Source organism: Fringilla coelebs (assembly GCF_963513975.1).
Source record: "Fringilla coelebs genome assembly, chromosome: 4".
NCBI classification, from domain to species: Eukaryota; Metazoa; Chordata; class Aves; order Passeriformes; family Fringillidae; genus Fringilla; species Fringilla coelebs.
This window is the reverse complement of record NC_140032.1, coordinates 71318305-71386882: the sequence shown is the minus strand read 5'-3', so window position 1 is coordinate 71386882 and position 68578 is coordinate 71318305. Positions and strand designations below refer to the sequence as shown.

Sequence of the window (68578 nt, the reverse complement as noted above, 5' to 3'; positions counted from 1 at the left end):
TAGCCAGCTCCACACCTTTTTGTCCTACATTGGCTGCAGCAGCTAGCAAATGCACGGTGAGGGAGGGAACCAAGGCACATTTGGGCTTTGCACAACATTTCCAGAGGGATTCATAAGGAAAGCTTAAGAATAAGATGCTGAACTTGTAAGAAAAAAAAGAGGTTTAGGGCCCTCAAGCCAGGTCATGCACAGGACACGAACCTGGTGATCCAGCAGGGAAAAGGAACAACACAAGCAGGATCAGGCCCTGCCAGCAAAGTGAGAGGAGAATGTCCCTATGCACTCAGCCATATAAACACCTACAGGGCTTTCTGCCTGTGCTGCTTTAGTGACCTTGATGTTTTGCAACCAGATGGAGCAAGAAATATAATGTCAGCTTAAAGGATATGCTCTGAGGTAAGAGGCACGCAAGTTTGGTTCACCCTGTGAAACACAGTGCCTATTCTCAGCTTACAGGTAAACATTTCCACCAAAAAGCTCTTTCCCTAATTTTACCAGGATGGGGGAGATTATTAAAAATGCTAAAATTTAAAAAGTTCATCACTTACTACAGGAATGTGCATATTAACTGAGTTGTTGAATCTAGGATAAATCCTACTGCCAAGAACTAGATCAAAACCTTGCCCTCTGTTCTGTCAGTAGCCTCTCCTCATCCCTGCTGTGACATCTGCCTGGGAAAACTCCTTTCAAAGTGCCACCAGCACAATGCTCCACTTTTCAAACACTTTGCCATGTTTATTGGAGGCTCGGGAGAGAGACTGTCCTTGGAGGCAGCTCAGTTCCCTCACAGATTCCAGTTCTAAGCAGCCCTATAGAGATCTCAGGAGTGTTCCAACATCTAGAAGGAAAGAACAAGCAGCTGTGGTGAAGACAACCCAAACAGAAAACACATCTACCTGTTGACTGCACACTGAGCTGCATTTACTCCAGAGCACTGCTCCATGACCTCTCTCCCAGAGCCAAAGGCCTCTGGCCTTAGATTCCCCCTGCCAGCTTCTTGGGAGAGAGAGACAGACTCTCCTTTTCCATCAGGTACCTCCCAACCAGGCAGCAGCACAGCAACCTCCTCGGTGCCCAAAGCAAAAGTGACAATTTGCCAAGCAGCCACAGGTCCAGGGGGAAGCTGCAGAGACAAAGCAGCTCCTCCTGCTCAGCACCAGTTGCCAAGGGAAGCGGCGGGAGCGCTGCCAAGGCCAGGCTGGGCTCCCTCCCGGGGAGCCCTGAGGTTTGCTCTCGTGCTCAAAGCCGGCGGGGCCGCTGCTGCCAGCACACAACGTGCTCCAGATCCCCCTTGGACATGGAACAGCAGGGATAATTGATTTATGTTCAAAATACCAGGGCTGCATTGGCACACCCAGCCTTTTCCCTAGGAAGAGGAGGCAAGGAATAGCTGCCTGACACATGTGCCCTTCTGGCAGCTGCTGGGATGAATGTACATCATACATTCATGTGCAGTGGTGACACTGTGGGACAGCAGGAGCTTCTCTCTCCTTGCACCTACACAGAACTCTCAGGTCTCCTCGCACTAAAAATGTTACTGAGGGGAAATTCATGCCAGTATTTCTGTGACTCTTCACACACAATCCTGGGAGATTTGGGAACATAAGGGAAAACCTGTATTTCCAAACATGCTGGCACAGGGAGCTTATATTGTCACTTATTGTGCTTTCCCTACATTTGTGTTTGAACAGACTCATCAGAAAGCAACAAGAACATGACCAGGGCTAAAAATTACCCTTGGTGGAAGGTTTTGTATTTCTTTTGGAAAGGATGCAGAAGAGACCTGACAACAGCCTTTAATTATGTGTAAGAGCTGCAGAAGGGAAGAAACCAAACTATTTTTATAACTCCTCTGGAGAGCATGGCCTGTAAGGCAAAGAGCAAAGAATTAGATGGAAGCAAGGGACACATGGACTGGACAGCAGGAAAAGTATCTGACAGGAAGTAGGGTGAAATAGCTTAGGGAGGGAAATTGGGAGTATCCAGCATGGGAGATTTGAAATAACAGATTTTTCCAGGTTGTTCAACTTGGGAAAAATATGGATGCTTTTGCTCTGTACCCGGCCCTGAAATGCACCATTAGAGGCACCCTTGCACTTGCAAATTCAAGTTTAGAGTCAGGTAGGTTCCAAACCTTCCAAACATTACATTTCACCCCAAACTTCTCCCTGTCTGGCTTTCGGATACCATCAGTATTGATCAGCATCAGATCATCACAAGAACTCTTGCACTCCTCTGAGGCAGGGAGGTGTCATCCACCGCCTTTTAGTGGTGGAGAATACAGGCACAGGCAGGATAAAGCCAAAGCCATCCCATCTCCATTATCAGGAGGCCCAGCTCCACACACTGACAGCTTTCCCAGAGTCCAGGCAATTACTCCAGCACTTCACTGGTTCAAAGCACAGCTTTCAACAGCTGTTGACACTGACCCCTGCTGCACCTCAGACCTCAGAGTGGCAGGCCAGGAAAGCAAAGGCGGTACAAGTGGTGATCATCCGCACAGTCTTGTTAGAAACCATACAAACCCCTTTGCAAAGGCATGAGATTGCTTCTTGAAAGCCACTTTCTTTCCCCTCTGATCCCCTCCAGCCTTCACCAACCTCTTTCCTTGGCAATGGAAAAGAGCAGCTGCCCCATGGATTCCCACAACACTCCATCACTCCTTCCTGGAGCGGGAGGCAGCTGATGTAGCGTGCGGAGCAAGGCTCCGGTGAAAAGCACACGCAAGCATCCGTAAGTTGGGATGGCACCAGCAAACCTTACAGGCCACCAACAACTGAGTGCTCCTCTGAGCTTCTGCCTGTATTCCTGGGCAAGCTCAGCAAGAGCGAGCTGTAAAAGCAGTAACTCCACCCATCAGACACGCTTGGCCCCGGTGGGTTTGTTGGCAAGGTTAGACACTTGCAGAGCGTGTTACCGATCCCAGAGAGGAAGGAGAAGCAGCCCAAGAGAACCACCCTGCTCTCTGGGGAGTAGAGCATTAGGATCCAGGCCCTGTGTCTCCTTCCCCAGCTCTGTGGGACTCCAGTGCCGAAGGCGCTGCCTATTTCTCCTACTACGGATACAACTGTCACCGTGCTCTATGATTCCCTGGAGCACGCATCCTGTCCTCGCTTCCCTCCGCCCCCTCCTGCCTTTTCGTTCCTCTGCCTCGGTGGGAAGCGCTTATCTCTGCTCTTACTCCCCCTCTCCCTCTGCATTGTGCCAACAACATGTGCTCCCAACAAGGACCAGATGGGAATACTTGTAAGAGCCTGGGGTTAACCCGTGTCTTTTATCCCACATACTCTCTGCTGTTTTGAAATGCAGATCCTATTGCACGCGCTTTGCAGTGTAAAGATTTAAGGTTAGTAGTAGAGTATGTTGATATTGCTTGTGAAACCCATCTCGCTCCTATTGCACGCTGATCATCTCCAATACGGGAAACAGAACAGACAGATAGTCTGTTTAATGTCTCCAAGGGAAGGACCTATTGGAAACAGGGGGGAAATGAGTATTTGCAATATGCCCGTGCATATCTATCTCTAATATTCCTCTCTCCCTCGCCTCTGCGTTCATTTGTGCCCACACATGAATTCACAGATGTTGTGCCAGCGGGGCTGGGCACGAAGCCTCGGCTCTCTCCGGCTGCCAGCAGCCGCCACCGAGGGCCATCTTTGCCTCCAATTAATCTCTGCGTGGCAAACGATCGGGACCAAGGGCGGATGCAAACTCCCGCCTGCCGGATGGATTTCCCCCACCGCGGTCAAGAAATCCATCCGATTGTGCGCGTGCCCAACCAAGACCTCCAGGGCAGGAGCCGTTGCCCCTCCCAGTTTAATACTGGTGTGTTGGATGGCTCTAAAACCCCCAAAAGATGGAATATGTCTTATTAAGTTTCGGCTCTGTGCAGAGCTAGCAATTTCCATGTGGCACTCCAAGCGTTTCTGTTCAGCCTAGCAATTAAGAAGATGAATTAGCGAGTCGTTAATGATGGTTTTACTGGGGGGGGCAGCCGGGCCCCTGGAGGCCAGGCCGGTAGGAACACAACCACATTCACCACACGTGAGAAGCCAGCAGGCACCTGCACCTTTCCAGAAGTTGGCGCACACGAGAGCCCCGAGGCTGCGGGTTCGGGCTCCGCGTGACGCCTCCCTCCGCACGGGGAAGGAGCGATCCAATTACATCCATCACAGAAATGCCAAAACGACATCCGGCTTATAAAACCTCAATTTACGCTCTGACATTTCTGGAAAACCAATTTTTAATCCATGTCATCTATCAGGAGTTCTTGATATTTTACTTCACCTCGATGCTTTATATATACTGTTGCCTTTATTGAGGTGCAGGTGGGGAACTGAACACAGGCTGACAAAATATTAGGAAGAAAAATTGATGTCAGCCCATGAAGGCTTCCGCAGGTTTTGGAGGAACAGAACAGCAAAAGATCTGGCTTTAGCTTTTTCCAAATCCCCCAAATCCAGAAGCACCTTGTCCCCTAGCTGGGGCTCTTTTCCCGTGGCCACGACAGCCTCGCTTGGCTGTAGCTTATGCTGCAGCCTTTAATTCAACTCCTTCTTGAATAAACTCTTAATTTCAAACACAACCTTTACTTGAAAGGAATGGAGGGGTGGGAGGGAAAAGGTGAATTTTAGACATCACAACACGTTAAGTCATTATAAATAAAGGGCAACTTAATTTTGGAGTAAGCAGCATAGAAAATTAAACAGAAGGTCTAATTTTCTTCAGGAATTCTTTCATAAATAGCGTATATCTAGTGTATGTGCAGCAAAAGTGGGAATACCATGAAACTGAAAAGGCTTATTAGATAATTTTTGACCTGGTGCAAAATCTGCCCAGTAAAAATACACAATAATAAACTCCTTTCTACTATAAAAATTACTAGAATTGGAAAACAGGACTGCAAGTCACGCAAGCAGAAGGCTTCCTAACCACCAGCAGCTCCCTTCCCTGGGAGTTTAGGTCACTTCAATAGGCCATAGGGGAAAAAAATGATGCAATTATCAGACTAGGACATCTGTAGCTGAAAAAAAAAGTGCTGACATTGATTTTGGTAATTGCTCGGGGGTTCTTTTTTCTACAAAGGACGTGATTATAATACTTCTGCTTGGGATTTTATGAACATGGCAGTACAGATTTGCAGAGCCAGGGGTTGTAAAATGGCACGGAGACATGACGTGGCCGGCAGCTGCCTCTTTACAGCTCTCACCTCGCCTCAACAACGCCTCCAAGGAAGAGCTTTGTCTTCTTTTAACCACGCTTTCCCTCGCAGCCTTGCTGAAAACCTACAGGATTCTTCCGAGGGCTGCGGCCAGGAGCTCGCACCCAACCCTGGGTGGAATAACGCGTTTATCCAGACCGGTGGCGGGAGCAGACGTCCCCTCCTCAGACTGCACTTCAGATAAATAAGGTTATTTCGCTACGAGCTACTACAGGCTACAATATACTCACATAAATATAGTAATGCCTATACGTGGATATGAATCGGTATATATCGGATACAGATAAGAAACACTTACGACGACGAGTAGATACCAATAACCGCTGCAGCTTCTTGCTGGGTAAAGTCCACCGTCCATCCAGGCTGCACGCAGGGAGCCCATGAGGGAGGGCTTCACCGGGTCGCCCTCTCACACCAGTGCAAAACGCTTCCCAGCCCTTCCATAGCTCTGTACTTTCCCAGGAAAGCCGGCTCCGTGGGCCGGACCCAACACAACGTCCCCCCAGCTGCAAGGCAGGGGAAGCCCCCAGCCCCTTCCATCCGGGATAAGCTCTTCAGGGACCACCCCGCCTTTTGCGCCAGCAGCGGGGAAAGCCGGGTACGAGGCAGCTGCTGGACTTGGCTTTGTCAAGACTACAAGCGCAAAGCTCGGCTTTAAGCCTCGACAGCAACACGGGGGGCCCAGTCTGCAGAAGGGACGAGGAGCCGCTGCGACGGCGGAGCCGAGGGCGCTCAGCAGCTCTGCAACATTGCAATGTAAAAAACCAAATCATCATCCCACTCTTGGTGGTTTGAGAGGATCCTCAATACAGCGCCTGTCCTCCTCTAACATACGAGCGGAGCTGGACCGAGCAGGATCAACAGGTCTCTAACAGACACGTGTGCATGCAGGAGACGGCTTCTCTCGGCATTAGACTACGTTACCAAAGCATCCCCTTACCGGAGCGGGAGCAGAAATGTGCTCCTAGCATTATTTACACAATATAAAGTGCATTAGGATTTAATAATTCAACTGACAGACTTTCTGCCGGGACCATACAATTTCGAAACAGAGGTGAGGGCTTGAATAGGAAATTCTCTCATGAGAAAAAGAGGTTCAGACCGGTGCTCTTCACCCTGTCCTCCTAAGGATTGTTTTTGGCCGTTCTTTCTAGTGCAAATAAGCTTGTGTTTTCTCAAGTTTAAGGGACATGGCAGTTTCAGGGCGTCAGGAACGAACATTTAAAACACATCGGGGATTCAGCGCTCCCGAGCGTCTCGCTGGGCCCCCCTGGGCACCAGCAGCCCGCGTGGTCACTGCTCTGGGAAGCTGAAGACGCACTGCCAAAAATACAAAGGAACCCGTTTCCGAATCTCACCGTTCAAGTCTTGCATTGCTACACTCCATGTGCATCCCTACTACCCTCCAGCCCAACATCCGCTTCCCATTACCTGGAAAGCCGTCCTCCCCCAACCCAACACCGGTGCTTCCCGCGGCGACGGAAACCCGCAGCCGCTGCTCTACCCACGAGTGATCGGCAATGAACGTGAAGATCCCGAGCCAGGTTTGGATACTAAGGTGCATCCCGTGCCAGGGGAGTAAATGCATGAGCGGATCCTACGGGATACCTGCGTGCCAGAACCCAGGCTGGCCGTCGCTGGATTCCTGGGTGACACTTAGAACAAACAAACGGCATTGGAAGGCCAATCCATTAACAAAAGATAAAGGGGTTTTTTAAAAAATGGGCAGCAGTAAGGAAAGCAAGTTTGCATCCTTTTTTGCATCTTTTGAAACGGTGAAGAAAACATCCCTTTCCAATCACGAGTAATTTCCTCACCAACGCTACAGGAACACAGGGAAGGCATGAGCACTTACAATACATGCGGCCACTCAGGCTAATTCCAACCCAGGAGCTTTTACGATCCCTTGAGGCAAAGGCGGGCAGGGATGGGAGATGCCGAGCACACACAGAAACGGGAAGGAGAGCGTAAAGAGTTCGTACATTCATAGCTCCGGTTTGTTGGACTAGAAGTGAATTTTTTACCTCAGGCACTGTGACGGGCAGCAGCAGTCAGCGATACGCTAACGTACGCATCAACGACTCATTCACTAAATTCTGGTTTCACACCGTAACAGGATGTGGAGTTCTTTTAACGTGGGGTAGGATGTGGAGTTCTTTTAACGTGTTTTTTTTTTTTTAATTGACCTGTTAAAACCATTGGGACGAAAGCTGTGAGAGCGCCATGAACCAGGACCCCGCACAACGCCCGCTGATTCATCACGGTCCACTGGCTGCTCGAGTGATGGAGCGAGAAACCTCCTCCAGGTTTGAAAAGAGACCTGAAAGAGCAACCTATGGAGAAAGGGATGGGAGTTTTTGACACTAAGCCAAAGGCTTGGTTGCTGTAACTGCTATATGTGGTTTTAAAGGGGGAATCACCTAAAACAGTGAAATTAACTTTCTTACTTCTTGTCACAACTGTAACATTTTTCCTAAAGGTTCTTTGGTGACTTTGGTGCAAGCTGTTATTTTTTTTCTTTTTTTTTTTCTTTTTTTAAAGTGAAAACAGATTGACTAGTTTTAGTACCCAAACTAAAATCCAGATTATCCTCTTGGTTCCCAACCCTGTCTCCCCAACCTTTCTCATTATGACATTAACAGGCAACAGCATTCAGATTGAGCGTGGCCATGCAGTGTGCAGGTGGCTCCAGACTCAGAGTGGTGAACAGTCTGGTTGGAGATAAAGATGTTTCTCTAAAGGTTAAAAAATAAAACAGGGAATGGTTGCATGGAAAAACAGCCGGTCCACATATGCACACTAGGCCACTCTGTAATGAAACAATTTGAGTGATTACAAATATCTGATCAGACATGGTAATGCCTGCTTAAAACAATCTTGAAGGTGAGCAATGTGCTACTAGAAGTACCTGGAGCTCAAACTCCTGCTGGTTCCAGGGGAAGGAGCCGGTTGCCTAAAGGCCGGACAAGCCCCTTATGCTATAAATTTTCCGTTTTAAGAAACACAGAATCTTTCATCAACCTCCCAACCAGGTAATTGCACACATTCTCCCTCTAGGCAGAGAGTTAATATCACGAGATTTAAAATTACATCACAAAGACTCCAGGATGACAGGGAAACCTTGGGGCAGGCAGGCGAGATCGGGACTGGAGCCGCTCCAGGACAGCTCCAGCTCCGAGCTGGGGGGGAAGGGGGTGATGGCAGGGCGCGGATGTTGTCTCCCCAGTACCACCCACAACCGGCACAACAGAAAACCCAACGGGGCATCCACCACAGCTCCCGTAACGCGCCACGGGCGAGCGTGACAGAGATGCCTTTCTACACGAATCCAGTGGCGCACCCAACACCCCAAAGGTCTTCCCATGGCGGGAGGAGGAAAACACCCAAAGGCTTTCCTCGCACAGGTCACATCCCGAACCGCGTCAATCTGGCAGAGGAGCCGGGAGCCTCAGCCGCGGCATTCCTTCCACTTCCCAACACCCGCTCCACAGCCACCTGCTGGGACGCCTAATACAAAAATACCTTCTGAAATTTCGGACAAAATGCATTTAAAAAAAAAAAAAAAAAAGAAAAAGATCACCAGCCTCTAACGGGCAGAACATGGAGATGAGGAATGGGTTATCATTCACTGCCATTAATTCAGAAGGCTGAGCACTCCGCTGTCCTGGGATACTCAGGTGATCTGGTCAGCACAAAACTACGGGATGAACGACACATCTTCCGCCCTTCACCGGCACGTGACAGAGGTCTGACGGGTTATCGGGACTTTACCCATAAACAGACTATCGTTTCCAACTCAATAACCAGGAGATGCCAACTTTTAAACCTCTCTCCCTCCTCACACACAGACCAGAGATTCACGTGGAGCTGATTTTTGCCATGAATGCTCTACGGCAATTCTGCTCGGCCTTCGGACCGGGCACGGGCAGAAGGCAGTCCTGACAAACTGGTGATAAGCAGAAACTGATACATTTCGTGGTAAGGTTCAGGGCGGGGGTACTTTTGTATCGTGTTTAAGTGCAACACAAGCCTTTTCTAGACTATTTAAAGGTCAGGGTGCCGGATTTCGTTTGTGCTGATACTCGTACTTCCACAGTCTCCAACACTCGAAGCAGCTGACTCATACGGACTCGGGAGGTTGGTCCTTTCCTAAGACACACAGAGACGTTTTGGGCATAGTTTAACGTGATAACCAGACTCCTATAACATTATGTACTGGAGTTAGCAAGAACTACCAGAAAAGGACTTTACAAAAAACTGGGGCAACTTGGAATTACTATAGGTCAGTCCCTCTCACCAATTTCTGCTTGCTTTGTTTGGTTAATCGTCCAATGCACTCTATTCCAGACCCTCTTGCTCTTCACCACTGTCCCCTCTGGCATCCATTCTTTTCTCTTTATGGCTGTTGTAAATTCTCCTCATCTCTTCTTCGTACTTGATAAAATTTTCCCCGAACCGTGTCCACGCTTTGTAGGGAACTGTGATGGTGTTACGGTAGGGCGGCCTCACCTCACTTACCTTCAGGAAGATGCCGTACCTGTTGGATCCCACGTCGAAGTAGAAGCGCTTGTTGTCCACTCGGAAGGAGGTGCCCTCGGGCAGCTCCGGGGGCTCCTCACCTCCCCCCCGGCGATCCTCTATGTCCCCCTCGCCGTATTCTTCAATCAGCTGCACCAAAGCATCCCTGAACTCGATCATGCCTTGCGCCGGCAGGACGATCGTCTGCTCCTGTCCCAAGCCGTGGCCGAAGTAGCCCATCATGCCAGGTCCCCTGCTCATGGTCTGCCTAATCCGCAGGAAGCGCCCGCGCTGGTTCTCCTTCAGGTCCAGGTAGTACTTCCTGTTGTCCCTCTCGATGTACTCCGTTTTGAGCACGCTGTGAGGGGGCTCTTCGGAGCCCACGGAGGCCGGGGGCGAGGGCGGCGGGTGCTGCGGCCGCCTCCGGGGATGCTGCTCCTTGTCGTTGCTGTGCTCGTGCCGGTGCCCATGGCCGCCCTTCAGGCCCAGGTGGGCGTAGTGCTCGATGAAGTCCCCCAGGCAGTCCTTCAGCTCGGCGGCCACCGACAAGGAGAGGGTCAGCTTGCTCTTCCGGATGTTGTCCTGCCTGCCCCTTCCTATCCAGACCTCGGCGATCTTCAGGAAGCGGCCGCGGGAGCTCTGTTTCACATCCAGATAAAACCGCTTCTTCTGGATGTCCACCCTCTTGGAGGCCAGCTCCTGGATCTCCATGCAGCTCCCCTGGGAGGAGGCCGGGTAGTGGTACTGCTGCTGGGACTGGGAATAAATGTTCCTGTGCAGGCCAGAGCCTCCCAGGTTCCTTCCTCCTCCTCCTCCTCCTCTCCCTCTTTCCATCTTTACCAATCAGCTGGAAATAATACACAACAGAGACACAGATGACAACATCAGCACCAGGGGCCTGCTCAGCTCCTCGGCAGCGGCTCCGCTCGGCGCCGCTCTCCCTACAAAGGCTCCTGCATCCCTCTCCGCTGCCACTGGCACGCAGCATCGCAGCCCGACGATCCCGGGCGCTCTTCCCCTCCCGTGCTCCGGCTCCCGGACGAGGGAGCCCCGATTCCAGCGGCACTCCCCGGCAGCACTCCCTGCCCTGCAGCCCCCCTGTCCTGCCCCCGTGCTGCCGCAGACCCTCCAGCTGCCCCACGCTGGTGGGTGATGGTGCCCCGTTTCGGGGGGCACTCACCCCTCTTGCAGGGCTGCGGCTCCTTTCTGCAGGGTCTGTCCCCGGGCCGCTGCCTTCCCCCTCCATCACCCCCTCTGCTCTTCCTCCCAGGGCACTGGGGTTCCCCCCAGCACTGCCCTCCTGCCCCCGCTACCCACGGAGCCCCCCCGGCCGCTGCATCTCCCGTCCCAGCGCCCCCCAGTCTCCAGTTCTTCCCCCCCAGTAGTGCCCCGGTGCCTCCCTGGCCCCTCACGGCCCCGGTACCGGCCCCTGGTGCCCTCGCAGCCCTCCAGTGCCCCCAGCACTGCCCCCGGTGGTGCCCCCCTGCCCTCCCCACTGCCCCAGTACTGCCGCCCTGGCCCCCGGCGCCCCGCTACTGCCCCCCCAGCTCTCCCCATCACTACACCTCCTGCCCCAGCGCTCCCACAACTTCACCCCTTGCCCCCCAGTGCCCCCCGGCGTTCCTAGTACTGCCCCCCGGTGCTCCCAGTACTGCCCCCAGCGCCCCAAAAGTGCCCCCCAGTGCTGCCAGCGCCGCCCCAGAGCGCCCCCAGTGCCCCAGCGCGGCCCCCCCAGCGCCCCCCGGCACAGAATCTCCGGCCCCATTACTGCCCCCCGTAGCCCCGCGGCCCCTCCGCGCCCCCCAGCGCCGCGCTCCCCACGCCCGGTCACTCACCCCGCAGCGCCCATCGCCGCCGCTGCCCTTCAGCCGCCGCCGCCGCCGCCACCGCCCGCAGCCGGCGGCCCCGCCGCCCCCCCCCGCCGCGCAGAGCCACGGGCTGGCGCTCCCCCGTCGCCCGCTCCGCCCCGCCCCGGCCCTCCCCGGCCCGCCCCGGCCCCGCCCGGCCAAGATCGGCGGCGGCGGCAGCGCGGGGGGCGCCGGGGGGTGCGCGGCCCTCACGGCGGCGGGACTACAACACCCACAGTACCTCGCGGCCGCCGCGACACCGCGCGTGCGCGTCACCTCGGGTAACCCGAGCCGAGGCGGGGCGCCATCAGTGGCGTATTTAGCGCGCGACGCGGCGTGACGCGGAAAGCGCGCGCGGCGCGGGCTCCGTGAGGGCGGCCGGGCGCTCCCAGGTACCGGGCGTGTGGAGGCCGCGGCGGAACGGGCCCGGTGCCCCTGCGCCGCGCTCGGAGCTGCGGCCGTGGGCTGCGGCGGGGACAGCGGGTGAGGCGGTGAGGGCGCTGGCGGGGCAGCCGGGCAGCCGCTCCCAGGGGGCCCCGGCAGCCTGCCCGGCCCTGAGGGTGCTCGTTCCTGTGGCAGATCAGGCGCGTTAGCCGTGGCTGTTGCCGTGCTGTGGTGTCTAAATCCTTTTTGGCGTTGAAATGGAGGGGGCAGTTGGTTGTGCTACTGCACACCAAGGGAAAAGTCTGCTTAGCCTTGAAAATCAATTAAAAATGCAGGTGTTTTCTTAATCTTGTGCAGGCCTGATGATAGTGACAGCTGACCTCCACACGAGCTGCTGACTGTTCCGATGTCGCGTTGTTGTTTTCATTAATCCCAGAAATGTGTCAGAAATGGATGTGGTAGGTGCTGGCCTGCGGTATAAGTATCCCCAGTGGATGCTCACGGAGAGCCAGGAGGAAGCTTCCTTGGGGCACAAAAAGGTGGGTCCTGCCCCTTTGCAGGCTCTTGGCAGAACAGCCCAGCTCTGGAGGACGTATAAATGTTCAGTATAGAAATATCCGAGAGGAGGAACTATCCCTGTAACAGCTTCAACAGTTAGAGAATAAATTAATTAATGAGGGAGGGGGAAAGCAGAGGGTGCAGTTCAGCAGCTTTTATTCCAAAAAGTGGGAGTAAATTATTAGCTGATTAGTAAATGCTTCGTAGCTTGGATATTAAAAGTTATCGGGTGAAAGAACAGTAATTTTGACTTATTGTTCTCTGAGTGTTAAGAGTTCACTGCAGGAGTTGGGGCAGGAACCCAGATGTTTTGCTGAAGGGGCTGTGTGAGCCTGGGTGGGAGGGATGTCCCTGGTGAGCACAGGAGTGGCAGACAACCAGAGTTTCCCAAATTTGGTTTCTCAGAAGCCTGGTGCCCAGAGGAGTGTTCTGGAGGATGGGCTGCCTTTCCTGGAGTTCTGTGGCTCTGTTGTTTACAGCTATGAAGCCAATGACTGTTCTCTTCTCTCAGAGGATATCAGGTAACAGCTCACACTCACTTTTTTTCTTCTTTCTTTGAGTTCTCCTGTCTTTTGGGGATTCTTGGGAATGGTTTCCCATTTGGCTTTGTTGGTGGGAGATGGCATTGCTGAGCCTCTCAGTCCCTCAGAGCAGAGGCTGGGAGGGCTCCAGTGCAGATTGAGTGCCTTTCACAGGACGGATAATTCCATCTGCTTCCCTGGCTTCATGGAGAAGTGTTAATTCCTGATTAATCTGTTAGTTGGGACTGCATGTTTAAAGAAAATACAGTAAATTCGTGCTGCAAATACATGGTTGTTTTCCCCTTTTTTGTGTAGCCCAGCTCATGATGCTGGGGGAGGATAGTTCTGCACAACACTTCCAGTGCTGTGGGGTAAATAAAGGACTGTCCTTTGAGGGGGTCATGGGGTGAATCAAGGAGAGCCTTCCAAAGGAATAAAAACCATTCTGTCATCTTGTTCCTCTGGCTGGCCTTGAGGCCTGTGTGGCCCAGTTTTAGTAGTGGAGATTGAAGGCTCTGTTCCTGTTGGGGTGCTGAGGGGGAAGAGGTAGGAAATTTGGGAGCCCAGGGAAGAAGGGAGTGGTGTGGGAAGGGTGTTTTGAGACTGTTTTATTTCCCATTGCCCCACTCTGATTTGATTGGAAAGGAGATGGGTTCCATTTTGATGTGCTGGTGATTGCTGTGTGTCCTTCTCTGCGCCCGTCACCTGCAGCTGTTCACCAGCCACGTGTGTTTGTGTTTGCAGGCAGAGCTGCCAGGCTTGGGAGCATTTCAGGGGCTCTGAGCTGTGAGATGCTTTCTGTGCCTTGCAGCTGTGACACAGGGGGGTCACACAGCCGGGGCACCTGTGCTGTCAGTGCCAGGTGTGGGAGCAGCAGCTGGATGTGGGGATATCTGCTCCTTTGCAGGCAGAGTCTGTCAGAGGGGGCTGCTGTGGGCTTTGACATCGAGTGGCCCCCGTCCTACACCAAGGGCAAGATGGCCAGAACAGCTGTAATCCAGATGTGCGTGGCTGAGGACAGGTGCTACTTGTTCCACGTCTCCTCCATGGCAGGTACTGTGCTCCCTCTCTTACTTGGGGCGTGAACTGCTCACTGTTTCTCCTGCTTGTCTTTGAACTGCAGCCTTGAGGGATGGCTGATAAATCCTACCACATGGGACAGTAAAAACCCATCCTTTTCCTCCCCTTTCCCACCTAAAATAAAGGGATTTATTCTTTGAGTGATGCCTATATATCTTAGGTGTGCTTGAAAACAGGGTGTGGACTCTGATTATTTTTCTGTCTGGGTAGGAATATTTTATTCCAGTTCTAAAAAACTTAATTCCCTGCTCCTCTAATGAGTTTTCTGTTTAGTGCTAAAATAACCAGTGAACCTATATTTAGCAGTCTGTGGGGTTTTTTGTGTTTTGGTTTTTTTTGTTGTTTTTTTTCCTTAATTTGGCTTCAACAAGAAGCCTTGAAAATGATGGCTCTTGTGCTCTTTATTCCCAATTCCTGCATTGTATGACTTCAGCTTTGGGAAAGAATACTGGGCACCTGGTGTGATGCAGCTGTGGGGAGAGAAGGGGTGTGCTTAGCACAGGCTGAATTCATTATGGATGTGAATAAAAGCTTCCAAATAGGGAAAATAGGGATGAGGGAGGGAGATGGCAATTTTATAACCTTTGGTTTAAAATGTTAGATTAAAACTATGCCTGGGAGAGGTTTCTGATTTCCCTGGGGGACTCGTGCTGAGGTATAATAGTGATAATTTTAATGTTGGTGTTCAATCCTTTGTCATTTAGAGCAAATGGGGTGGAAAATTTAATTGCTGGAGGCTATTCCATCAGGGAGGCTGGAGAGCACAAAGGAAAATGATGTGAGCAGAGGAAGCTGAGGGAACAAGGGCCATAAAGAGCTGCAATGCTTCTGGTTCTGGCAGGGGACATGTTTGTGTGGTTGCTGTGGTACAGCAAAAGGGGGAGTTTCCCTCTGGATGGTTTTCCAAAGTGCCTCCTCTTGCCAGGGGAGGATGCACTTTGAACTGACTGACTTGTGCAGGGACCAGAGCCAGTTTCTGCTTCTTATGGCAATGTATGTGGTCTGCAGAAATCCTGGCTAAACCACAATAAAAAGCTGCAAGTCCTAGCAATAAAGCTTCCTCCTGCAGGAGGAATTGGGCCTTCTTGGACTGTGTATAGATGGCAAAACCACTTTTATTTATTTATTGGGTAGATTGTTCATACTCTTCCCTTTTTTAGGTTTTTTTGTAAGTTTCCTTACAGATTTCTCAAATTGTGACCTGTTTCTCAGATTGTAGCTTTTCCACAGTCTTCAACTGGGATTTTTTTGGTTTTTGTTAGTCACTTTTCTAGGGATGAGGTGCTGGAAATGGGACACTGGGGAGTGGCCATCCTGGAAGGTTGTGATGATGATTGCCTTAGGTGAAAGCTCCTTGTACACATGCAGGCTTTTATTTGGTTGAATTCTCTCTACATGTGGAGGATTTGCCATCTTTTCCTACGGCTCACATGCTTTGGGAATGCTCTGCTTTGTCTGCTTCTCACAGCACCAGGCTGCTGCTCTTTGGGGGGTTTTTACCAGTCATTTTCTCAAGCTTTGGGTTGGATCTGCAGTTTCCCAGTGCACAGCACAGCTGACTGTGGCTGCAAATGTACAGTGGCAGCCAGCAAAGGGCAGGGACAATTGTGCACAAATGAGATCAGTGGTGCCAGGTGCTTGTTGAAGTAGATAAATGCGTATTGCAGGTCTGAGAAAAGAGGTGGTGTTTGCAATGGGAGCCAAGGCAGCTGAGCACCGTGTGCCTGTGCAGTGCTCTGTGTTTGCAGGGACTAGATTTGCACTTGAGACTAATTCAGGGTATCCAGCTGTGGGGTCCTGAAGGTATGGATTTAAATAAGATGCTCTGAATTTTAAATGGGAGCAAACACACAGGGGAGCAAAAGGCTGTTATTGTTCAAGGATGAAGTGTCTGGGGCTGTTCTTCCTGCAGAAAATGAGATGAGAAAGCTGCCTGCTTTAATTCAGCCCTGTTAGCTTGGAAATGCACTTTGATCCAGGTTTGCTGTGCCATCAGTTTGGGAGAAATCAAAACATAATGCTGGGTATCTGTGTGCATCTTTGAACACTGTGGGTTTTTGCTTGCTGACAGGACTGGCGTGTTTGGGCTTGGCACAGCAGCTGGTTGGTGGGTTCTGTTTTCCAAACGCTCTTGTTGGAGCAGTCCAGCCTTAGCTCGGAGTTTGTCTCCAGAGAATCTGTGCTGCTGGTGATTTCCCATGCTGATGGTTTCAACTGTTGCCCAGAAATGTGAAATAGCAGAAACTGTGAAGAAATTATGGGGAAAATAGTAAAATAATGTTTGATTTTGTGTAATGAACACTGTGTTTTGAGAATTCAAGTGTCTTTTCCAGTGAGGGGTTGCGGTTTTCGTTGTGTGATTTAACAATCAAAAAGACAAATAAGGTTTTGGGTTGGATTTTTTTTTAAACTTGGTTTGTTTCTGGGTAGGTACGGGATGATTTGTGTATTTCAGGTATTTCCTTCTTGCTTGTCTGCAGATGATCCATCCCAACCAGTTGAAGTTTTCAGTCATTCCAGAGAGAAATCAAATAAACAGAGGAACTTGGGTGGCTTTTCCTTTAAAAGCCCAGGGTTTTGCAGATGGCCTTTGTGCTTGGATTTTGTCATTTCCATTAGACTTTCTGGTATATTCCAGTATTTAGTTTCTCATGTTTGGGCTTAATCTATTTTAGGTTTTCCCAAGGGACTCAAAAGGCTGCTCGAAGATGAAACAATTAAAAAGGTTGGCGTAGGAATTGAGGGAGATCAATGGAAGCTGATGAGTGACTTTGAGATCAAGCTGAAGAGCTTTGTGGAGCTGGCTGACGTTGCTAATGAGAAAGTAAAACTCTGAAACCTTTTTGTTGTGGGAGGGGATCTTGTTATGGTGCTGCTGTGCAAAAGGAGGCTTCCTTGTCTTGGTTGGAGTTCCATTCCAACAGCAAACCTGTTGTGTGCAATAAAGCAGAGGTCTATTGTAACTGATTTAGAAACTGCTTAAAAACACCTCTCCAAGCCTGCAGACTGAGGTCTTTCAGTGAGCCAGTTTTTAATCAACATCTGTTCCCTCTCAGGTCTGTTCAAGTATTTACAAGATGTGCCCTTTGAATTCAGCTGCAGTTGCTTTTCCTTTACTTCTTGGTGATGGAAATGACCAGATTGTTCTGCTGGCAGTGGTGGCCTTGTCCCAGCAGTGGCTGAGCCTCACCAACAGGCTACAAGAAGGCAGCCCTGCTTCTTGGAGGGCGGCATCAAGGTCTTCCTTGAAGCCCATCCTACTAGGTGTTTCTGTCCCACCATCTGGAAATAGATTTTCTGTAGGAATATCTCCATTCCTATGATTCCCAGGCTGGTGTCCCCTCAGCTCTGGGGTGGGTGCTGCTTCCAGGACCTGCTGAGCTGCTGTTCAGGAGTTGTGCTCCCTTTGGCAGGCCCTCAGTTTCAGTTCTGTGTCGGACATGGTTTGATGCAGGGCTCCCTGTCCTTTTAGGGGAAGGAGCCAAAGGTTCTTTGCTTTCCAAATCTTTCCTATTTCTAGCATGTCCCTTAAAGCTTTTCTTTGTGTGCACCTTACCTGTGCTTGGTGTCTCCACACATTTCTTGTTCCTTCTGTGGTGCAGATCACTGCTTTCTGTAGGAGCCCCTGTGGAGCTTGTATTGGAGATGATAAAAATTAACTGTTTTGCTCAAGCAACAAAAGGATCTGTTACTTCTCCAGCTTGGAGTTTGCTCAGTCACCCTTTTTTTTTTTATCCTGTCGTTTGACTCGGGATTATTTTTTATGAAGATGAGCAATGTGATCTCTGATAGCAGCTTAAAAGTCTTCTGCTGAAGAGAAAACAAACCAAAAATAAACTTGAAAGAGAACAAAAGAACAGGGTTATATATAATGGCACAATGGGAGGGAAGGGGCTGGGGTAGCCTAAAAAGAACAGTTGGGAGGGTTTTTTTAATGCCAGACTCAAGGCAGTGAGCTGCTCATGCTGCACTGCTGCTGTTCAGCTCCATGCTTGGGCACACTTTCCAGGCTGGAATAGCAGCAGGCTGTGCCCAAGAGGCCTGGATCCTTGGGCACCAAGGCCAAGTTTGCCAGCCTGGCTCTGGGGACAGCAGGGTGCAGCCGCTGTGGCTGACAAGGGATTGCAAAGGCAATTGGAGGCAGCAGCCTGCTGGGCTGGCTTTTAGAGGCTTGGGAGCCCTGAGCTAGAGCTGTGCTCTTCTGCTTTGTGCTTGGCTTCAGCCTGACAAAAGATGTCCAACACACAGAGGCAGGCTTTAATATTCCTGTGGTTTTATTAGGTGAATCCCTGGTGCTGGATGCTGGGTTGTTCTAATTAGAAAGGCAAAGAACAGGAAAATCCTGGAGGAGAGAGGGGGTGCTGTTTAAGTCCAGGGCTTTTATTTTTTCAACACAGAGGTTGTTTTGTACAGATGGTTCATGTTTTTGATAGTGTGACAGCACTGGGAAGAGTTACTGCTTTGAAAAACTAAGTGTGCTTTGACTAACCCCGAGCTCTTTGCTGCTAACAAGGGATTGAGTACGCTTTGCTCTTTTGGGGAGGTGCAGATGCTTTCCTTTTTTAACAAATCCTCTGCTTTTGGTGTTTTGTTTGGGTTCTTTTCCCCAGCTGAAGTGTAAGGAGACGTGGAGCCTGAATGGCCTGGTGAAGCACCTCTTTGGCAGGCAGCTTCTGAAGGATCAGTCCGTCCGCTGCAGCAACTGGGAGGAGTTTCCACTCAACGAGGAGCAGAAGCTCTATGCAGCCACAGATGCCTATGTATGTACCACAGGGATCAGCATTCCAGCCTCCTCAGAAGGGACTCAAGCTCTTCTCCTGTGTGCTCCTAGCTGCTGGGTATTTTTTGGTCCCTCGTCTGCAGGTGTTCCCTGTAGCTTGTTACCACTTTTGGAGGCGTGTCCTTCTGGTTTTGTCATCTTTCTTGGCTGCTCATTAGCCCAAATCTTGTTAAATGTAGTATGGGAGGTGAAATTCAGAGCTTGGAAGAAACACAGCCTTCACTGGTGGCTAATACAGGAGAACCACAATATGGATTGTCAGGGAGAGTTCAGTTCCACAAGAGTTTTGTGTTTCTCCAGAAATCCCTGTTTTTTCAATATTTTGGATGAGTTTTGGTTTATCTGCAGTTCTGTGAAGGGTTTTGCCAATATGCTACCCGGTGCCACCTGCTTCCTGGGAGAAAATCATTCCTTCAGTCTCTTATTTCTAGGCTTAGAGGAAGGGAAGTGGGACAGTGGTTTCTTTTTTGGCTTCTGGCTTAATTAACAGTTCAGCCGTGGTGTGGTTTACCCCTGTGAAGACTCAAAACAGTCTGGAAAACATTTTAGATTTTTTTGTGCAGGGTTCAGCTTTTGTAGCTACTTTTTTCTGGGCAGTGCATCTTTCCCACTTTGCTCTGTTCACCTGGTCTGCCTTTTGGAGCCTCCCAGGAAAACATGAGGGAGTAACTTGTTTCTTTTTCAACACGTGTAGCCTAATTAGCACATTGCTGGCTCTAGGCTGTGTTTTTCTGTTAGAACTCATTATTCATACCAAGGGAAACACTAAACACACCGAATCCATCTCGGTGTGTTTGTAGCTCTTCTCCTGGAGCAGGACATGAAATGTGAATGAGGTGAGCAGATGGTGGCACTGGGAGCTGAGCACTGGGAGCTTTCTGTGTGCAGCCAGCTCGCTGAGATGGCCCACTCTGGGATCTGTTTGAGAGGATCCATTCCAGAGGGAGTCCCAAGTCAGCATTTGGCCCTCAGTGCAGCATTCTGTAACATGTGTCCTGGACAGTGGAGTCAGAGTAGTAATTGGTATGATGGGAGCCATATTCCACTTTGGAATTGTGCTGGTCACACTGCATTGCTGCCATGATTTGCCTGATTAACTCCTGATTAATTTTTTTTTTGTTATTTTTTCTCTCAGGAGTACAGAGTACTAATGATTTCTTTTCCCTCCTAGGCTGGCTACATTGTTTATGAAAAACTGAAAAACATGAATAAGAGTGATCCGAAATTATTTAATGTGAGCAAAGGTAAGTTGTCCATCCAGGCATGAGGAATTTATTCCATGTACAATTGCATATTCCATTTCCCAGCAGGGAAATCAATATATATATTAAAATAGAGTCAGGTTTGTTTGGCTTTTTGGTGATTCCAGATGACTTGCAGAGGGAGCAGATAGGAAGAGGCCTTGGATGCCCAGGGTGACCACAGTCTGTGGCTGTTTTCCATAGGATGTAGGGAGGTGCTCTTTGGGTGTTTGTGTTTGTGTCTGCTGTACACACAGATGGGAAGAATTCCCGCTGTCCTTTTGGTTTGTTTATGGAAACAACTCAGTGAGTTAATTTCAGTGCTGCTGATGCAGGGACAAATACCTAATTTAAGATGAAACAGGGTCACAAAACAAACCATGTTAGGGAGTAATGCTTTTATTGAGGCATATCAATACGACCCAGATGTTTTAGAGCAGCTTAATGTTATTTACTTTGTCAGAGGAGATTTTAAAATCTTACTTTTTTGTTCAGTTGTGTTTAATGAAGAAGATATTACAGATAGCTTAAGGCTGAAAAAGAGGTGGTGAGCGGATTGTTTCCTTTTTGTTTTGGCCGAGTTTTAATTTCTTGCCAAAAGCAGCAGTGGCAGTGCTGTCTCCTTGATCTGAGGTGCGGGATTTGGCCTTGGTTTAGTCAGCATGTCTGTGTTAGCAGCTCTTTTCCAGCAGCTGGAGGTGCTGCTTTGTTCCCCTGGTGTACCTGTTTTCCCTCAGCTTGTGTGGTGGAAGAGATGCAGTGCTGGAATACTTGGCCTGATTCTCTGTGCTTGATTTTTTTTAAGCCCTGGGAAATGCTGTTTTACCAGCTGTAAATGTTGTAGGGATGCAGCCACAGGAGTTCTTGACATAGAGATGATGTTATTATTACAAATCAATTATTAGAAATTAACCAATTGTTGTACTGGTTACAGATGCCGCGTCTGAGGATGTGAAGGAGCGCTTGGCTTCCCTGGCTGCGGAGATAACCGACCTGGCTTCTCACATCCCTGACTCTTCTGGACAACTGGAGAATTTCCAGAGGTCAGTTTTATGCTGACTTCTCTACCTTCACCAGCAGTGTTTTGGTTTTGATCTCCCAGGTCCGTCACAATAAAGTAGATGTGTTTGAACGGGCATCTGTTACCTGTTTGTTGTTTTCCAGGAAAATCTATTTTTTTTATATGTAGGAATTTATTTTCACTGGTCTGACTGCAAGGGATTTGACCCTGAACTTGGCTAAATTTTGTTCTGAAGTGTAGTAACTGCCTCTGTAATTTTGCTTTACCTTCCTTGATTTTACCTCCTAGGGCTACAGAAATACTAGCAGAGATATCAGGGAACATCAGTGCCTTGAAAACCACCCTGTTGGGCTCAGGTTTCCCTTCTGGGCTGGAGAGGAGCTGTGGTGCAAACAGAACACATTTTGAAGCCAAGTCAGCAAGTGTCAAAGCAGAAAAAGCAGAATGTGCTGAGCAACCTGAAGGTGACCTCAACATCTGCTCTGATGCTACGCTGGCTGTCCTCTGGGAGGAAGAAATGAGCGGAGAGGAGGCACAGAGAGCTAACACTGCTCTGGAAAACGGGGCTCCAGCAGCCAGGCTCGCAGACAGAGAGGACAGGGATGACTTCATGTCCCTGGACATTACTGAGCAAGAACTGCAGGTCTTGGAACGTCAGGCTGCCAAGGAGTTGGGCAGTGAAGCTGCACCCGAGGTAAGGAGCACTTGGTAACTTCTAATACTACTCTCAGATGTTTTGTTTTTAATGGACAGGCCTCAGAGTTGAATGTTGAGCTTAATTATCTTAAATTTTCAGAAGTTACTTTGCTCCTAAGAGAATCACGTTGGTTTTGTAGGAGGCAAGTTCCACAGACAATGAACAAAATGTGTCCTGTGTCATTGAGAGTGATGAAGAGCTGGAAATGGAGATGCTCAAAGTGAGTGCCAGAGGGTTTATTTTTCCATTTTTTTTTTTTTTAATGATGCTGCTCTGGGAGCATGGTTAAGGGGAGGGAATATGGAGCAGAAAGGTGCTGCTTACGGAAGAGGGACAGAATAAACACATGGATACCTAAAGAATTCAATTTGCTGGGGTTGGACTGGAGTATCATTGGCCTCCTGTGTCGTCTTTATTACACCAGCTTGGACTTGATCCACCTGCTGGATTAAAGTTGTTATAAGTGGATTAAAAATTGGTTCCCATATCATATTACCTGAGAGAAGTGTTTTATCTACCCTTCCATGCTCCAAAATCACTTTTTTCTTAATTGCTCAGTCTCTCAAAGATGTAGATAATAGTGAAGGCGTTTTACCTGAAGGAGAGTCCAGTAAAGGCAGGAAAACTCCTGAAGTGGATGTAGCACCAGATGGTGATGAAGATGATGGCATTGAGGAAGAGGAGGAGGAATATTTGGGTATGGTTTTTTAAAAGTCTTAGTGCATGGTGATATAAATTTTTAAAAATTACTGTCTGTAGAAGCAGCTGTTGAAGCCCAGTGACTTTTAGGAGTTGATTTCTCAAAATGGGAAGGTAAACCCACCTGGATTTCTAAGGGGAGCTTGGACTGTGTCAAGATGAAGATACAAAGGTGTGCTTGGCAGGAGAGAGTGAAGTTGTGCCCTGATTAGCTGATGTCTGCTTCATGGGAGTAAAACTGCCCTGGGTGTGGGGGAGACCTGCTCAGAACACAGCACAGGGAGGTGACACCTCCCCTGTCTGCCTGTGCTCTTCTCCTGTTGCTGCTGAGTGGTGGAATTCTGAAGAAATTCTGCCTTGGGGGTGGCTTTGACTTGTCTCCACAGGGATAACCCTACAGCAAATGAAATGGGGCAAAGCAGCTGAACTGTGAGGAGAAGCACACCTTGGTTTGTTTGGGTGATCCTGTTCCAGATCATGCAGTTATGCATTGCAGTCCTATTGCTTTATCTCATTAATCAAGCCATATGTTCTCCTCCTCACGCAGGGTCTCTGAGGAACCCCTTTGCTTTTTTAGTGCTTCATTCCAGCCTGAAAATATCTGGAGTTTGAGATCTCTCTTTTCACTGGAATTGCCCAAATTCTAACCCGTGGGCATGACAACCCATGAGCAGACTGTTGTTTGTGGAGACAGTGCTTTATCTTTCCAAAATGTAATCCTAAGTGAGCGTTTTCTCTTCTGTCCCACTAAAGATCCACTGCTGCCAGAGCCTGCAGAAAGCCACATTGTGTGTCTCAAGACCTATTTTGGGCATTCGTCATTTAAACCGTGAGTGTATTTTCTGTTCAAATGGGCACTCTGGGGTGGGTGTTCCTGCCCTTCTTGGATGATGTTTGTATTACTGCTTACTTGAAAAAAATGGCAACAAACAAATCTAGGCCTTGTTCACACTCTCCTGTCTTGTGGGTAACTGATCCACAAACACTGTGAAAAATGGAGGTGTTATTTGTGATCTCCTGCCTCAGGTGCTGCCTGCCTGGTCCTGTTAGAGACCCTCATTCTGGCACTCTGGCCCTGCCTGCAGTACCTGGGGTGTCTGAGTGGCTGCAGCGTGCAGGGACAGCATTCTGAGGCTGCCCCAAGGGTCCCTTTAAGCCACAATCCAGCAGAATATGCAGTTTCACACAATTTACTTGTTATCTGTGCTGGCCAAAATCAAATATTCCCCTTTGTTTCATTTCAAGGGTCCAGTGGAAGGTGATCAATTCTCTTTTGGAAGACAGAAGAGATAATCTTGTTGTCATGGCAACTGGTGAGTTACCACTGCATCCTAAGAAACAATAGCAAGTCATTCCCTTTTTGGGGGACAGCAGTACAACAAACATGGCTGGGGTTTTTTTGGGTGTCAGAATTGTCTGGTGTAGCTGCCTAGAAAGCATGGTGTCTCACTTGTGCTCTTTTCCCCCCTCTCAGGCTATGGGAAAAGCTTGTGCTACCAGTTTCCTCCTGTCTACACTGGGCAGACAGGAGTTGTCATCTGCCCTCTGATCTCCCTGATGGAGGACCAGGTGCTGCAGCTGACGTGAGTGACGTGGTGGCAGTGCCAGGCTGCTGCTGGCTGCCCCTGGGCACGCCTGGGTCCTGCCTGTGGCCCTGTGGGTGGCTCCCATTGCAGCAGGATGTTGGGGTGTCAGCTGCAGGGCTTGTGTTGCTCAGGGAGCACGCACAGCCTGTGTCAGCAGTCTCACATCCCTGGGTTTGCCACGTGGGTGAGCCAGGGGCCGAGCTGGCAAAGGATGGATGCTGCTGAGAGGTTTCTGAAGGCACTTATTTCGGGTTCACATCCCTTTTGTGCCGAGACCAAAGTGGTGGGGGAGCTGTTGGAGGCTGTCAGACTCGTGTCAAGGTTTGCTTTGGCTCTGAGGGGTGACATCTGAACCCAGTATAGCTGGCAGCTGTAGGCACTCCAGATCAAAGCTGCAGCACAGGCTTTCAAGAGGGACGGTGTAGTAGGTCTCCCAACACCTGGCCTCTTCACTTCTTCAGAGATCTGAGGGGGGAACTTGTGGGTGACACCAGATCACTCTGACATGAGTGGTTTTACGTGTTGTCAAGGTGAATCTCTTTGATTTTTAACACCTGATAATGCTTTCTCCACATGTATTCTAAGAGCCATTCACTTCTGACACTTTTGAACTGAAGCTGTGGGACTCATGCTGAGTTGTGTGGTTCATTCCTGCTTTGTCCACCTTGGGAGGAAGGAGTTTTTTGTGTTCGAGGGGATATGAAGATGGTTTGAAGTGAAGAACATCAGTTATGTGTGGCGTTTCCTGCTGCACATTGTGGCTGTGTGCAGATGAATGGCTGGACAGCCTAAGCTCCTTGACTATTGCTCAGCAGGATGTCTGTGACTTTGCCACTGTTTTCCTCAGTGGAAGGGGTTTATTCACTGCCTTCCCAGTGGGTCATTCATTTGGAAGGCCAAGGAGACTGAATTTGTACAGACTGCAGCCGTTTGTCTGTCAGTCTGGCTGCAGTTGGGACTGAGCAGCTGTGGAAACCAAGGGCTGTGAGAAAATGCAGCAAATCAGTAAGCTAAGAGGTAAAATATCAATCAGTTGGGCTGGTAATTATCATGTCATTAGAAACCAGCCCCCTGATTTAAAACTAGCAGATGCAGCATCAGTAGGTGACAAAAGATTGAACAAGGTAAAAAACTGTGGGCTAGTAAAGCTTACATCCAAATGTAAGGAACTGCTGCAGTGAAGAGTTAAAGAAAATGTTTAGCATGTTTTTTTGCATGTTTCAATTGTGAATTTGTGCAAGGAAAATGGCCTTCCTTGCTCTGATTCCTATTAATCCTGTGTGTGTCTTGTGGAGACAACTGGAGGGCAAGTGCAAGAGCATGCGGGTGGCAGGAAGAGCCATGCACCACTCCTGCTTTTTCAAAAAGTGTTTCACACAAAGATCCTTGAAGAAAGCAGTCTCTGACCTCACTTGAACTTCCTTTAGAAGTGTTGGCACAGGCTGGAAGCTAAAGCTTGGAGAGGGAGTCTGTTCATGACTGTGCTTTTTTATTTCTGCAGAATGACAGGGATTCCAGCTTGCTTCCTTGGTTCAGCTCAGTCAAAACAGGTCAAGGATTCCATCAGAGGGTGAGTTTGAGCCAAGCTTTCTGGTACTCTGGGCTGAAGCCAAGGGCTGCTGAGGGGGGTGGGATGTCTCCCTGCTCCATCACCACTGAAACTCCTGGTTCTAGCCCAGCCCTGGGACCTGGCACTCAGGATATTGTTTATATTCACCCAGGCTTGAGAGTGTGGAAGGCTACAGCCGCCCTCCAGTGCCTTTTGGCTGGGGAAATGGAGCTTAGTGACTCTGATGTGTTCTGATTTACACTTGATTTTAGTCAGGTTTTAGACCTGGATCTGTCAGCACCACAACAGTCCCTTCTTATTCTAAAGGCTGGCAAGTCTGCTTTTCCTTTTCCTGCAATGCCTTGCTTTCCTGTGGTTCTGGAATGTTTTCTATGGACTTCACTCAATTCCTCTTGTTTACCATCAGAACTCTGTCGTTTTTCAATGCAATCATGATTTTATTGAATTGTGTTGTTTTCTGTGTCAGTGTATTTTCTTCTGATCTTTCAGGGGTCAGTACAGAGTCATATACATGACTCCAGAGTTTTGCTCGGGGAACTTAGAGTTACTTCAGGACCTTGACCAAACTGTTGGTAAGTTGGAGGTAAGACTGTAGGTGAGTTGCAAGGCAGCTTACATTAATGATGTTTAAGCCTTTTTGGTAATTCTCACCCATTTCTTGGTGAGAGTAGTGACACCATTTTTTCCCATTCATTGCACAAGATAAAAAACATTTTATGCGTTTGTCTGAGACCATCAGGCTTTGTGTTACAATCCAGGAAATGCAACAAATGACATCTGGAATTCTTACTGGTGCCTGTGATTGAGAAGCAGGGTGTGGGAAAAGGTCCTCTTGGAGCTGGCTCGAGATTGTGATCCACATGAGGGGGATGTTGGATGAATGGAGCTTGGATTGTGGGTGGGGGGGGACTCTAAAAGCTCCTGGGCCTCTTTTACGAAAGAGGCCTTAAAGATGGCACAGCAGAGAGCATTTCAGGACCAAAACCCCAGGCACTGCTGGTGGTTTGTCAGGAAAGCTGGAGCTTGCTGTGCTTTGTCCCCCAGGTATCACCCTCATAGCTGTGGACGAAGCTCACTGCATCTCCGAGTGGGGCCACGATTTCAGGAGCTCCTTCAGAAGTTTGGGCTCGTTAAAGAAGACTCTGCCCTGGGTGAGGTTTGGCTGTGTTGTGTTTTGGTACAAGAAGAGGGTATTTTGGAAATATCACCCTTTTCATGTTGTGCTCTGAGTGTAGTGACCATGCTGGTTGGCAGCTGGGGTATCCCTGTCAGTGTTTGGGCTTTGTAGGTTTTTCCCAGTGTTTAAACTAAGGGTGTTCTGAACTTGGGCTACCAGAAACTCAGGAGATTTAAATTCCTTTGGATCCCTGTGCTGAGGATGATGATGTCCCTAAGCCTCTGGTTTCATATTGGAGCATTTTGTCTTACCTGACGGAATGGCTGGTAGAGGCATGCCACTGATTTCCAGACACTCCTCAAGCACTTACTGCGTAAGCTCAGAAATCTAGACCTGAACTTAGCATGTTGTTATTGTTAGTGTCATCCTATATTCCCTAAATTTAGCTAATCACATCAGTGAATTACTGTGGTCTTGTGAAAGATTCTGAATAAAACTTTGCATTTCAAGGTTTGTGTTCCTGTCTGCTCTCTCAAAAGTTGCAGTCTAAAATGTTCAAGAAGCTCAATACTAACTATATTTTTCAAATTACTGATTTCATCCAATGATAAACACATTAAAGTGCCTGTTTAGCTTCTCTGTCAGTAGACTCTGGAGATGTTTGGTGTAAAAAATGCCCAGTGAGAGGTCATGAAGGTTACTGTACATGTCTTTGCAGATCCCCATTATTGCATTGACTGCAACTGCGAGTCCCTCGATCAGGGAGGACATAGTGAAATGCCTGGACCTGAGGAATCCCCAGGTCACCTGCACCAGCTTTGACAGACCTAACCTGTACCTGGAAGTGGGACAGCAAAGTGGAGACATCTGTAGGGACTTGAAGCAGTTCCTAAGTAGGAAAGGAAGGTAAGGATTTAAGCCTAGCTTTGATTCCTCAGGTGTGGTTTTTGACAGGCAGGTGGCTTTTTTTTTTTCCCTGTATCTTTACATGATGTTGTTGTTATTTTCAGCAGTTCTGTGTATGAGTTTGAAGGCCCCACTATCATCTACTGCCCTACAAGAAAGGCCACTGAGCAGGTGGTGTGTGCACTGAATAAACTCAACGTGACCTGTGGTACCTACCATGCCGGGATGGGGAACAAGCAGAGGAGAGACACTCACCACAAGTTCATGAGGGATGAAATTCAGGTCGGAAGCAAAAGTCTCTGGGGTCCTGTTTAGAACTGCAGAGTTTTTGGTGCAAGGAAATGTTGGAATATCAACCTGTATTAGCCATGTCCTGGATAAAGAAATTGCTGGTCTATGCTGACAGGAATAAGATTCCAGGCCTATCTTTTGAATTTCTGTAGTAATTCCCTCAAATGCATGGTATCCAGGGAAAATAGTGGTAGCTGAAACAAGAGCAAAACTTCTGTGAGCTGCTTCTTTCCTGGGCAGCAGAGATACCCAGGGACTCCTCGTGTTCCTTTCCATGACCTGTTTTGTGCCTGTTGAGAGCAGCTACTTGAGAACACTGCTGCATTTGCCATAGCACCTCATCCCTCTCACGGTTACCCTCCTACAACCGTGCCCTGGCCCAACTCAGCACTGTGGAAGCTGCTGTAGTTGAGGCTGGATTTTAGGGATCAAGGTTCCCACCAAGGGTGTGTGAGGTAACCCAGGCCTGTTTTTTGGCACGTGGCTGCTGTTTTGCAGTGCGTTGTGGCCACGGTGGCCTTCGGGATGGGCATCAACAAGGCCGACATCCGGCTGGTGATCCACTACGGTGCCCCCAAGGAGATGGAGTCCTACTACCAGGAGATGGGCAGGGCAGGCCGTGACGGCCTTCCTGCTGCCTGCCACGTCCTCTGGGCTGCCACTGACCTGGCCTCCAACAGGTACAGCCCTCCCTCCCTCCCCAGGGCTTTTGGCCATGGCTCACTGCACTTCAGTACCCTTGTGTATTTGTGGGGTGCCCCAATGAAGGAAGGAAGGATGAATCTGACTCCATCTTCTTAGAAGGCCAATTTATTATTATATGATACTATGTTATTTTAAAGAATGCTTACTCTGTATCATTCAGTATAGTTTAGTATACTAACAGAACACTGTTAGGATATTTACAGAAGTATCTGTAAGGATACTTACAGAATGCTAAAAAGATATTATAGGAAACTTGTGACTCCTTCCAGAGTCTTGACACAGTTTGGCACTGATTGGCCAATCAGTCAAAACAATTCACGTGAAACCAATGAAACAGTCACCAGTTGGATGAACAATCTCCAAACACATCGCACGTGTGCGCATGACACAGGAGAAGTAAATGAGATAAGAATTAGTTTTCCTTTTTCTCTGAGGCTTCTCAGCTTCCCAGGAGGAAATCCTGGGTGAAGGGTTTTTCTAGAAAAGATGGCTGTGACAGTAGCCCATGGACTTGGAAGAACCTCTGTGTGTCTCTGCTGTTCTGTCCTCTTTGGGATAATGCTGGGAAGAATATGAATGAAGTGCTGTCCTGAGTGTGCCCTGTGGTGGAGAAGCAGGCAGGCAGCTTGGGTCTGGTTTTAGCAGGATGTTTTTCCTAGCTCATCCTGGTCAATTGAAGGGCATGGTCTGGCATATTTAATTTTTGATGTGTTGGCAGTGGTCAGCATTTAAGGCACTTTTTGCCCCGTCTCAGGCGCCTCCTGGGCGAGATCCGCAACGAGGCGTTCCGGCTGTACAAGCTGAAGATGTTGGCCAAGATGGAGAAGTACCTGGTGTCCAATGGCTGCAGGAGGAGGTGAGTGCTGGCAGCTCTTTAGTGCTGTGTCACTGCAGGCAGCTTTGCTAAGAGCTGCTGGGGCTCGGGCACAGCTGGGGGCTGTAGCCAGAAGGCAGCTCAGGCTCACCATGTGTTCTACAAGCACAGAACATTCTCTTCTGTATTAATAAGCAGTATCAAAAGCACGTCCTTCAGCACATTCATATGTTTCCTTGTTTGCTTTTTAAAAAAGAAGACTTTCTTTAGAGGAGTCAAGGCTAAATAATTGGTTCCCCAGTGAATTAATTAAGGATGCTGATTTTGACTACATTTTCTGCAATAAATTTCATGTGTAAATTCTTGGTCTTCCATTGAATTCTTTTTGTTCCCTCGGGTAGAATCATCCTGTCTCATTTTGAAGACAGGCAACTCCGGAAGGTTTCCTCTGGCATCATGGGCACAGAAGAATGCTGTGATAATTGCAGGTCCAGGTAAGCTTTCTTCCCTGAAGGCTGATCCTAGAGGTTATGTTCTCTCAGCCTGACTTAGAAGGCAAATTATCTAAAAGAATTGACTTTCACACATCTGATCTGGCAGCTGTTCAGCCTGAGGTTTATTTTTGAACATCTCTCTAACCTTTTTCAGTGAGTCGAGCAAACTGTGATAAGCTCCAAGTGAGGCTGTGGGAAAGCCTGGAAGCAGAGCAGGATCACAGTTCCTAAAAGGGGATTAGAGCAACACGCAGTGAAAAACACTTGTGTTCATCAGTTTAAGGCCTGTTAGGTAATTAATCCCAAAGGACAGGACTTGGAAATGGTGTGTGGTACCAGGTGTCTAAGGCTAAATTGCCCCAGTGTCCAGGGAGCTGTTCTCCTGTGCTGACATGTGCTCTTTTAACCTTGCTGATAATCTCATGGATGTGCTGAGGGGGACTCAGGAGGCTGCTAGTCAGGGGGGCAGGAGCAGAAACACCTTTGTCACCTCCTTCTGTAGTTACAATAAAGCTTTCCCTGAAGTTACAGTGAAGCATTCCTTGCTCTGGCTGTTAGGCTGATGCTTCCTGACCCAGGCAAGGTGTTAGGCTGTGGGGCCTTCTGGAGAAGTGTTACCAATTTAGCTACTCAATTTCTGTATGTCAAGGATTAGGGTAGCTTGGCCTGGTCTCTACTACAGCTAGTTTAAAAAAAAGAATTTAAAAGGTTGTAATTGCCCTCTTTGCACTCACCTTGCAGTGCTTATAAAGAACCAGGTAGTGAATCTGTACTGCAGAACTGAAATCACTTGAAATACATAATTTTTGTTTTTCCTCCTTAAAAGTGGTTTGTGCCAGTAATTTTTCAGTGGGTTTTTTCAGTCAGTAAGAAATACATAGTTTTTAGTGGGATTGCTCTTTACTTCTGGTTTTGTTTTTCTTTTATGTTCTTAAAGAAGCAGGAAAAAGTTTTAAAGTACAGTTAAAGAATTGTTGTGCATGCACAAAACAATGCCAATATTTTGATATTAAATTCGAAAAATTCAATATACATGTTCTTAATTCAATATCATTGTTCTGAGACTATGTTCTTAACAGCAGGTGTGGTGGAGAACTTCCTCTTGGGTTGGGCAGGTGTCTGAGAAGTTAGATGGGGAGAAATATAAATGTCTTGAAGTTACATGGATACAAATAATTAAAAGTGTTAATATGTGTAGAACTAGGAGTGACATTAGAGACTAAGTTCAACTAATCCCTTGTGGTTATTTCATTAAATTATTTAATTAAGTTATTTCATTAATGACTCTGTTGACATTTGGAGCTAGGGAGAGATGGCTTGGTTTGTTTGTGTTAAGCCTGGCTTCCTTTGTGCCTTCCAGTGGCTCCTGCCGTGCAGTCCCCAGTGACTTTGAGGGGGGACTGCAGGACTTTGGCAAGCAAGCACACCAGCTGCTGTCTGCAGTGTGTGCCCTGGATGAGAAGTTTGGGACCAGAATGCCAATTCTGCTTCTTCGAGGGTCTGTAAGTGATGGGGCAGCTCCTTGGGTGTGTTCTGAGGGGAGGGGCTGGGACAGGTCCCTCTTAATTGATCTGTCACTCAGTACATGGATATCCATGCATGTCCATGTGTGTGCACCATTTTTCTTGGAGAGGTGGAGGTTTGTGTAGATGGGCAGGCTTGACTTTGGGAAGCTGCTCAGCTCCACTCCCCCTGCAACAAGCAAGGCGATTGTCCTCTAATTTTTTATGAGAATGCATCATTTTGATTATCTTGAAAGGAACAGCCTTTTCATAATTAAGAATAAGCATCTTGGCTCAATTAGTTGGTTTGTGTTTAAATAAAGCAAAGGTTGGCTTGCCCTGTAGTTTTGTGTTGCTGTCTGACTTGGAGTACTGAAGTAGGGTACCAGAATAAGTGTAAATTGATTTCCATACACCTTTAATTTTAATTGTTTTGAAATACTAAGCAAGAAAGTCACTGGAAATAAATTAGAATAAGAACAAAATATTTTTTATGCTGACAAACTAAGGTGGTTATGGTGAGTTATGTTCCTTGTTTAACCTTTTATTGCAGTTAGGCTGCTGGTTGTCACACAAGTGCTTCTAGGGAAAAGCCAACTTTCCATGGCCTTGGCAGGAAATAGATTAGGAGTGGAATAGGTCAGAGGAGGCTCCTCACATGCTGGGCTCTGTGTTTACTGGTTGGGTTTGAAGCTTCCCTGGGCAATGAGAGCACAAATCTGACGGGATCTTTCCAACCTTGCAGTGCTCCCAGCGCTTGCCGGAGCGGTACCGCAGGCACCCTCTCTTCGGCTGTGGGAAAGAGTGGCCAGAGAACTGGTGGAAACAGCTCTGCCAGCAGCTGATCATGGAAGGGTTCCTCAAAGAGGTCTCAGGCCAGAGCAACAAGTTTGCAACCATTTGTGTGCTCACCCAGAAGGTACTTTTGGTAGTGACAGGACCCACTGAGAGCTCCTCTTGAGTAACCCAGAGCTAAAATGGGGGGTTATTTCCTGCAGGGTAGGAATTGGCTGTCCAAAGATGGATCTGCCTCAAATCCAAGTCTTATGTTGCAGTCCAGTGAAGACCTTAATCTGCAGAGACCTTCTGCCAGGTAATCGTAGCACGTGTGTTCTCTGGAATCAGGTCTGTCTCTGAACCCTGCTTTTGGAGAAGGCAGGTTTGAACAGGAGGAGACTTTGAGATCCTCAGTGTTCTGGTTTTTTTGTGAGCAATAACAATTCTAATAATTAATCATTAACTCCATTTGCCAAATACATCCTTGTACTGACTTGAAATCGGTTTATTTAGCAGAATGTTATTTTTTGTTCTCTGTACAATGGAGTTAAGATGTAATTAATTGCATTACAGCAGCAGGCGTTCGCCTCTGCTCGCCAAGCAGCGCTCCCCAGGCACAAAAGGAGCAGCACAGTCTCCAGGCAAGCAGGTCTGTACCAGTACAACCCCCCTGCTGTGTGAGCCATCCTTGCCTATGTTAAAAACCCAACCCAACTTACCACAACTTAATGGTTTATCATCAGCAAACTCAGTGAAAGGATGGTAAATCAGCATTTGTCTTGTTCTTCTGGGTTTTTTTAGGTATCTCTATATGAGATGTTCGCCTGTTACAGAAGAGGTCCAACTCCTCCAAGAAGCACTAAGATGGTTAACAGGTGCGGTATTAGAAATGAAGCCAGATTTACCTACTTTTGACTGTGTTCATGAGGATACTGCTTGTCAGGGGATCATTAAAATGAGCATTTTCTTGTGCAATGGGTGTGGAAATGCTTAATGCATTAGAAAGAGACAAGTGCCTAAAACTGGCTGTACACTGCATTGCATTTCAAAATACATTGTATTTACACGATGTCACAGTTAACATCAGGTAGCATGGAGGGCTCTGCCTTTCCACTCTGGTCTGGAGAAGACTGAGGCCAACTCAGGGCTCCCTCAGGTGAAAAGAAATCAAATAACCTCTTGCAAAAAGCAGACCAAGTTATTTGTTTCCCTGGCACATGTGCTCCTTCAGATTAAAAGCACTTTGTGTTTCTGAGTGGGATCCTCCTTCAGGCCACCATTCTGGTGCTGGCAGGTGACAGCAAGAGGCTGCATCGCTTGGGTCAGTAGTTGGCACTGCAGCCATGTGAAGACTGATTATTTTAGGGACAGTTAAAATCCAAACTAAGTTATTTTGCACTGTGCCTAGGGAAGGAATCTCTTTGTCCAACCTGTGTGCTGACAGATGTTGCAGTGTAATCCTGGCAGTCCAGTCAAGGGTTACTGTCCCTGAGCTCATGGACTCAGTGGGAGTCTGGATCCTGCTGGTTGTACCCTAACCAGCTCCAGTCCTGCCTGGCTGCAGAGCTAGCAAAATAAGTTGGGCCTTGAACCAAGCCTCTGAATAAACTGATCTAAAGCAAGGCTTGCTTTGTGCTTGACTTTTTTTTTTTTTTTTTTTGGTTAGTGTTTCAGGGCACTCACCACTGAAATCTCCTTTGAAGCCCCAAAAACCAAGTGCTTCAGCCCGAGAAAAAGAACTTGAGGTAAGCTTTGCTGGGACTGGGAGGATATCTCTGAACTGCCCAGCTCTTCTGTGTTTGGGCAGCTCTTAATTACTGAGTTGTTTAGAGCAGAGGTCCCACAGTAGGACTGAAATACACAAGGAGGGGTTCATGGATGGCAGGGGTTTTGTGTGTTCTTGGGAAGATCAGGGAGGTGATAACTTGTGCTCTTCAGCTATTATACCTATGAGTGATGTAGAGCTGGCTCCTGAGAGTTTGGCTCCTTGCTTTGCAGACTGCTCTGTATGGCAAGCTGCTGACTGCTAGACAGAAGGTAGCTAATGAGAAGGAAGTTCCTCCAGGTGTCCTGGCAACCAACAAGGTCCTGGTGGAGATGGCCCGGATAAGGTAAAGCCAGCATGCAGACATGTTGTACAAACTGGGGAGCTTGCAAGCCAAACCACAAATCCCTTCCTTCCCTCTCTTGGGTGAGTGGAGGCATCTGAAGTGCCTCTTCCAGCTACTAGAAGGCAGCAATATTTTGTGGTTGTCTTATGTTGTTGCATTCTTCATCCTAAACCAGGCCTACGAGCATCGAGAACCTGAAGAAAATCGATGGTGTGTCTGAAGCCAAGTCCACCATGTTGGTGCCTCTCCTGGCTGAAATTAAGGACTTCTGCCAAGCAAATGGTTTGCAGGTATGATGAACTCAAGTGTCTTTCCTTGGCAGAAGCCTTAAGGTTGGGGTTTGTTCTGCAGCTATTGGGCTCCATGGAGCTGTCTTGCTGTTTGACAAAAAGTATACTTTGATCTAGCAATGGGAACCAAAAGCACGTGTAGTTTTTTAGTTGTTTTCAGGGGGTCTGTTTTGAGAAAATGTAGCTCAAATTGAGAAGTGTCCAATGCAGACTGAATGCCACAGTTTGTTCTGGTGGAATAGTTTCACGTGGAATGAGGAATACCTAAGATGATGTGTTGGCCTGGGCACTTTGTTCTGGCTGCCTTTCTCTTCCAAGTTCCTTGGATGATGCCGTGCTGGTTTTACTAAGATGATGGAACATGTGGGTGTCCATGTGGGTTCCCTCCTTGCTTTAGTTTTCCCTCCCTTCTTTACTTGTTTTAAGAAAATGGAGTTGGGGTCAAAACGGACCTCCAGAGAGATGAATGGTTCTCTTAGTGTTACTTTGTCAGATAAGTTCAGATAATGGGGGGGTGATCACTGGGATGCAATTAATTTAATTCTGCTTTATCTCACTCAGACTGACACATTCCCCGCTCCTGAATGTAAGGTTCAGAAAGAAGCATCTCCCTGGAAACGTGCTAGAGCCCTTTCTCCCTCCGAGGAAGTCACATATATCCTGTTCCAAGAGAAAAATTACTCCCTGGTAAGCTCTGGGCTGTGAAGGCTTTGCTTTGCTGAAAATGGGCAGCAGGGAGGCTTTGTCTAGGGGAGGGGCATGTGCAAGTTCTCTTAAATCCTCTGCACTGTGCTGGATAGGTTGCTTTAAACCTCCGAGGCAGTACTTTTCCTGGGAAATGGCAGATCTCTTACCTACCTCTGAAATAGAGGTGTGGAAAACTGAGGTGGGATGCAGTGAGTTGTTAACACTACAGGAAGCAGCTTGAGTTGCTTTGGCTTTTGCTTTGCCCCTCTCAAGAGTAAGGGGGTCCCCAAGTTAAGGATGAATTAACAAGAAATAGCTGTACAAGTATTAATGGGCAGCTTCATGCTCTGTGTCCACTAATCCTGGTGAAGTGCACGGTGTGTGTATCCCTTGTGGAGAAAGGAGTAGAAACTTGAGAAGTGCTTTTTGAAGAGTACCGGATTCTAGTTGGAGATCTGACCTTGAGAAAAACAAGTTTGGATCAATCAAGTTTAAGATGCTTTTCTTCAAGGCAAATATTTTAGGAGGGGAATTGATCCAATGTGTGAAAATGAGGGGGAATTTGTTTCAGTGCTGTTATCTGCATTTGTGGGCCCCTGAGAGGTCCTGTGCACCACAACTCCTTTGTCCCCACTAAGTTCGAGGTGAGGTGTTGCACTCAAGCTGTCTAGTTTTGGTAGAGAAACGCATTTGACAAGCTGGGTAAGAAATAAGGTAGATCTTAGGAATAAAGCAATGTTTTGGGGAGCTTGGTTGCGCTGCTGTGTGCCAGTGACTCTGGATTGTTTTTGGCGATGCCGCTTGAGCCCTGTGCATGCCCTGTGCCTCTGTTTCCCCAGAGGGCCATCAGTGAGAGCAGGTCTCTGCCCCTGGCCGTGGTTGGCGCTCACCTGTGCCAGGCGCTGGCGGCGGGCCGCACGGTCAGCGTGGAGCGCGCGGGTCTGACCCCCGACGTGCAGAGCCTCATCAGGGACGTCATCCGCAGCCCTCCCGTCCTGTCAGGTGAGCACCACTGCCTACCTGCAGCTGCTGCTCCCAGCTACACCCCCCAGCAGTCCTGGGAGGCTGGGGCAGCGCTGCTGTACTTTCAGGTTCACTTCTAAATTAACTTCATTGTGATCCATAACAGTGGGGCAGACCTTTGCTTGACTCAGTTGTGTGGAACTTATTGAGACATCCTGCTTAAATTTGTGTTTACTGAAATGTTTTAGGGAAAAAAAAACTGACAAAGTATTCCTGTAAGTACTGGCATCTTCAGAAAACATGCTGGGAATTTCTCCCATGATCTCACAAGTCAAACCCATACATTTTCACCTTCTTACCTCTTCTATACCTTAATCCGTCCTGTGCTTTAATAAGATGCAACAAATATATTGGAGAATATAAGGAAACTGAACCAGGGGCAAGAAGCTTAAACAATTAACATTATATTTACATTTTTTCCAAGACACTACCAAAATTCAAGAAATTAGAAAACGTACTCCTGCCAGTATTGAGCTGTATCTGATCAAGATGATGATTGTACTACTGGAGAAGGAGGATAGAAATAAATCTCAGGAGGGCTTAAGCTTCAAAAGAAGGTTGGTGTGGCCTGAAGGGCAGCAGGGAGAAACAGGAGCAGATCAAGCAAGAAGGGAAGGTGCCTTATGGAATGAAAAACAGGTTAGTAAAAAGTTGTAAAAGTGTTCCTGTGTAAAATCATGTGTTCTTTGTAGGAGCAGATGAACAGCATGTTGTTTGTTTCCAGCTGTGCTTAGTGAATCATCTTCCCAATCCATGTCTCCCTCAGTTTTGAATAGGACTCCCTCCTCCTCAGAGGAATGCTCAGAGCAGAAACTGACGGTTCTTTTGGGATAAGTGTTGACCTAGGAAGAAGTCAGAGCTGTGCAGCTTAGCTGTGATGTGTTACACACATCACTAGTTGTTCCCAGCATGAAAACTGGGATGTGCTTGTTCCTTCACAGGAACCAAATCCAGGTTGTGCCCTGGCTTTTTTTCTGTGCACTGGCATGTGGGCAAAGAGATTCTCCCACTATGCAGGAAGGTTGAGAGGATGAACAAGCCAGAGGCAATTCCAGCCAGCAATGTCTCAGTCCTTGGGTTCCAATATTGCTTGAAACTGCTGGGCACAGCCTGGTAACAAGTGTCACCTGCAGGACAAATCTTGGGAAATAAGGAGCTCTTTGTTGCAGTTTGAGAAAACCCAGGGTAGTCTGAGCCCTCTGCTGGCCCCTGTACCCCAGGTCCCAGTTCAGCACCTGGTACAAAGGACACCCTGCCCTGAGTGGCCCCTGGTGGCAATGCTAAAAAGTAACAGCATATTCCAAATCCTGCTACCTGTGCTGGCACTTTGTGTCTGCTCCTTACAGGGCTTGGGGCTGATTTCTTAAACACTGGCTCAGACGGTTTTTTGTGCACTGACATTTTGCCAAATTGATTTTTCTTGTTTCCCTGAGTGCTGTTTAGTTTCTACAATATCTGTGTCCGAGCCTTCTTTTTCCTGCAGTTGGCCTCCTGACACTGCAATTGCCTGAGCTCTGATCACACTTGTCCCTGCTCCTGGAGCTAATAGTGGGAATGACATGCTATTAGTAATCAAATTAATATAATCCAAAGGAACAGACTGCAAATCCAAAAGCTAATCCAGTCTTTATTTACTTCTCCTTCAGAAGATAGCCTGGTTCTCATAATTCTCTGTAGCAAGCAATTCTAAATCTCTTAATGGGTGTTCTTGGATTTGCATGGCCTGGCACTGCTGCTGCTTCTACAGGGGAGTGGGATCAATCCAGCAGCCAGGGAAGGAGCAGGGAAAACCCATTTGCATGTGGTGCCTTCAGCTTGGGTGAACAGATGTTCTCACTCTAATAAAGCATGTGGTAAACCTGCCGTTAGTGAGGGTTTTGGTAACACAGGGATATGTAGCTGATGCCAAAATGCCAGTGTGACTGCTGCAGCCTATGGCCAGCAGGATGGTATAAGAAACATGAGTTCATATCTCTGTGCCCACTGTGCTGTTTTTAACTGGCACTTTAGGTGGGAAAATACATTTGAGAGTAGAAGACTACTTGTGAGGCACAAGTAAATATTTCAAGTTTTCAGAGCCATAGGGATGGAGCAAGTGTTTTTCTCCACTTAAAAAAAGAAAAAGGGCCAAGTAAAATTCAGCTTGCTGTGTGTTTGAAATGCTCAGATTTTATTGTGCTGCAATGAATGAGCAATAAGCAGTGCCCTCACTAAGCAGAGGTGCTGGCACTCTGTTGATGAGGGGCTGTGACCCAGGTAACCTTGTGCTTCCTTTGTGTCTCCTGGAAGGCTGCAGGGAGCGTGGATGCCAGCCAGGCAGGGAGCAGGGGGGCAGCAGGCCCCTCCAAGCCCACCGCCCCGGTCTCCTCCCACCAGCCTGCCCTCCATCCCAAGCAGGAGCAGCAGCTCTTGGCAGACTCTCAGCCCAAGGTGAGAAGGCAGGGGCACAGCCCAGAGCTGCTGGTGGGGGTGGGCATCTTCACCAAGCCAATTCTCAGCTTCTGTCTGGCTCCCAGACCGTGTCTAAACCCTTGGCCTGCCTTGCCAGCCCCTTCTGTCATGGACACCCCTGAGGCAGTGGTGCCATGTTGCTTTTGTTGTCCTTGCTGTGTCCAGATATCCCACTGGGACAGGAATAGACTGCCACAGGAAACTTTTTCCCCATTTTGTCCACTCTCTTGTGGCAGATGCTTCTGACATTTTAAGAGGATGTTTAGTTCCTGTTTTCCCCTTTTAAGTGCAGGTTCTGTGAGGCTGTGCCCATCACAATTAGGGTTTTTGCACTGGGGTCTGTAGGACCACAAGCTGTGTCAGCAGACATTAGGAGTTCTTATTTAATAGGGAGCTCATGTCCCTGACCACCACCACTTGTTGAACCCCTCGCTTCAGTTTGAAGCTGATGTTGCTGTGAGTGCAAATCCTTGTCAGCCTTGATTCTTGTTTTAATTCTCAGTCCCTTAGGTACTGGAGTAAGGTGTTGGGTTTAAGTGCAGCATCAGTCTTCCATGAACAGTTGGGTCAGTTTGTGGCTCCAGCTGAGCATGGATCTGAGCAGTAGAGCGGTGCCAGTGGGGCAGGCTGTGGCTGTGCGTGTTCTTCCATGTTTGTGCCTTTGTGTCCTTCCAGAGCTCGCATCCCCCTGCTAAGAGGAGGGTGCCAGAATGGTTTGGAACCTCAGCAGCAACAGCTGGACCTGTAACCCAGACCAAGAAAAGTAAAACAGAAACCAGAAAAGGAATTTTCAGTTGAAGGTGGAAATCAAGAGACTCTGTTTTTAAATCTCTCCCTCCACTGCCAGCATTATCTGCAGACTGTTGCTTCAGAGGGGCTGTAAAAGGGGCTTTAATTGCCCTTGCTCTGCGTTATTCCTGCTGCTGCCTCCTCTCTTCCTCAAACAGCACTTTTAGGACTTTTTTCACTGTGTGAAACGGGATGTTAATAAAAAGATTTACATAAATAATGGCCTTTTTTTGTAATGTGTGTGAGTATGGGTGGGAGCTGAGGGCGGCCGGGCCGGGCCGCGTTGCCATGGCGACGGGCGAGCCCCTTCCGGGGCGGGGCGCGGCGCGCGGGGGCTGCCGGGAGCGGCATGGCTCGCTAGGCGGCGGCGGCGCGCGGGTGAGCGGGCGGGGGCCGCCCTGAGGGCGCGGGGCGGCCGCACCGGGCTCGGCACCGCCACCGGAGGGTAGCGGGGGACAGGGGCGCGGCTGTCCCGCTCTGTGCGCTGGTGTAGGGGCGGCGAGGCGCCGGCCTCCCCCGGCCGGTTGTTTCCGGCCGTCCGCCCGCCCGCCGCGCTGCCACTTTGTTCCGTCCTGCCGGTGGCCGTGGCGCCTCGTTAAGGTGGTGCGGGGCTCTCCTATCCCTTCCCTGTTCGGCATTCCCCTTCACACTCCTTAAGCGTCCGGTAGTGCTCTGACACCTTTACTCTGTTATTGGAGTCCGTGTTGGGGAAAAGGAGGAGCGAACAAGCAATAAATTGCTCGCCGGGGATGTGGTCCCGGCACCCATCCTGCCGCCGCTCGCGGGCCGTGTGGAGAACACTGCCAGGCCCGGGAGGGGCCCTTGGCCTGTCCTGTGTGGGGCTGGGAGTTGGACTCAGGGCCGGGACCCCACCGAACTCGGCTATTCCGGGATAAACAGCTGCCTCTGCTCCTCAGTACCTCGGTGAGGCCGACACGTTTTTCTCGCCTTTTCCCCTTGGCAGAATCATGGACCCCAGCTTGCTGAGGGAGCGGGAGCTGTTCAAAAAGCGAGCCCTCTCCACGCCGGCCGTAGAGAAACGCCCGGCACTCTCCTCCGACTCCTCTGCTTCCAAGAAGAAGAAGGCCAAGGTAGAGCAAGGGGGCTCCTCCAGCTCAAAACAAACCACAGGTGGGTGGAAGTCTCCTGTCCAGCAGCTGCTTGTGTTGCCTGCTGTTTGCCTTTAAGCCGTGGTTTATTAACGTGAATAACGCGGTATCTGTGAGTTTTGCTGGTGGCTGTTGTCATTCTTTCTCTTCAATTACCACTTTTGTTAAGAAAGTCACTTGCACACTATGAAAAACCCATCCCCTGCTGTGCATGTGTTAAGCCTCATCCCGTGGCTCGTTTGCTGTTGCTCTGTTGGAGGAATCTCTGCTGCCAAAATTATTGGTGTGAAACTGTGCTTAGGATTTGCTTTTGGAAACTCTGAATTTCAGTGCTTGCTGGACAGGCAGTGCCATTCATTTTCTCTGTATTTGCCATGTCGGATAGGGCCTGGAGCAACCTGGTCTAGTGGAAGGTGTCCCCATGGCAGGGGGTTGGAACTGGATGATCTTTAGGCTCCCTTCCTTCCCAACTTGTTCCATTATTATTTCTGTCAAGAGAGCACCTAAAATATTGAGATAGCAGTATGTTGGAAGGTGTTCATACCTGAGATGGATTTTTCCAGGTGTATCTTGTTTGGGGATTTTGTTTTAGGGATTTTGCCAGGTGTATTTTGTTTGGGGGTTTTGTTTTAGGGGTTTTGCCAGGTGTATCCTGTTTTGCTTGCATGTTGTAATCAGCAGTTGTCCTTGTTTCACCTGGGAGTTAAGCTTTGTTCGTGAGCACCAGGCATTCCAGGGGTTTCTGCCTGCTTTACTGAGGAGTTGTGGCATTTCCTTGGGGAGGTGGTGGCAGTGATAATGAGTCTCCCAGTATAAAATAAACAGTTAATAAAGCAGCACCACAAATAGTGGGGGTGTGTGGAAAGTGCAGCACCGGGGAGAGGATTTGCTCCCAAAGCAGTGGCAGTTCTCAAGTGCACTTTAAAGGTCAGATCAAATGCCAGGAGTTGCTAAACCACAAAATACCCTGTTGTGCAAACTCAGTCTGTGCTCATATTTTGAATAATACCACACATGGCTCTCTCCTAAACTCTAGGAGAAACAATAGAGCTAAAAACAACAGAGAAAAACGTCAGGGAGCTTGGGAGGATGAAGCATCTTCTGTCCCAGGGGAAGAGCTGGGAATTTGGGTATGTGTCTGCAGCTTCTCAGGCACCAAATAAAGTATCAGCCAGACATTCTAAAATAAATCAAGGGAGGCCAGGTTTCCATCCATCCCTTTTTCACACTCTCCAAATAAAACAAAGTTCTGCGTGGAATATCTTGGGCTGTGTCACTGGGGTGAGCGGGGTTTTCTGGGAAGAAGGGATGGGGAGTCAGGAAGAGGGCAGAGGCTACAAATGTGAGCCTGATCTGGTGGATTTGAGCAGATAATGAAGGTTTCATTTTGTTTCTGTGGTTTCTGTGGGCTGAGGGTTTCTTAAGTGCTCTTGTGGCTGTCAGACAATTCACTTACACAGACAGGGACCCAGCGTGGCTCTGAGGAGATAAAGTTGATCTTTTATGGTGCTGGCTGTGTTCCAGGCAGTACCAGAGAGGTTCCAGACTTTCTGCAACACTTGTATGCTGCAGAATCAAAATCCTCTGCCTCAAAACCCGCTTTTTATTTCACTTGCCAGATTGGCAGACGCCTGTCAGGATATGTGGGTGTCAGAGCCAGGAGGTGGAGTAAAAACCTGGTGTTGGGAAATCCCTGTCCCACTGCCCCAGAGAGACAAAAACTAGGGTGGTCAGTCCTTGTTGTGTTGTGCAGTGGCCACAGAGGTGACAGAGGGAGTCACAGTGTTGTGTGCTGGCACTGATAGTCCCTGGGTGTGTGTGCCTCCCTGGCTCTGTGGTTCTGTGGCTCAGAGAGCCTGCCCTTGGCACTTTTGGGGGGAGGAGAGGTATGGAGAGCATGCTGATCTTCAAAAGACTGCACAGCTAAATCTGGCCTGTCTGTGAAGTCTGGCTGTAAGCTTCCCACTGCTCCTACAGTGATTATTATACAGACATTATTACTATTGTTTCAACCAGTTATTTGAAAAAATTGAAAGCTAGTTTACTCAGTTCAGAGCAGGAACTGTAAAATAAATGAGATGGATCAAATCTGTTTGTTTCATTTTATTAATCAGTAGTAAATTGTGGCTGTGGTCTTTGTCTTAAGACCTTTGTCTCAGTGGTCTCTGCCAGCAGTTGTCAAGAGCCAGAATCTTCAGGGGCTGTTTCCTGGGAAAGAATCATCCTGAGTCTTCTCTGGTACTGTGCAAGGGGCCACCTTTGCCTTCTGTTCCTTGTGCCCACACCCCCATTCCCCCTTGCAGACCTGTGAAATGAAAAGCTGGGATGAGTCCCAACATATGTCACTCCATGTGCTTCTCAGGAAGGCATTGCCAGAGCAGCAGAGGCTGGCATGCTGCACACAGTGCCCTCTTGTGTGCAGCATGATGGGCATTTTGTGGGAATGCTGCAAGTGTCCAGAGCATTTCCTGGTAGGAGAGAGGCATGAATTAATTCAGTGCATCCTGATGGCTACTCTGGCCTCTTGAGCAGGGCTTCCCAGTCTGATGCTGTCACACAGCAGAGGGTGGCATGTCATCCTTATCACCACTAGCATTATCTCCATCATCCATCTCAGTGTGAGTCTTAAATGGTATTGGCTTTCATCAGTTGTGCTTTTGCTTTTGGGCTTGAAGCATTCTCTGCCTGGGGCACTGGTGCAGGCCAGACTTCACTGTAAGAAGTGTGTCTGTGGGGATTTGTGACTGCCAGAGGGAGTTTCCTTCTCCAGCTGAATCTCTGGACTAGCTGTGCTAGTTCATCCTGCCCTGGCTGTCTTGTGACTCCATCTCCCCAACCAGGAGCAGCACGTGTCAATTAGCAAGCCTTCCACTGTGTCCAGATCTTCTGGAGCTCAGCCACGCTCAGCCTGAGAGGGGGATTTGATGTTTGTAAATAAAGAAATCATTTTAGGTACTGGTCAAGGTTTTTCTGACATGGATGGACTGTGAGGTCACTCATGGCTGTGGCCATTTAGGTGGGTTTTGTTTCCTTCATGACAGGAATGTTTTCTGGGGTTAAATAGCTCGTCCCACATGTAGCTTTGCTCTGGGACATTTCTGTGGGGGCTCAGGAGGGTGAAGGACTTGCCAGGAGTTACTGATGGCTACGCAGTTTGTAACTGCAAAACTTGAATGGTTTTGAAAATCACAGACACAGCACAGCTACAGGGGGCTGGTGAGCCAGAGGTGTGAGTTCTGTGGCCAGAACGTGAGGAAGGGGTGAGTGTGAACTCTGGGATGTGTCAGCAGGCAGATGAAGTCGAGTGAGATGAGTCAAGTGAGATTCTCTTGTGCAAGGTGCTGGAAGCTGCACCTGGGCTGGGTGCCATCCCCCTCTTCAGTGTGGGAGGTCTGTGGCCCATCTCCCTGTGATCGTGGCAAGAGCTCCACCAGTTCCAGTTTGGCCCTGTGGGTTTGGGGTAGGGATGATCCAGCATGTCCCACTCCCTGTTGTGTTGTGGTTGCCACAGAAGCAGCAGCCTTGGGGCAGAGAATTGTCCCTGTTCAATTCCAGCAGGATTTTCAAGAAGGGTCAGATATTCTGAAGGTAGTGGCTTATGCAGGTCTCAACATCCAGAAAATGTTGGCCAGACTGCATATGAAGTAAGGGGAGAACAGCTCCCTGGAACTGGAGAAGTGGGGGGAGAAAGGGTCAAACTGCCCTTTTAGAAGGATTAGAAAAGACTGTTTTAGGGATACATTTCTTGTTGGCTTAGTCTTCCTCCCACCACCTTCTCTTCTAAAAGCAAGAAACCCTTAACAAAAAATACTGCCAAAGGCTAGAATGCACCCAGTCCTCTCCTGCCTGAAGGGTCTCCTGCCATTCAACCCTCCTGCCCCAACTTTTTTCTTACCCCTTGTCTGTCTCTCCTGTCCCCGTGTGGTTGATTCTGCTGCCTTTGCACTGAATGTGGTCAGACTGTTGGACATTTCATAAATGTTTTCTTCAGTTAAGCAACAGAGTTGTATGCACGTTAGGCAGCATTTGTTCGGTCAGGTAGACAAAATTCTATGCTAGTCACTCAATATAAACAGCAAAAGTTCCTCTAAAAACAACAATCTTTTTCCCTCCTATAACACTGCAGTAAATTGTCTTTCTGCTAAGCACTTGGAAAGCCTTTGCCAATTATTCCAGCTCACATCCAGAGATAAAATTGCCACTGTGGATATTTAAGTCCAAAGGAAAAAAGCACATGACTTGCTCGTCGGTAAGGTAGAGGAGGCCTCATTCCAGGCGTCAAAGCAAGTTCCCCAAGTGCAGGTGCTCAGTGCTTCCTACACCACCTCCGTTTCCCGCTTCCTGAAGCTGTTCAGCATTGCTCTGACGGGGTTGGGCTCATTCTCCAAGTCCTTCACAGTTTTGTTTTTCACACAGCAGCAGCAGTCCAGCAGTTCATACAGGAAAGCCAGCACCACCAGAGAAACTACAGTGAAGATGAATATGATCAGGATGACAAAGCAGGCAGTGTTCCAGTTGTCATGGAAAGGGTAAATTTTTTGCACTTGGAAGCCCAGATACTGGGAGATGGATGTAGTAGTCTCATTCCAGTGGGTGCTGTTGGGGGTTGCCATCCTTGAGGAGCTGTCTGAGTATGCTCGCTGGCACAGATTTGGGAGCTGAAACGCAAAAACAAAGCTGTTGAGGACTCTGTCAATCAAGGACACGCTGTGATATTTATCACAAATTGGAGCTACTTAAACTCAGACTAAGCGCTCAAAGTTTCTACAGACATGGGTTGTTGCATACTCGTATTTGCTCACCAAAATATCAAACTCCAGGTGTGTAAGTTTGTGACAGACCTGGAACATTTATTTTGGCAGTGTCTGGTTCATGCAGGCATGATGTGGTGTAAGTGATTCAGGAATGAGAGAGCTTTGCTTCTTTATTTCAATTATGTGCACAAACAGAAGGTTTACAAACTAGATTTTCAAGGTGTGCAGTGGTTTCAACCACCTGTGCATCTTCAGTCTTGTGGTGTGAAAGGCCTTATTATTCTGGAATCGCCTGTCAGCACAGACTTGTTCACCTGCAAAACCCTCTCAGGAGGGCAGATTTCCTGACTTGTTCATTCCCCTGCTCTTCCACTGCTGAGTAGTTTTTGCTGGAGAAACTGGGCTGCCCAGATGGCACTGGGAGCATTTGGGAATCTTGTTTGTGGTGCTGTAGTCATTGGGGTGGATAACAAAGAAAACCCCACCCTTCCTGAGGAGTTCTTATTTTCAACTCTGCCTAAGCCTGGGTCGGCACCCAGCAGAGGAAGAGGCTTCCCTGTGGTGTGGGGGGAGATGAAGCAAGGAGCTGACTCCAGCAAATCTGCCTTTGCTCAATAGTCTAACGCAATAAAAATTGTCCAAGGAGCTACGGTAACTTCTGGTTATCTGCTGTGGCTGTAGGATGTCTTAATAACCTTTGAATCCCTCAGGCAATTTGAAACTGGGTGTGGGAGGAGGAGATCAAGTCAGGTCTCCATATTTCCTTCAGGAAAAAGCAAGGAGTTTTTAGGAGGAACATGGTGGTAATGGTGTCTATTAAAACAGTCTGGACATCCATCCTTATTTCTGTGAAAGTATTAAAGAGAAGGACATGGTGAAAACCAGGATCATGCTGCCAAACCAGCTTATGATCTATGTCTTATTTTTATTGTTCAAATATTATACATTTTGTTCTTTATCCTTTTATCTTCAGTGGATTTAAATTGAAACAAAAGAGCTTTGTTGTTGGGAAGGTCCCTGGCATTAGCGTTCCACACAGACATTTACTGGAGCAGTTGCAGTAAGTGAAATCTGTAGCTGGGTACACAAATTAGTAATTGAATATACAGTGTATGACTGAGATGCATAGGATTAATTAAATTGCTGGGTTTTTTTTTCCTTAAACAAAAGTTTACAGAGCAAATCCAAGCTAAAAATACTCCTGGCTTGAGTCAGGGCCTGGCTTCAAGAGAGTGGCTTGGTTTGGTCACGGTGTGGGAAGGAAACTCAGCCAACCTGTTATGGGGCTAAAAGTCATGAGGGTTTTTGAAGAGGTGGCTTGAAGACTTATTTCAAAATAATCCATGAGAGAAAGAGAGAGGGGGGAGCTGAATAAAAGGATTTGGAGTCCCCTTTGAGGAGTAATGAAAATAAGCAGGATTTAATTGTGTATTTTAAATGGCAAGAGGATATCTTTGGGAAAGAAACGAGTTTTGTTTTGAACTTTGTAAACAGATTTCTAGGACTGAGGGTTTTGTTGGAATCTGTTACACGTAAGTTTGCTGTCTCTGTAAACACCAGGCACTAAACCAGACTGTTTCTGTGATGCATAATTTAGCAATTTTTGGTGGGATTTTTTCATTTATATTGCTCAAAGTGATCAAGATCTGTGGCCACTGGAGGGATAGGTCCGATCTGCTCTGTGTAGCCAGAACCCTTTGCCAGCACAGCTGTCTGCCAAGGCTCTGTTCCCAAGAGGAGAGGAGCATCTCGGGCAGGGCATGGCCAGGGAACAGTGCAGCAGCCATTCCCTTCCCACTCCACAGGCTCCACCAGGGCAGCCATTCCTTCTCCATCTTACAGCCAGCCCCTTCCTGCTCCACAGGCTTCATCAGGGCAGCCATTCCCTTCCCACTCCACAGCCATTCCCTCCCCACTCCACAGGCTCCATCAGGGCAGCCATTCCCTCCCCACTCTACAGTCAGCCCCTTCCTGCTCCACAGGCTCTATCAGGGCAGCCATTCCCTCCCCACTCCACAGCCATTCCCTCCCCACTCCACATCCACCAATAGGGCAGTGGTTTTTGCACAGTGGAGAGATGTTTGTCTTTATGCCAGGAGGTGGAATTTAATGCTCCTTGAGGAGGAGGAGGATGATGATGATCTCTCCACGGGCAAGGCAGATAAAGATCAGCTCTCTTTGCTGTAATTATTGAAATACGAGGGTGAAGTAGCTGTTGCTGACTGTTCAGAACTAAAACAGCACTAATGAGGTTAGTGTCCTTGAAAGCTGTCAAAAATGGGCTGGTTTCCTGCAGTTTGGCTTATTTTGCAACGGCAGAGGTCAGATTCCTATCATCAGCCAGTCTGATTTACAGTCAAGTCAGCAGTTGTACGTATCCAAAATGCAATGAGTTAAATATTTAATGCACTAGGTTTTAATTTAAAAGCATTAGCATCTTTGGGCACTGCAGAGGAGCAGCTTTATTTGAGATCATATTCATGGAGCAGAGGGAAATGACTGGCAGAAAATCCTTTTAATGCAGCTCTGAGGAAGCCCTGTTTAAGAAGGCACTGAGCATTTACAAATCTCAGGTGCATTCTGACCCGGCTGTTTGCCTTGTATCGATGGCTGCTCCGGTGTTTCCAAAGGTAACAGCAGGCACAGGGATTTTCTCCCTACCCAGTGTATACCACATTTCTAGAACAGGTTTCTCCTACACACACACACACACACAGATCTCTTTTAGGCAGCCTAATTTACAGAATACCCCCTGGGAGGTAACACTGCTCACATTTCAGCTGGAGCTGTCTTTGTTTTAAGGAAAACCCTTTCGCTGTCATTTCTGTGAAAACACGTAGAATCAATCACCAGGAACGTGAGGCTGCAGGAAACCAGCCACCTCCCCTGCAAGGATGAAATCCATTTTGTTTACTGAATCTTGGCTTGTTGTGTTAGCTCTGCTGTAAGATGGAGTGGTCATCAATTTTCCATTAGTGCACAGATGGTGAAAGTGCTCGTCTGATCGTGCAAGACGAGCTCCTCCGCGTTCGGCAGGATAAGCCCTGCTCAGCCTAGAGAAAAATCATTCTGATTCCAAGAAGCTTTTACAGGTTCTCAGCTTACAGACATATTTTCTTTCAGTAATCAAGATAAACCTCAGAGAATGTTATAAAATGATACACACCTACCTCTTGTGTGAAAGGATGCTGAGAGAGCGCCGTTCTGGTCCCTTTTTTTAGTGCAGCCTATGGCACAGCTAAGATGGAGCTTTGCTTCCATTGGCCAGAGCACGATGCTGCTGACAACTTCCTTTGTGCTCATTTGCATCGAGCCCTCAACCCCAGGAGTAAATCATTCATAAATGTGACTCTTACTGTCTGGAATGAGAGGCAAACCCCTCCCTGTTCTTGTTTTTTGGGGTGGGATGAGCTGTTAGCAGAGGTTGGCCACGACCCCGCTCTGCTTTGTGCCGGGATCAGCCATCAAACCATGACGTTTGAAGTGTTAATAGCTGCAGATTTCCAGCCTCACCGTGTGGTTAGATTCTCTTGTCATGGGCTGTGGCAGGCTGCAAGCAGGCAGATTAACCAGTTAATCTTCCTGATTCAATTCAAATCTGACAGAAGGAAAACGTGATAAATTGTCTTAACTGTTTGTTGTACCTCTGAATTCATTTTGGTCACTTCAGACCTCTCATTACATCTATGATTTTTCTATTTATTTATAAAATGTCCTACATAAACATTAATTTTTAATCTTAAAAGGGAGCCCTGTAGGGGAAAATCCCTGTGGGCCACATCTTAAGGGGGAGCTGGCTTTTGATTTTCCTTCTTTTAATTTAGTAACCAGAATAAAATATTCTTCTGTAGCTGGAGTTACAATGATATTTCCATGTTAATTTTAGATTTGTTGTGCTGTGTTAAGCCTTTAAGACTTTGATGTCATGTAACAGCTTCACGATTCTGTTCTTTTCTTTTGCCTCACTGATTTTTCCACAGAAACAATAGGAGCTCCATATCTCTGAGATAACTGTTGTCCTGTCAGATGTGCTTAGAAATCACAAGAGGATTAAACAATCCCCGTGGTGACAAAGAGATGGTGTTCTTTTTCTGGAGTAGCTGAAATTCCAGAAAACTGTTGCCATTAGGTTTGGGCAATGTTGGGCTGGTAATGAGCCTGTGGCTTGTGAAAGTGGTTTGTGGATATTTGTGTTTAATGTGCTGTGCTAAGAGCTGACATTAATGAAACGGTCATTAACAACCTTGCAAGAACTTTTGAAACAAAATGATGGCAAACCCCGTGATAAAGACAGCCAGAGTTGACAGCAGAGGGGGTTCTGAGTTGTAGTTCCAGCGATGAAACACACCAGGTTGAATTAGTTTGCATTTGTATGGCTCTGTTCTCCACCAGAGCTACTTGAAACTATAAATTTTTTTTAAAAATCACAGCCTTCCTTTACCTGCTGTGTAACCACTGAGTGCCTTTGGGGAAGAAGGGAAGCTTTGTGCCCCCATCTCAGCAGCAGGAAGGTATTGGTGAAGCAAATGCAGTGCATTATTTCAGCGTGGATTCATGTAGTGTAAATGATTATGGGATGTTAAGCCACCAAATTAAACATGTTCTCTTGTGCCAGTAACTTGCTGCTTTCTTAACTTTTTATTTGTGGAGTTCTGCTCCGAAATGTTCCAGAGCTGTGTCCTGAGTCCCTGGGTCAGGATCAAGATGTGTGCAAGGACTCACCTGGGGGTGGCTGCTTCTGCCGCTCCTGTTTGTGTCCACAGCTGTCGATTCAAAAGCTGCTGGAAGGATGAGGGAGACGTGATGGACTCAGAGCCAACAGGAAGCTATCAAAGCACCCTCTAATTGTTTGTTTTCTTTCCTTGTAGATCACAGCAATGGATCATTTAACTTGAAAGCCCTTTCAGGAGGCTCCGGCTACAAGTTTGGAGTCCTTGCTAAAATAGTGAATTATATGAAGGTATGGTGTTTTGGTGTACAATAATACTTTTTAAAAATAATTTAATTGTTTCTTGTCCTGTGGCTAGAAAATGCTGAATGTTTCAACCTCTGAAATTCTTTTACTGCAAGAGTGAGAATTTCAAGGAACTGCTCCTTAAATTCAGTAATGAAATTGTCAACATATTGTTCCATAACTGAAATCCTGATTATCCCAGGTCACTTTACAACCAAAATAATGGGGTTTATTTGCAGGAATTTCAAGATGCTGTCAGGTTTTGGGATTCATGGGCTAGTGATCAATATAAAGTGTCATTTGGTGCCCATCTCAGTTACTTTTTGGTGATGGAGTTGCTGAATAAAGTGAGTACAGAGCTGTAAGAGATGCTGTTTGCTTTTGCAGACCCGGCACCAGCGTGGTGACACACATCCGTTAACCCTGGAGGAGATACTGGATGAAACACAGCATTTAGATATTGGACTCAAGCAGAAACAATGGTTAATGAGCGAGGTAAAGAACACACATGATCAGATTTTCATTAAGGAATTCTGATAAACCTGAATTACACTCATTTGGTAAATTATTAATATGTAATCCCTTCTTCAAGAAACTACTGAGTCAGACTGTAACATTCCTTGCTGGCAGCACTAATATTCTGGGGAGCAGAAAGCTCTGGTTGTGAGGGAAGCTTGACTTTGCTGAAGTGTTCCAAAAGGTAGCTCCAGGCTTCTTCCATAATGAACCAGGATATCAGAATGGAATGGAAGAGCTCCTCCCAGGAGTGTATATAAAGTTATCACTGAGCTTTTGCCAGATGAGAAAAGGTAAACAGATACCCTGCAGCACCAATGTTGGGTCCCTTCTCTTTTAGAGGTCCTCTGTGTCTTGGTGAATAATAGGATCCAAGGATTCAGAGTTTGTTTAAACTCAAAGCTCCAGCCTGGCAGCTGTAATGTGTGGTTCATGTGCTCAAAAGCACACCAGGAAAAAAGTAGTAAGTGTCTGCACTGTTTCAAGGTTTGAAATTTCTGTCCCTGGTACAGGCTCTAGTCAACAACCCAAAAATAGAAGTTGTGGATGGGAAGTATGCCTTCAAACCCAAGTACAACTTGAAAGACAAAAAGGCTCTGCTCAGGCTCTTGGACAAGCACGACCAGCGAGGGCTGGGGGGAATCCTTCTGGAAGACATCGAGGAAGGGCTGCCCAATGCACAGAAAGCCATAAAGGTGAGGAACACGTGTCTGAGTTCAGCTTTCACCTCTCAGAGGGAACAGAGACACTCAGAGCTTTCTCATGAGCTGTTGCTGTTCTTCTGATAACTCAGAAGCCATTCCAGCAGATCTGATGTTGTAGCCTTTTCTGTATTTCATTCTTTACATTCAGATTTGCCCTGATGTCTCAGCACAGCTCTCAGAGCTCTTTCTCACAAAAGGCTCCTGATCTCCCGCATTCCAACTGCAGGCATTTAGTTCAGCTTTCACACCTTGACCTCAGTCCTCTGAATCTCATTTTTGATTTATTAGTGTACTCACGTGTTTCATGGCCAGTTACTTTGCAGCTCCTCCAGTTTGTTGTTGCTTTTATTAGCACAAGGTCTGGCTCTGTTGGAGTTGGAGACCTTCAGCTTGGAAACAAAGTGATTTTGAGTTGTTGTTTTGTATTTGTTTTTGAGGCTTTAGGGGACCAGATCATCTTTGTTAATCGCCCTGATAAGAAGAAAATTCTTTTCTACAATGACAAGAGCTGTCACTTTGCTGTGGATGAAGGTAGGTCTTGTTTTACATGGGTCTCCATGACAGTTGATCTGAATTTACCTTAAGCACCTCTGTGTATAAGCAGCCTTCAGGTAGAGCAGTCTTTTAGGGTGACAGTGAAATATTAGGTGAGTCCAAATGTGAGGGGAGTGTTTATATTAACATGGGGCTAACAAGAGCAGAGAGTAAGTCCAGTGGTAGTATCCTCTGCCTTTAGGTGGCTGCATTGGAACATGGCACCAGGAATCCACGAGTTGTCTTCAAGAGTAGTGTTACAGAAGAGACTAAAACCCACCTCATTGTAACTCAAATGGCATCTAACATTTTGCTGCTTTAGGGGAACCCAAAAAAAAAAACCCCAAAAGAATGATTTGTGTGTGCAAGAGTTTTGTTGGGTTTTTTCCCAGTTTATGAACCATGTGTCTTTTACTGGTGAATGCAGCAAGAAGCCATAAATGGAACAGAAGGAGGAAGCACAGAGGAATGAGAAGTGAGCAAAATTCTTGAGAAGAGAGTGGTTACAGCTGGGAGGAGAGCACAGACCTGGGGCAGTGCTGCTGCCCAGGGCTGGAGTGGATTTGGGGCTTCACAAGTTGAGCGTGTTTGCTGTGTCACAAACGGTGGTAAAATCCTCTGGTGCCCTTTTATGCACAAAAATCAATTACAGAAATCAGGTGTGTTCCAGTAAGGACACAAATACCAGCATGAGGTATCTGTAAATGCAGAAAGGGGAAGGCAGTCTGTGTCAAAAGATCTTATTTTGAATGACTCAGTGACACTGAACACTTTCTTTTTTTAATGTATTGTTCTTGTAACGTGACACATAAAGCCATTGCATCACACAGCATCGCATTATGTATGGTAAAAAAAAGTTTTGATACAAATTTGAACTGCTCTACTTACAGGACCACAGGAAGATGCATAAAGAGCTTGCTTTCTTTGTCTACCTCCAAGGGCAGCTTAATTTCCAAAAGAATTTATCAACTGAAGATGTGTATCATTTACTATTTGTTATGTAGTGAGAGTACACACTTGTAATCTCAGTAACAATAGCTTTGTTTCACAAAGGTGATTAAGTAGAGGTGACATCTACAGCATTTAAAAATATAAAAAATTTCTCAAAAGGTTGAAGTGAATTTTTTTTCAGTTATGATTTCTGTCATTTCTTGGTAGGGGCAGTGAAACTATATGCAAAATGCAGAATGGATTCAGTGGGGAATTTCTGATTTCCAAATGTTTTGGAGTTTACCATGAACCCTGTCCTTCTGTTGAGGTAGTGCCTCTTCAGTCCATCAGCCCACAGTTTTTGGGGACCTGAACATGGCCAAAACATTTAGAAATCAGTGCTCTTGCAGTAACTTTTGAGACAGAGCTTTTAAGTTTTAGCCACTGGTTGTATCATAGTCGTGTTGCTAAATGAATGTTTTTTTCTTGTGCAGTTTTTTCCAGCTAGCAGGAACCCAACCATTCTAAAAGAGTTATCAGAGGGAGGTCTCTACCCTGTTGCTATTAGCTTGTAATAAGTCCAGGATTAGCTGTGAAATTTCAAAACAGAGCCCATTTTGGTAAGATGTAGAGAGAGGCATCAGGCAGCCAGGATAAATCCTGGGCTCCTCTTACACAGGACATGTTGTAGCACACCCGTGATTACTTTGGAGCAAGCTGTTGCTACCAGAGGGAGGAAGAGGTTAAAAAAACTCCTTAAACAGCCTGGCCTCCTGCTGAAGGAAGGCATTTAAGTTGCAGTGTGTGTCCTGAAGGGATCCTGCGAGCAGTGTTTGTAGTTCAAGGTGGCTCTGCTTCCTTCTATCCGCAGGTGGCAGCAGCTTCCCATCCCAGCCAGAAGTGATGTTTTGTTGTTGCTCTGTTCCTGCTGGTTTTGCTTTTCCTTTTGATGCTTTGTTCTGAGAGGGGGCAAGAATATTTTGTCTTCTGTGACTATTATGATCCACCTGCATATGCCACAGTGCTGGAAACATCCCTGAGTAGGTTCACTCACTCGCTGCAGCTGGAGCAGGTCCTTTTTCCAACCCTGTTATCCTGTGACGAAGGAAACCCATCTTTCCTGAGCAGCTTTGCTTTAGGATTCTTTCCAGAGCAGCAGAAGGGTGTCTCTTAGGGAGTCACTGGCAGAATTGTCTGTGCACAGGACGAGTTATGACACGTCTCTGCCTTAGCAATGCTACTGCAGCTCATTATCTCTGGCAACGTTAAAATGAAGTTTTTAAAAAGGCTGCAAAATAAGCCTTGAAGTGTTGGCAGACTCTTTGATCTAGCAGCCGATGACAGTTCAAAATATGTTTCTAGTTTAATGTTTATCCTCAGAAATAAGGGCTCTGTGCTCCTCGGTGCACGGTGCTGCCGTATGCCACCCCAGCTCAGAGCGTGTGTTGGCTGAGGGTGATAGCCTTGAAAAGTGTCCTCTCCCACTGCTGCCTGAGCCAGGGCAATTTGGAGCGCTCTGCCTGGAGCAGTGGGAGGACCTCCTTTCTGGCAGTGCCTGCCTCTGCCCTTGATGGCTGAACAAGCTTTTCTTTCTCCCCCTGTGAAAATAAATCCCAATGTATCGCAGCAACGGAGCGCTGCCTATATATCGAGATCTCAAGGGTACTGGAGGGGGTTTGAGCAGCAAGGAAGGGCTTTTGTTCTTCCTTTTATGTGATTAGCCGAGGAAGGTTCAGATTGCATGTGTTCCTTCTGGACTTCCTGGCTAATTAATCTACTGTCAGTGGTGTGGAGCTGAAAGTGTTTATAAAAGCAGGGCCAGATTTCAGGTGCTCCAGCCAAGCCAGGCTGCCTGTTAGTGCTGGGGGAAGCACTTTGCATGTGAACAAGGCTTTCACCCCTGTGCCAAATGCTGAAAGGCCAGTTGGAGTGCCTGTCTGCTAGAGATTGTATCTTCCCCAGCTGAATGCACCAGAGGAAGTATTTTCTTGCTGAAAAATTCAGATACTTAATTATTTTAAAGGTCTTCCTAAGCCTTTGAAGGGCTTTAGAGAATGGGCAAAGCTTCTTAAATTGAACCCTGTAAAAACTGCTTGGGGTCAGTGCTGATTTACAGCTGTGGTGATCCAGGGATAGCACAGATTTAGCACCAAGCACCTTTTCTTTCTGGTATAAATCCAGTTCTGCGTTCCCTGTGACTGTTAGGACTGTTGTTTCTTCCCTTCTGCACTGTTACTGTCTGGTTTTGTCCTTTGCTCAGCTTTTGGCTTGGCTCACTGAGGATTTTTAAGCTGTTTTTAATCTCTGGCAGGTTTTATTAGCTGTGTGATGTATCAGTTTATCTTCACAACCATCTCAACCTTTCTGCAAGAGCAGGTGAGGCAGTCAGAAGTGCTGGATAAGCCTCTCCAAAGTCACCAGGCAGTCATTTACCCATGACTTCATTCCCCAAATGTAAGCATTTACAGAAAGGAAGTGTGTTAGAGTATAATCACTCAGGGAATGTCAGTGCAAATTGTTTTCATCTATGAGGCACCTCGTGATGCTGTGAAATCAAGGTAACTGTGCATCCTTATCCTCTGGGTGTTTCAGAGAGAGGGGTCTGCAAAATCTTTGTTATGCTGCCCTCTGCTTAGCTCTCTGTTGTTTCCTGCTGGTCAGAGCTCATTGTTTTGAGTTTTGACTTCACGTTGCTGGAGATGTCAGCAAACATCTAAACTGGCTTTTCACCAGCTCCTGGTCTCATTTCCTCCTCTCAGTACTCAGAAGACCAGAATTTAGCTCTCTGGAGGAGCAAGGAGGCAGCCTGTGAGTAGTGTTGATTGTGTCCAGTTACTGAGCTGACATGTTTTAGTGATCAGATGGCCGGATATTGTGTGTAGGATTTGTTCATGACACCTGCCTCAGTACTGGGATCACAGCTTTGTGCCTCTTCTCAGGAGGACCTGCACTAGAATCAGGACTTGAAAGCTCCTTGAAAAATGCAAATCTCCATGAGGGTTCAAAGCACCTGCATGGCTTTGACCAGAAACTCCTGGGAGATTTCTCCCCTGGGGATTTTTTCTGGGCTCTGCCTTGTCAAAGCAGCCTAAGCCCTGCAGATATTGTCAGCTTAACTGAGGGCAGCCTGCTGCTGCGGTCAGCTGAGGCCTTGCTGTCTTTTTCTCCTCCTGCAGCCATTTCTCCTTCATTCTGGCTGATGGATAAAATAATTTAGTGGCTCTGAGAGAAGAGTCTCACCTTTTCTGTGCTGTGATGGTGTCAAGATCACCCAGCAGTGAGCAGGGCACGGAACAGGAAAATTGAATGTGCTCTGTCATCATAATGGCTGCAGGCACCGCAGGAATGCATACATCCCAACCTGTTCTCCATGGCTGGCTGGAACAGGCCAGCATGTGGGGAGCCTCCTGCTCCAGCCATCCCCTCACACCAGCACTGAGCTCCTTGTGCCCTGTGAAAGAATAACCTTGTGGAAAATTGATCTGGTATATTGAAGTCTGCCCTAGGAGCTGTTGTCTGCTCTTCAGACACACAGCAAAGGCCAGGGTGACGGCGCTTGGGATTCTTCTCAAGGAAACCAGGAAAAATCTTTCCCTGTTTCAGCTCAAGGGTGTATTTTCTGAGGTGCAGAAGTACCGCAGCTACAAATGCAGATGGTTGTTTCTTGAGAGCTGCAGTTATTGCCAGCTTTTCCCACAGGTTCTCATATTTCAGAGAGGATGTCACAATAATTCAGAGAGTGTATTCCCAAGGTCTAAACTTTCCCTGGCTGATAGGGGCGTAGTCCTTGGAGACTTAAAAGCCTGACAGGTAATGTGTAAGTGGTTCAGTGCCAGCCATCCAGCTGCTCTCTTTCTTCAGACCTTGCACTTAGCCTGGTGTCTGGTGTTACACCAAGTCAGTTTTGTGATGAGGTGACGGATGGATCTCCATTTCCTTCTGGATGACACACCAAGTGCAGACAGCTCATATGCACTGGAGGGTGGCAGCTCCCTGTGCTTCTCCACCTTTATCCTGTGCTTTTAGTTCCAATAGGGAGTGTTTCCATGTTGTTGTGATTCCCTCTTTCCTGGGCAGTGGAGTATTTTAAAGCCCCACGTGGAGCTCCAGCATGGGTAGAAGTTTCCTTTGCAATTACTGCAATCAAAGCAGTAGTGCTGAAAGCAGCCTGATTTACGGTGGAGTTTTTAAATGGAGTTGCAGAATATGATATGGTGACTCTGGTGGGGCCAGTTAGTGGATTAAATTGTCTGTATGTGAAGTCCATTCTGGCTCTGCACTTTTGGATCTTGGTGCCTGTTCCATTTGTATTTCTTGGCTGAGTTTGAAAGGTGGATGTGAAGCTGGAGTGATGTTATAACCGTGGTACTACAAGAAATGCAGACCACTGTAGTTAGATATTAACTGTGATCTGCACTTGTGTGCATGCTGATCCCTGAAGAGCTGACCATTTATTTTCTAGTGTTTAATTTTTCACTTCTGTTCCCCAGAAGAATGTAGACCGGTTTAACCTTAAGCACCTATCCTCAGCTTTCCTTTTTTTTTGCACCAGCGGGTATTTGTCCATATATCCTGATCTCTAATGGGGAGACACATTTGTTTGCAGCAGGATATTATAAATAAGAGGACAAACCTCCACCTGCTGCAGCTGGATGGGGTGAGGGATGGTCTCTGATAGCAGGCACAGGTAGCAGCTATGCTGAAAGCCTGGAAACCCCCTCAAAATGGATGAACAGATGGAGGATGTCTTGGCTGCTGTGTCAGTCCTTGCATTAAGGGATGTGCACACTGATCCCGGGGTGCTGGATAGCCTCTGTGAGAAGCAGGCTGTGAGCTATCTCCCTGTAACCCAGCGTGGTGTTTTGACAGGTTTTGGTTCTCTTCAAAACCACTGCAGTACCAAAAACAAACGTCATTCTTCAGTGGTGAAATTCCTTTCTTTTGTTTCCTGAAAAGCTGGGGCAGTCTTACTGCTGGCAACGGGAGGAAGAGGAACGCCTAGACTCGAAGCATGTATTTGCATAGAAAAACAAGGTGCTTTAGGCAGGGAATTGTTCCAAGGGCAGGAGCCGGCTTGGTTTTGTACACTCCCATTTGGTTGCAGTGTGCCCAGAGCCAGGATACCTGTGGCAAGCGGGCACTGGAGCGTCTCATCCCCTGCTGCACAGGACAGATCCTTAAGCATGCAGAGGTTGTGGTTGTTTTGACAACTGTATACTAAATTTATCTGGAAATAAAAGGAAAAATTTAGTCTTGCCTTGCTATGTGCGCCTCGTGTTTTATTTATAGTTTGTTAGCCAGACCTGCTGACAGGATGTATCTTAACTCCCTGCCTGGGGAATGAAGGGAGGTAGGATCGTACCAGCCGCTGCCTGGAGAAGGCATTCCAGAGGCTCTGTGAAACTTTACGTGAGGCAGAAAGTGTGCAGGCAGATGGCAGCTGCTCTAATTAAGACGTACTGTTTCTGTCTGTTTTCCTGCTGCTGTGGTTTTTAAGGTGTCTCTCTTCTTTTTAACACCAGAGGAATTTTAGTGCTTTGTTATCTGTAGAGCACGGTGTGGATCGTATTGCAGTGATAAACGAGCTCAGAGCCGCTGAATTAAATGTCTCGAACCTTGGGTAAATCAGGCGATGGGATGACGAGTCTCCCAAGTCAGTGGCAGCTGAAGATGTGTAAATGAAGTTGCCGTTTATAGTTAGTGGTTGCCCTTCATTGGGATCTGTGAAACTCATTCACAGCCTACACAGCTCTGGAGATCTCAGGCAAAAAGAGACTGCGTAGCAAATGAACACACGCGAAAAGCGCAGGTTGCCTCCGGGTGCTCCTGATGCTCGAGTGCAGTTTAGCTTGAGGGTGTTTTGTTGTTGTTTTGTTGGTTGGAGTTTCATCTTTTCGGGTTTTGGGTGTTTTTGGCAGTGCATCAGCATTTGGAGCGGGTGAGGGCTGCGCTGAGTGAGTGCCTGCTGGCGGTGACAGACTGACGTGCCAGAATGTTTGAGTGTTTGAAATCAAGTCTCTCTCCTTCCCTTCCTGTGGGGTCTTTGCCCAGGGTTTGCTCACTGGCATATAAAACAGGGTTTGTCGTTTCAGAATTCCAGAAGCTGTGGAGGAGCATTCCTGTGGATTCTATGGATGAGGAGAAGATAGAAGAGTATCTGAAACGACAGGGTATTTCTTCCATGCAAGAAACCGGACCAAAGAAAATAGTAAGAGATACAAATTATAGATCTTCTTAGGAAATCCCTCCCTTCCTGATCCCTCAGTGTTAATTCCAAAACGTGTCGGTGAGCCTATGCACAGTTTTGTGGAGCTTGGGGGAGTGTGGCCAGTGTTAAAAACTGGAAAAACCGAGTGCTGCAGCCAGCAGTCAGTGATTTTTATGACGTGTTAGAGCCGGTGTCATTAATGCAAGCAGCATCAAAGGAGGGCAAACTCCAGGAATTCCCGTGAGCTCCACAGTGGAAGATTCTGCTTGAAGTTGTACAATGCATCAAGAGTGGTGGGAGGAAGGGGTGGTGGGGGTTTAACTTTTCTGCTGAACAGCTTTGAAGTCCTGCTGGGATTGTGGACAGAACTGTGGGACACGTACCTGCTTCTGTAGCTGCACTTAAGAATGCCAGCTTTACTACTGTGCCTGGGATGTTGGAGCTCTGCTCTGTCCCCAGGGTCATCTCCCTGCCTGCATTGGAATTGGATGCTGTTGCTTCTCCAGGAGCCAGCACTTCCCTTCCCTGCCCACCCCTGCTTCTGGCAGAGCTCATCTTTCTCGGCAGTGGCAACCAGCACAGTGTCACACCTCAGGTCAGATATCACGGATCTTCTGAGTCCTGTTTGCTTCTTCTTGCAGGCTCCCATTCAGAGGAGGAAGAAACCTGCTTCTCAGAAGAAACGCCGGTTTAAGACTCACAATGACCACTTGGTTGGAGTATTAAAAGATTACTCTGATGTGGTTCCTGGCAAGCAGTGAGCGCTTGAATTCTGGAGCAAACACGCGTTTCTAGACGGGCTTTCTGCTGCTGGGGCTCGGTGTCTGCTCACACAAGGACTGACTGTATATAATAATGTGATGTGTTTCCCCCACCCCAGCAAGTGCCAGAGGTGAAACAGGTCAGTTTAAGAGCAAGTATGAGATACTAAATTTAGAGGTTAATTTAATTAGCTAATGGGAAACGTGTCTTTGAGTATGAGGTTCTCACTAGTTGCCTGTTGGCATAGGGTGATAAATGGTGCTCAGCATGTAATGCAGGAATTCCTGCTCAGTGCTTAACTCTGCTTTTACATTGCTTAAAAGGTATTTACCTGGAATTACTTACAAGGGGCTTTCTAGTGGGATTGAATACAGCATTTGTTTTACCTGTTTCAGGGAAACCTTTTCCTAAAATCACTGCAGGCAAAGTTTCTTTCACAGTCAAATAGACCCACGGTTTGTAAGCTTCTTCCTTGCCACTGAAAGGCGGTGATATCTGAGACTCCAACTCAGAAAACCCCTGCTCCCAAAATCCCAGCAGGCTGTGGGATGGGATGCAGCCAGAGCTTCCTAATGTTGATTAGGAATTGCCCTCGGCGATGTCTCCTCCTGCGCTGTTGTGGGTACAAGTGTGTTGCACCTTCTGCTCTGAGCACAGGAGGGAAATAAAACACGGTGTAATACTGAAGTGTTTTTTTTCTTTTAAGTAATAAATTTACAATGCAGGTTTCCAGTGTTGCTTCCTTAAAGAATAAGAGAGTCGGCAACTTTTGTGCTTGTTGCGTTTTCCTTTTCGTGGAGGTAAAGAAATCTTTGCTATATTTTTATCCTCTCAGTGACTTACTGTTCTAGGCTAACACTGTCATCTCTTTAATGATGGCTGGGGAGAGGGGAGGAACCACCTTAAAGGCGAGCTGCCTGTAGATGCCTGGTGTTGTGTGCAGCACAGCCTTACATGGACCGTGGCCAAATGGTGTCCTCTCGATAACTTATTGCTGTGTTCCGAAGCAGAGCCGGTCAGTGCTGATCCTGTTTGCGCGGCGCTGCAGGAGAGGAGCTGTTCCTGTGTTCTTCCAGGGCTAGGATCAGAGATAAAAGAGGTGCCTGCAGCTCCCCACCGAGGGCACATCACTGCTGCCTGAGCTCAGGCTGCTGTCTTGCTCGATGCAGCCAGGGTCGGAGCAGAGGCCGTCGGATGCGGCCACGTGAGCAGATGAAGAATGAGCCTTTGTTGCTGTGGCACTGAACAAGTTCTGTCAGCTTGGGGAAATGTGCTTCTGTAAGTGCAGCGTTTATCCTCCTGGGTTGAAAGGCTGCTCTTCTGAGAAACAGGCAGTGCTTGCTGCCTTGCACATGTCAGCCTTGTTTAAGGAGCTACCAAATGCTGTTAGGAGGTTTCTTCTATTTTTTTTTTAATATATATATATATTTCATGCTTTTTAAACATATATATATATATATATATATATATATATATATATATATAAAAGTGTGCTGCTCCAGATGGTTTTGAAACTCTTTTTCTTTCCTATATCTTCCAGGTCAGCACAAACAATTCCTCTTGGCGCTTTTTAGTTTTGCATTACAGCTCTGTTTTGAGTACCTGCAGCACACTTGCAAAACTGTTCACCTCTCTTGTGTCATCTTCACTCAAGGTAAAAAAGGTTCCCTTCCATCTGCTGCATTTTTGAGCAGTGATTTTTTTGGTGGCGGTGTTTGGACAACAGCAGAGCTCTGAGTTGCTTTTCCTGTCTCTGGGGAGTCTCATGGAGTAACTTCCCAGTTATCTTACATAACACTGCTCTTTCTCTGTGAACCAAAGCTGGCTGCAAGGTAGGCTACCTGCTTTCTTTCTCTGCTCAAGTGATTAGGATAATAGAGTCTGAGTCTAAAGAAAACGCCTCCAGCTACTTTGAAAGATTAAAAATATGTTAGGTCAAAAAAACAGGAGAGCAGGAAAGGGAAAATGACTGTGAGCCCTGTGTGTTGCACTGGCCTTGTGAGGCTCCAGTGTTCAAAGGAACAAAAGGGTCCAGGTGGTGTCCAGTTGGAAAGACTGAATTAGATGCTTTGCCTCACTGGTGGATGCCTTCTCCTCTGCAATAGTAGCAAAAAGAGCATAAATAAGTTTTGCAGCTTGTTAGGGTAAGATCTGAAAAACAGCTGAAGGGGAGCTCACGTTGGCCTGTTAGTGGTGTCATGGACTGTAGACAAGCAGTGGTGAAGAAAACAAGTTCAGACAGTGAGTCCCAAACTGGTTTGTAGAGTCCCAAACTGGTTCGGGTTGGAAGGGACCTTGAACCCCATCCCATTCATCCCATTCCAACCCCTGCCAAGGGCAGGGATACCTTCCACTAGAGCAGGCTGCTCCAAACCCACTCCAGCCTTGGACACTTCCAGGGATGGGGCAACCACAGCTCTGGGTAAGCTGTGCCAGGACCACAGCACCCTCATAGGGAAGTCTTTCTTCCCTATATCTAAGTTAAATTTCCCCTCTTTCTGTTTGTACCCATTCCCGCTTGTCCTGTCACTCCAGTCCCTGATGAAGGGCCCCTCTCTGGCTTCCTTCCCTTTGTGGCCCTCCAGATAATGGAAGGGGCTGTGAAGTCTCCATACAATCTCCTCCAGGGTGAGCAGACACAATTTTCTAAGCCGTTCAAGAAGAAGAGAAGCATGAGCTCCTCACTTTTGTGTAGACTTCAGGAGCTGGATTTTGTTTCCCAAAGATGCTCCCAGTGCTCCTTTTTTTTCCCCAAGACCTCTTAAAAATCAAATGGTGGAACTAGAAAATGTCTCAGACGGTATGAGCATGAGTCTGTTTGCAGAAATCCTTTTAGTACCATTCCAGTCCACTTCAGTCTCTTCTCAGCACTATATCCTCATCAGGCTTTTTGCTGAAGTTGAGCTGTTAAAAACTTAAGCCTCCTTCTTATTCTTCCAGGATGTTCTCTTGTGTTCTGTGTGTTGCAGAATGACTCTCCCAGTGGCCAAAGCCACCATGCCCTCAGCTTGCTTACTTTGACAAAACCCTTCTTCCCTCAGGCTGGCATTGCAGAGAGCTGCTGAGAGGCATTGTGTTCTGTTCTGTCCTGTCCTGGTAGCCCTGGGCCATTATCCCGCTTTTCCCTCCTTTACTGGAAGCATCTGCTGCAAACCAGGAAGATGAGGGCACTTGGGCTGAGACCAGAGAACAGAGCATTTCAGATGGAAGTGAGCTGTGGCAGGCACCTTGGTCTTGTGCATTTCAGGAAGGTTTTTTGGCAAACCCATCTCAGTGCTGTCTTTACCTGTCCCTGCCTCTTCCACTCTCCTGAGGCTCCTGTCCAGCAAGGACACCGTTCCCTCAGTTGCAGGATTTGGTGGGTCGATCCCAACAAGGTTTTCCTTTTTTAAGGGACAAGCTGAGTAGCCCAGGTGTGTCACATGGATCTCTACTAGCTGACTTCTTTCCTAAAAGTTGCTCTGACTGCAGAGTTATTCCACTTCCTCCTCCTCCATTATGAAGATCTTTCTGGAAAGGGATGGAAAGCAGCAGGGTGGCGTATGGTTGAATGAGAAAACTGACATGAGGCGATGTGTACGAGAGCTCATCTATAATTCATCCTGATCACTCCAGGCTTTTAGGGAGCGGAGGAGAGCGAGGCCAGGGAGCCCTGGGAAGGGCAGGGAGGCCCTGCACGTGGCTGCAGCCAGTGAGGGCTGTCACTTCCGATGAGCACGGGCGGGCGGTGCCGGGCCACCAGGGAGAGCTGTGCTCCCGCTACCTGCTGATGGGGAGGGGCTGCCTTTGCAGATTACCAGAAGCGGCCGTGGTGCTGACATCTCATTATTTCCAGCTTTGTTGCTCACTTTCAGGTCGTTGCTAATGTACCAGGCCCAAATTCCTTTGTGTGTTGCTGCCTCGGGGGCCTCTGGCAGCTCCAGCTTCTGGGGGAAGGATGGCCATGAGAGCCAGTGCTCAGTGTTGGCTGGTTTAAAATGGCAAGGCTAACCACTGGCAGCCATCAGGGAGTGGAGAGCTTGGATCTCAGCCTGCTGGTGCTGGATTCCTTCTGCTGGCAAAGTCAGGGATATGGCAGAGGAGGGGCTCGGTTTGATCTCCTCCCGGGGGAGGGAGGGTCTGCTTTGGCACTGTTCCTCAGGTCCTTTAGCTCTGTGGGTGTGTTCTGGCCAAGTCGGTGTTGTCAGCCCTGCTCAGGCTCTCTGGACACATCCCTGCCATGCAGATCAGGAAGATTGGCATCTCCCCAGAAGAGAGGACTTGCCTGGACACAGCAGGGCTCCCTGGCATTGCATAGCTGTAGCTGTTCGCTTCCCAAATGAGGTGACCGCAGCCTTCGCTGCTCCAGCAAGGGCCAGCAGAGCTAGGGAAGCAGTTGGCTCTCTGCTCAGCACCAGGGAGCTCCCATCTGGGCATTGTGTCCAGTTCAGGTCTCCCCCTCTATTCAGTCACCCCTCCATCCCCAGGGATGCTGGTTGGAGCTGCCAGGCTGGCCAGGGCCGGGAGCAGAGGGCCCGGGAGGAGTCGTGGGGAGCTGGAACTGCTGAGTGTGTCGGGCAGGTGGCTGGGGGTGTATCTGATCACGAGGTACAGCAATGTGAAGGGCAGTAAGGAGGATGATGTGGTCAAATGCTTTTGGCAGCTATGGCAGATGACATAATAGGGGAATGTGGGAAGTTTGGCTTGGATATTAGGAGGAAAACAGCTGGTGGGGAGATGTCTTCATCCATGGAGGGTTCAAGCATTGCCCACACAAGACCAGGTTGCCCAGGTGTCTTGGTGGCAACAGTCCTGTTGTGAGAGGGAGGTTGGATCAAAGACCTCTTGCAGCCCCTTGTACCCACCTGTGGCTCTGAGCCCTGGTTCCTTTGGTGCCTCCTGGCGTGCTGTAAGAGCAGTTTTTGTTTCCCCCAGCTTGCTCTCCGCTGCTTTGGCTTGCAGTGGCCTCTGTGTTACTCAACAGCCCAGGAAAAACAGCCATGACTCTGAAAACCCATCAGTGCTTCTGTGGCTGGGATTCACGTGTCGAACAGCTCCAGCCTTGTGGGTTGGATATTGTGCAGAGTACAAGCACAGCAGGGGAAAAGGATGGTTAAGGCAGAAGGTTGTCCTGCCATTAAGTTAATTTTTTGACTGTATACCTGCACTTCTGGGCTTGCATCCAAGGCCTGAAGTACTTGTGCGATTTCTTCCTGCCTCCATCAGTTTGGTTGTGTTCTCTATTCCCTCCTGAGCTGGTTATTAATTATGGAGACTGCAGAGATGAAGTCCAGACTCTGCTAATGGTTGACTTCCCAGTGTTTTAGAGACAGCATTTCAGGGACCTGCTAATGGTATTTTTCAGCTTTGATTTTTTAAGCCCCGCTGTCATCTTGGTTTGTACCCCGAGCGAAGCACGTAGCAGTGTCCAGATGCTGGCTGGAGCCTGGCTCTCGGGGCAGATCACATCTGCAGCACCCAGCTCATGCCCCGGGTTGGAATGTCCTCCTTTTTGTGCTGGCAGGGAGAACAGAGCCCTTGCCTGGCAGCTCTCAGGCAGTGCAGTGACCCTTGCAGGGTGACACCTCTCACTTTCCCCTTTAGGAATCGGGGAACAAATCCGTACTGAGCGCTTTTCTGGGCCCCAGCTATCCTCACAAAGCCAGCCATCTCTTTGCTCTTAGCCACTGGCTTCCCTCAGCCTGTGTCTCAGCTTTTAGAGCTGCCTGGCCAAGCCCTGGTGCTCTCACGTCTCTCCTCTCCCAGCCTTGTTATTCCTTGTCCCCCTCTCCCAGGAGCAGTGCTGGGCTTGCTCCTCCTCCCTGCCCCGTCCGGGCTGCGGGTGCTGCCGGCCTCGGCGCCAGCTCTGTCTGCCCTTTGCTCTCCCTGGCCTGCCTGGTGCATCTCCATTCCTGTGGCAGGACCCCTGTCCCTTCTGCTGCTGCCTGACCCTCCACCTCAGATCCTCTGAGAAATATGGCTCTCCTTCTCCCACCTTGTTCCCATTTCTCTGCTGTTCACTTGTGTCCATCTGATGTGGGGAATCAGTGCTGTGTTTTCTCTCGTAGGCCCTGCCAAGCTGTTCCCTGCCTTTGCAACTGCTTCCAGCCTGCTGCTGGTCAGCCAGCCCCCGTGCAGGGATGCGCAGGAAGGAGCTGCCTGCATCCCCCCCTCCCTGAGCTTAGCCTTATGCTAGGGGGATGGGAACAAACAGACATGGGAAAACAGAAACAATGAGAGTGCAAAATCTCACTTTGGTTTTTCCAGCTCTGCCTGTTCATATCCCCCAGGACTTATCCCTGGTATCGGATGGCAGCTCTGGCCTGGGAGTCCCTGATCCCGTTTTGCAATTCTCCAGTGTCAGCCAGCAGCTTGGGCCTTCCTGTAAGTGCCCCAGTGGTCACAGGGAAGGAATGTTCCCCCAGCCGGCCGCAGGGGGAAAGGTCACCGCGGGCAAAGGGGACGCCAGGCGAGCAGCAGCCGTGCTGCTCCCGCCCCTCGCTGATGAGGGCAATGCTCATCAGCACAGAGACAAAAACAGGCTGGCTTTTGGGAGAAATTGGGAAAAAAAAATGGTTCAAGAGGTTAAATATTTTGGGCAAGGCCCCATTTCCTTTCGCAGGGCAGATCTGGGAGTAGATGCAATGCCAGGCAAAGTCCAGGATGTGTGCATGTTTCATGGCTCTCTTAGCTGCAGGATGTTTGCTGCTGAATCCGCTCCCAAAAACATCTGTGTGTCTCTCAAAGTGGTGCCTGGGACAGAGGTTTTGGCCAGTTGCTGCTGCTCAGAGCAGCTCTTTGGCTGAGCAGTGGTGTTGTGGCTCCCTTCCCTTCCTCCCCCGTGCCTGCCAACAAACCTCTCCGCTGGATGAGCTCGGAAGGAAAGCCGTGAAAGCTGTGACTCGAGGTGGCCACAGTGGGATTAACATCCAACATTAAGGGTTTAACTCATCCCTGCCAGCCAGGGGTTTCAAATAACTGCCATGCCTCTTCCTTCCACCCTGGAGCTTGTGGCTTTCTTAATCCTGTCCTTTACACCCTGTTTTCCAGGCTGCCTTTGCTAAGCTGGAGCTTGCTCCTGGCACTTTGTTTTTGAAGCCTGGCCTGTTGGCTGAAGCTCCTGGGGATGCTGGTCACATTTGTCAGGGTGGGAGCAGAGCAAAGAAAGGAGGAGGAATTTCTAGGTTGGGCTTACAAACTGGAGTTTTTCAAAATTCCCAGCGTGTTAAAAAAAATACAGAGCTAATCTGGCCCTTGGTCTCTAGGTTACGTTTGCCTCAGCCGAGGCTGAGCTCATGGAAAATTGCATCCCAGCTCCTGTGCTCCCTGCCAAGATTAGTAGGTTTAAAAACTAACCGATAACATCTTTGTAAACTTGGAGTCATTTCTTTAAAGCCCGCTGATCCTTCCAGCCTGGATTTTGGAGCTTTCCTAGAGATCCAAGAGAGCCAAACAGGACGATGGCATCTGCCCTGAAAAATCACCCAGGAGCCTCAGAGTGCTTTCAGCTGCTCCCGAGGGAGGAAAGAGGCTGATGTTTGCCAAGGCCCTGAGGGGCGTGCTGGGATCCTTCTCCCTGCTCCCAGCCGGATACACAGCACACGGCGACGCTCTGCGCGTAACTTATAATAATCACCGGTTTTATTTTTAAAAAATTACAATAGAAAAGTACCTTTAAACATATTTCCAAAAGCAGAGTAGACAATGTGGAAGCTTCTCTCCTCTCCACGAGACAAAGTACAGGAAATAGTTTGCTAAAAGAGTTAGTCCGTCGCTTGGGAACGCTGGTATCGTTCTTTTTGGAGCCGCTCTGAGGTTTGTCTTGGATTGGATTTCTTCTCACATCACTTTTATCAGGCCCATGTTTTACAGAAGACCCCGACGGGACAGTTTCTGATGGTGAAAAACCCCATTTTTTCATCCCCCTGTCCCACCCTGACGGCCAGAATCTCAGCCATCCTATTTTAGCCCACCCACAGGACAACAGGAAGGAGAAGGTGATGATGTTTAACGAGGCCACGAACAGCTGGGAAAAACCGGCTACGGTGAGGCCTGGGCAGCAGCTGAGCTCAGTGTTCCCTGCAGCTGGAGTGGAGATGGGGGAAAGGCAATGGAAGGAGAAGTTCTGCACCTCCCTTTGCAAGAAACCGAAACTGATAGAGCTTTTGGGTCAGTTTGCCCTCTTCTTTTTCCAAATTCCTCCTGGAGCAAGAAGGAGAACTAGTATGTCAAGCAGTCTCTCTGCTGGTACTCTATCTCTGTAAAGGCTGTTGGCAGCCTCCCTTCTCGACGTTGCATGTGGAAACGTGGGAATGCCACGCAGGGAGCAGCTGGACCAGCTTAACATTGGCACTAAAACCACAGGCCAGGCCAGGCCAGCGTTTCAGCGTAACAGGGAGCCCCTCAGGACTCATGTCCAACCTGGAGGAAGCCGGCAAACCAAGGATC

At 48.1% G+C, this 68578-nt stretch overlaps 5 protein-coding genes across 8 annotated transcripts in view; 2 read left to right on the top strand and 3 right to left on the bottom strand.

The window, feature by feature from the left end:
• Positions 1-9283: 9283 nt before the first annotated feature.
• PURG (purine rich element binding protein G) lies at positions 9284-10573 on the bottom strand (the record flags this gene model as incomplete). Its single annotated transcript, XM_084204619.1, has 1 exon — positions 9284-10573. One exon carries the CDS (start codon positions 10571-10573, stop codon positions 9560-9562), a length of 1014 nt encoding a protein of 337 aa, XP_084060745.1. The 3' UTR covers positions 9284-9559.
• A 1836-nt stretch (positions 10574-12409) lies between these two features.
• Positions 12410-39866, top strand: WRN (WRN RecQ like helicase). Of its 3 annotated transcripts, none has more exons than XM_084204616.1 (34): positions 12410-12509; positions 12934-13049; positions 13957-14102; positions 16805-16953; positions 18740-18889; positions 20081-20153; positions 21085-21193; positions 21460-21865; positions 22008-22088; positions 22427-22565; positions 23321-23396; positions 23813-23880; positions 24042-24150; positions 25655-25723; positions 26213-26295; positions 26768-26874; positions 27559-27746; positions 27854-28028; positions 28536-28717; positions 29497-29598; positions 29958-30050; positions 31411-31552; positions 32298-32471; positions 32551-32645; positions 32903-32978; positions 33131-33204; positions 33996-34074; positions 34328-34440; positions 34616-34730; positions 35292-35417; positions 36257-36419; positions 36865-37079; positions 38730-38870; positions 39567-39866. In XM_084204616.1, the coding sequence occupies exons 1-34, from the start codon at positions 12420-12422 to the stop codon at positions 39687-39689; spliced, it is 4347 nt and encodes a 1448-aa protein (XP_084060742.1). In that variant the 5' UTR covers positions 12410-12419; the 3' UTR covers positions 39690-39866. The 3 variants fall into 3 exon arrangements, with proteins under 3 accessions (XP_084060742.1, XP_084060743.1, XP_084060741.1); XM_084204617.1 differs by having other exon boundaries at positions 27851-28028; positions 32906-32978; XM_084204615.1 differs by having other exon boundaries at positions 27851-28028.
• Positions 39867-40010: 144 nt separating this feature from the next.
• On the top strand, positions 40011-60869 carry GTF2E2 (general transcription factor IIE subunit 2). The gene is made up of 8 exons (XM_084204620.1): positions 40011-40058; positions 40645-40811; positions 50412-50503; positions 50885-50992; positions 51526-51708; positions 52155-52248; positions 59274-59389; positions 60031-60869. The coding sequence occupies exons 2-8, from the start codon at positions 40649-40651 to the stop codon at positions 60148-60150; spliced, it is 876 nt and encodes a 291-aa protein (XP_084060746.1). The 5' UTR covers positions 40011-40058; positions 40645-40648; the 3' UTR covers positions 60151-60869.
• Positions 45106-45402, bottom strand: SMIM18 (small integral membrane protein 18; the record flags this gene model as incomplete). Its single annotated transcript, XM_084204628.1, has 1 exon — positions 45106-45402. One exon carries the CDS (start codon positions 45400-45402, stop codon positions 45106-45108), a length of 297 nt encoding a protein of 98 aa, XP_084060754.1.
• Positions 60870-67749: 6880 nt separating the features above from the next.
• Positions 67750-68578, bottom strand: part of RBPMS (RNA binding protein, mRNA processing factor) — a 13452-nt gene continuing 12623 nt past the window's right edge. For both annotated transcript variants that reach the window (XM_084204623.1, XM_084204624.1), the window contains one exon: positions 67750-68578. This exon is cut by the window's right edge and continues 821 nt beyond it. The gene's annotated coding sequence lies outside the window, so the exon portion shown is untranslated.

Coding starts and splice junctions, on each gene's coding strand:
- WRN (XM_084204615.1), top strand. CDS start 12,420: ATGGATGTGGTAGGTGCTGGCCTGCGGTATAAGTATCCCCAGTGGATG. Junction 28,718..29,496: donor ACTGACCTGGCCTCCAACAG/GTACAGCCCTCC, acceptor GCCCCGTCTCAG/GCGCCTCCTGGGCGAGATCC. Junction 37,080..38,729: donor CCTTATGGAATGAAAAACAG/GTTAGTAAAAAG, acceptor GTCTCCTGGAAG/GCTGCAGGGAGCGTGGATGC.
- GTF2E2 (XM_084204620.1), top strand. CDS start 40,649: ATGGACCCCAGCTTGCTGAGGGAGCGGGAGCTGTTCAAAAAGCGAGCC. Junction 50,993..51,525: donor AACAATGGTTAATGAGCGAG/GTAAAGAACACA, acceptor TCCCTGGTACAG/GCTCTAGTCAACAACCCAAA. Junction 52,249..59,273: donor TCACTTTGCTGTGGATGAAG/GTAGGTCTTGTT, acceptor TTGTCGTTTCAG/AATTCCAGAAGCTGTGGAGG.